The sequence below is a fragment of the Oryctolagus cuniculus genome, chromosome Y, assembly GCF_051225735.1.
Source record: "Oryctolagus cuniculus isolate XC-2025 breed Fujian yellow rabbit chromosome Y, ASM5122573v1, whole genome shotgun sequence".
NCBI classification, from domain to species: domain Eukaryota; kingdom Metazoa; phylum Chordata; class Mammalia; order Lagomorpha; family Leporidae; genus Oryctolagus; species Oryctolagus cuniculus.
Window position 1 is genome coordinate 10,362,716 of NC_142889.1, and position 72,089 is coordinate 10,434,804.

Genomic DNA, 72,089 nt, shown 5'->3' on the forward strand with positions numbered 1-72,089 from the left:
GAGTATTCATTACTTAATTTATAGTTCATGTCTTTCAAAAGGTCTCGGCCCCATAAAGAGATAGGTAAATCCAAAATATAAGGTTGCACCACGCCTGAATGTCCCTCTGCATCCTCCCAGCGCAGCATTACTGCGCTCATCTCAGGAGTTTCTGAATATCCCAGTCCCCGAAGGGATTGTGAGGATGCCTACTTAGGCCACTTTGGAGGCCAATCCTTGGAGGCGATGATACTACAGTCTGCTCCTGTGTCTAGTAGGCCAAGAATGTCCTTTCCATTTAGTTTTATCTTTAAGGTTGGTCTCTGGTCTAGTTCTAAAGACAGGAAGATACAATCTACGCCTGTGGATCCAAAGCCTTCACTTCCTCGTTGTTTCTTTGATGCACTGAACTGCAAATGCTTGCTAGGAAGGATTACAAGTTGTGCAATCCTATCTCCTGGATTAATAGCTATTATACCTCTAGGGGACTCAACCATGATTTTCACCATGCCAGTATAATCCGAATCTATGACTCCTGGATGAATTATGAGACCTTTCAAGGAAGAGGATGAACATCCCAACAACAATCCCACTGTCCCTTCCTCTAGGGGTCCCTGAAAGTCTGACTCAATGGCTTGCACTCCCATTTTTGGTGTCAGTATGAGTCTGGCGGTGGCACAGAGGTCCAGGCCTGCGGAGCCTGCAGTGGCTCTCCATGGTCTCTGGGATGTCTGAAGCTGGGCCACTGACTTTGCCTCCCCTGCTGCTGGTCCTGCTGGTCCCCTGCTGCTGACTCTCGAATGCCCCATATATTTGCGGGCCCTGGGGACGAGGGCCCCACTGCCCGCTTTTTGGACGCGCCCCACCATTGCCAGAAGCAAGGACATTGCCGTCAATGTCCTTTACCGAGCGGCATTCGTTGGCCCAGTGCTTTCCCTTCCTGCATTTTGGACAAATCCCTGGTCCTTCCTGTCTTTGTTCTTTGCCTCTTCCCCTTTGTGGACATTGCCGCTTCATATGTCCCATTTTTCCACAGCTGAAACATGCTCCAGTGTTCCCTGATCCCCTATTGCCCTTCATGATTTGAAGGACTGCTGCAGCGAGGCCAGCATTGGATAGCGGCCCTCCTATTTCCCTGCATTGTTTTATCCATACCTGAAGCCCTTTGCTCTTCTATGGTGTTATAGCGGCTCTGCATTCCTTAGAGCACTGCTCAAAAACCAACTGTTCTGTCAGCGGCATGGTGTGATCTGGATCTGTACTTGCTTTATACCAGACTCTTTGTTATCGCCACATTCTTCAGACTCACTGCTGCTTTCTGAGCTACTTTCTGCACTAGTACTACTTACTAAGGAGGGGCTGCGCAACTCGGAAAGATTGGGGTACAGTTTTTTCCTAGTTCTTTTCTGACTCTCCTTCAAAGTTTTCCCTTTTTCACTGGCAACTCTCTCGGAGAGCTCTTCCTGAAGCTCCTCCAAGGCAGCTTGACCGCTCAGAATAGCTTCACTACACTGCTCATCCTCGAGGCATGCTCACACTAACTTCCATATTGGTCTCACTCCCCCTTCAAGATTACCCTGTTCAAATGCAAAATCCAAATCCCTGCCTAGTTTGTCCCATGAAGGGATAGTAAGGCTTCCCGAAACCCCATACCAGGGTGCAATGGTATCGCAGTTACATAAAAACCTATGCAAAGTACTAGGCTTAAGTTTCAAACCGTTTTCTCGAAGCAGTGCATTCAGCGCCAGAAAAATTTGATGGGACTGTGAATTACCCATCGTCAAAAATTGCGCTCTTTCCCTGGCCACGGGTCAGAGCTCCTTCTGCTTTTGTCGCAGAACTTCCTCTGCTTTAATCGCAGAACTACCCTCCCACTATTATCGCAGGACTGCCCGCTCTTATCGCGGATCCCCACCTTATTTTCCTGGGGGACTTACCAGCGCTGCCCTGACTGCAGGAAGTTCTGAGTTCGCATTTGAGATGGTTCCCCATACGGGCCACCAGTTGTCGCATCCCTCGACCAGCAAGGAAGACACGACTTGAACTCTTCTTCAAGCAGTTTATTCAGGAACCTTGAACAAGCTTCTTCTTTCACCTCCTTCCCTCTCCCATCCCTCTTATAGCCATCAGCACACCAATCAAAAGCAGCCAAGTGGCAAGGATTGATTGGTACAGCAATGCGGAAGCCAGAAGGGAGCTCAGCCATCTCCTTATTAGGAGTTGTTTGTTTCTTGCCAGTCCTTCCGGGAGAAAGGAGCCGGCGCCATCTTTAGGGTGTGGTGCAATGGCTCCCCACAGCCATTCACTTTAAAATGCCCATGCATTGGATTGAGACACTATTTCCACAGTTTCAAGATTATATGTGGGAATATGAGGGAAAGGAGGAAGAAGAGTTGGAGGGTGGGAGGGAGGAGAGGGTCATATCGCCAAGTTTCTAAATCAGTATGTATGAAACACAGGAAACCTGTATATCTTAAATAAAATTTCAAAAAGAAAAAATATTATTGCAATAAACTGGGGCTGGAAATATTGCATAGCAGGTAAAGCTGCCACCTGCAGTGCTAACATCCCATATAGGCACCAGCTCATGTCCCAGCTGCTACACTCATGATTCAGCTCTTTGCTATGGCCTGGGAAAGCAGTAGATGTTGGCCCAAGTCCTTGATCCCCTGCACCTGTGTGGGAGACCTAGCGAAACCCCTGGCTCCTGGCTTCAGATAGGTGCCGCTGAGAAGTGAACTAGCAGATGGAAGACCTGTCTCTTTATCACCTTCTTTCTCTGTGTAATTCAAATAAATAAATCTTTAAACAACAACAAAAAAGGAAATAAACTGCTTATGATTCCCCTGATTTAAGTGCCTGCAACATTTCTTTATTTTCAATTAATTTTGACTATTTAATTTATATCCATTCTATCTCCTTGTGAACCCATTCTGCTCCTATAAAATTCCCCACTGGTATACCCAGTAGTCAAAATACAATGTACATAGAAATATGCACATTTATCTGTTGTATTTGAATTTATATCTACCACCTGACTAAATGCTCAATCTAATTTACGTCAAATCTAGCACAAGAATTTTCAGGGTACATTATTTTGCTTTGTCTCTGGTAAGACATCATCTGTCTAAATTCTAGAAGCTGCCTGAGCAAAGTTCATGTTCACACTATTTGAGAACAATCTAATGCCAGTTCCATCACTCTTACTAGCAGTCTTTTTAAGCCTTTATGTATTATCATGAAGCTTTAACATTTCATGAATGGCATTTAGGCTATTTACTTGTTTGGTCTTTGAATTCATGGAGCTCACTTGTTTTGGAATGTTGAAGCAACCCAGAATAACAAGGATAAATATCATTTGGTCCAGATGGATGATCTTTCTGATACATTTTGGAGTTGATTAGCTAGTATCTTGTTGAAGGGTTTTGCATCTATCTTCAGTCTTGTATTATTTTTTTCAAGTTTCATTATTTCTTTCACCCTACTAATTTGGGGTTTGGGTTTTTTTTTTTCTTTTTTTTTCTAGGTCCTTGTGATGCAATGTTAGACCATTTTTTGATGCCTTTCTAACTTCTTGATGTAAATTCTAATTGCTGTAACATTTCCTTTTAACATTCCTTATGCTGCATCCCATAAATTTGGATATATTGTGTTGTTATCTTAATTTATTCCTCAGATATTATTTCCATTTTTATCCACTGTTCAAAAGGGACACATTGTTCAATCTCCTTGTGTTTGTAAACTCCACTGTTGTGGGGTGCACTGTACTATAGGTGTCAATTAGTTTCCTTTGGTCTGTTAGGAGATTAGTCATATTTCTTCATTTAATTTTGAAGATTTCATATCATTGACAAAAGGTAGGTGTTAAAGTCCCCCATTATTATTTTTAAGACTTACTTATTTATTTGAAAGGCAGCATTACAGAAAGGCAGAGGTAGAGAGAGAGAGAGAAGTCATCCATCTGGTGGTTCAGTCCCAAGATGGCCACAACAGCAGGAGCTATACTGATCCGAAGTCAGGAACCAGGAGTTTCTTCCAGGTCTCCCATATATGTATATGGCAGTGGCCAAAACTTACAGTCAAATCACTTCTCAGTAATTAACCAGATAACTAAGCCATCAAAGTAACTGTAGACCTTTGAAGGAGAACAGATGAACACATATGAGATACTTAGAATGTAGTTATTGGGCATACAGACACAGGAGAAAACCCTGAGATATGGTAATATTGCTTCCAGAGGTATAAGGAGGACAATGGCCAATGTCTATAGGTAAATGGCATTGAGACATCTGATAAAGACAATTGCTTAAAGCATTGGCATAGAGATATCTAAAGTCTTCCATGATATGGAAGCTCAGGAAATAAAGTCACCCCATGGTAGGCTCAAAACCATTCTGAACAAGGAATGTAGATAACTGAGAGAAGAGCAAGACTACAGGCAGAGAGGCTGGAGGCCATGAAGATCATCATTGAATGCAGAGTGGAGACAAGCAAAGAAAGTTCTGCTATAGACACAGGGGTGGAAACTCATATGACTGGCACATGGTGTAGGCACAAGCAATGGTAGGAACTTTTGAGAGCTGATATAGATGATAGATTTTAAAAATAACACAATACCAGCTCTTTCTCCTGAGCATACCTGTGTTGCTTGTCAGTGTGCCTTCTGCTTTAAATAAGTCTTGCCTCTATTCATTTTCCTTAAATCTCTTCCTTGAGTCCTTCTGGATAGGGGTCAGTAAAAAAACTAGGAGACTACAGATTTTGAAATAGATGATGAACGGTGACGAATATTCTGATAAGGTAAATCCCAAGTAGCAATAAACCACGCAGGTATCTGATAAAAGAGCCTTCCAGGAAGGAAGGAAGACCACATGTTGCTGAAAAGAAAGGGGTGAAGGGTCTCGGGAGGATGGGGGAGACACGTGGGGGTAGTGTTGAGGTCTGGGATGGTGCCGAAGGTCGTGTAGGGCTTGCAGACCCTAGAAATGCTTCAGATTTTTACTCCCAAGTAAAGAAGGCACTGAAGGAAATTGACCTCACTTCAATTTCACAGAGATGTCTCTGGCAACCTGCTCTGGGTTTCAGGAGGGAGGCAGCTGTGTCCAACCATAACCTTAAGGATTATTCCAGATGAGAGGTACAGGGGCTTGAGGGCAATTGTGGAAAGGGAGGAGAACTCCTGCGTGTCCACCATGATGCCTCCTTTCCTCAGACTTCCATCAGTAGCCCCAGCTCACTGTAGTATTGACATCTCTGATGTCCTCCTCCTTTCCCTTCCAAAACCTTCATATGTTATTTCCCATCCTCTTCTTATAAGCACTTGCTGCCTAAATCCAACACTTCATCTGTGAAGCTTCTAAGAGGCAGTCATAGCTTGTGCCTGACACAGCTTCTCTAAGGAAGCTTCTAACTTACACTTGGGGAGAACATAAAGCCAAATCCAGACTTTTCCAGGACTCTAAAAATAAAAAAAAATTAAAATTAAAATAGGACAACAGACAACCCGAGTCACAGTTAAACAGAATTGTAGGTTTAGGATATCAAAATTGATTAGGATGGTAACTATGACAGCACAGTTGTTTCCATGTTGTCACAATTTATGTTGCCATCAAAAGTGTTTTATGACATGATGATGATATGTTATGTTTTTGCTAATCATACATCACACTTTATGGCATATACTTGATTATGAAATCACAATGGATTTTAGGACATCATACTTATGACATAGCGATTGTTTATGACATCCAAACAGTGGTTTATGACATCACAATTATTACAAAACTGTAGCAGATTTGTGACATCATGGTGGTAGTTTTAAGCATAAGATATTGGTTTGTGATATCATAATCAACTTTTTTTTAGCATTTCAACTGGTAAGGACATCATAATGATGGATTTATACATCACAATAGATTTGGACATCACAATGTTTTTAGGACCTTAGAGTTGATTGCCCATCTCTTTGGTGATTTAAAACATCACAATTGTATATGAAAACACTGTTGGTTTATGATAACACCATTGATTTTGACATAAAAATTCTTTATTACAGCATGATAGCTTATAGCATCATACTTGATTATGCCATCAAAAAGGTATTTTATTATGTCACAGTGGTTTTATCTCTTCAAAATCAATTATAATTTCATACCATTGGCTTCTGATGTAACAATAGTGGTTTATCATATCCAAATTTATTATAAATCAGAAACATTATTATGAAATTATGATTATGAAATACAGTGATTGCTTTAAAACACCACAATATTTGTATGATGTCACATTTGATTTTGACAGCCCAATTATTTTTAAATTTTCACAGTGTTAGATGTATGGTTATAAAATTGTTTAGGACAGTAGAATGTTTTTTATGACATCACAATTGAATTTTATATCCTACTGAAGTTTATAACATCACAATTGATTATGAAAAGAAATTGGTTGAATCACAAAACCACCATGGTGGACTTATGGTGTAATGATATTGGTTTATGGTATCACAATTTATTTTGCTATGACAACTATGACTTATGGCATCACAATTACATTTATTACATCACAAAAATTGGAATTTAAGCTCTCAAAGGTAGGGTTACTGTATGACAATATTGGTTTATGACCTCACATTGATTTCATGATATCATAACTGATTTCTCACACAATTGTTTTATGACATCAGAATTTTGGATTTGTGACTTCACAAATGTTGCTTATATATATCACAATTCTTTTATGGCATCAGAACAGATTATGACATCCCAGTGATTTTTAGAGCATCATAATTGATTATTACATAATATTGGAGGCTTATGACATCAAAAGGTGACATTGTAATGATATTATGACATCACACTAAATGTCAACATCATATTGTATTTATGAAATCACAATGGCAATTTTATGACTTCAAAGGTTTATTATAGTACAATGTATTTATGACGTCACACTTATGGCAGTAAAGTATTAGTTTATGAAATCACCTTATATTTTTATATCATCATTGTTATGACATGATATTGTGTTTTATGACCTTACAATTGCCTATATCACAATGGTAGTTCTTAAATTTGAGAATTTATTTGTGCTTGGAGTATGATAAAAATGTGTTTAATATCTGTCCCCAATTTCTGGTGATAATATATTAAGGGTTCAAACAAATTACATTCCAGTACTGTGACTTTCATTTACTGAGAAGACAGAATATGCCTTATATGCCTTTCTGTTTATGGATCCAATGAATTTTATATTCAATTATTTACTTTTGTTGAGAACTTTGAGATTGATAGTATTACTCTGTATATCTAATAATAGCTCTTTCTTTCCTCCTATAAATTTTAATTTTCATGGTTATATAATCTGAATTTTTGTCATGAGTTCTTTCTTGTGGACACACATGCCAGATGATACACAAATAGCTTTCTGAACGTACATATTCCGAGGTCCACCAGGGTGACAGCTATTATGAAAAGAGCTATAAATATTTATAGCAAATATGCTGTGAAGTTCAAATGACTGTTGTGCATCAATAAGAGGATGTTCACAAGAATTTATTAATGAATTTGGGCTTATTTCACGTGTAATTATTATTATTCCAAGCAATAAGATGCTTCTCTGTATTGTATGTATTGAAGAAGTTTTCTCTGCCTAATAGTCCTTACCAGGAAGGTAGCAAGAATAGGTGCAGCTACAGATAATTTGGAATGAGCACCAGTCTGTGGTAGTAACAAGAGGGAAACAATGGGCATTTCCATAATTTTAAATGTGTTACATTCCATTTTTGAAACTTGTTTACACAATGCAATTTTATGTTTTTTTGAAAGATTTATTTATTTTTTACTTGAGAGAGTTACACAGAGAGAGGAGAGAGAGAGAAAGAGAGGGGGGGGGCTTCCATCCATTGGTTCACTTCCCAATTGTCCGCAGTTACTGCACGGATCCAAAGCCAGGAGCCACGAGATTCTTTTGGGTCTCCCACACATGTACAGGGGACCAATGACTTGGGCCATTTCTACTGCTATCCCAGGCCGTAGCAGAGAGGTGGGTCAGAAGTGGAGCATCCAGGACTAGAACCAGTGCCCATGTGGGATGCCGGCACTTCAGGCCAGGGAGTTAACCCGCTGTGCTACAGCGCTGGCCCCTTATATTTTAATCCAAGGAAATCACGGGAAAGTAGTTTATGATGCTGACAGAGTATGACATGCTCATGAATCTCTTCAACAACCTAAGTCTTATTTTTGTTGAGGTGAAACCAGTCCTGGTCCTCATGACCTATTTTATTTTTGCCTGTGTAATTCAATAGCCAAACTTGGAAAGATCTCCTGCATTGTATAGGGCACTGTTTCCTATTAGGTACTCCACATAAAATAAGGAAAACTATCTAACATATTATTAAAACCAACTTTTTAATTCAAATGAGATCAAATTGAGTAAGCTGACATAACGCAAGTATACAAAAAATGAAATATTATAACAATTTCAGTCAGGCTTTTTTTGCTGTTTAGAAAAATGTGCTAATTTTTCAACATACAGGTAGATACCAAAATATTATACTTGAATTGTAAAGAAATCATCACAAATAATCTTGGAACTAAAGCATTGGATATAATTACACAAAATAAAATCTTAAAATTCAGTGCAGCTGTTTTTGAAAAAAATAAGAGTAGGCAATAAATAGTAATCATTGTTTAATAAAGTGGAATAAAAAACACTTTAATGAAATAACTGATGGCACCTGAGCTTTTCAGGAACCCTGGGTGTGTGTATATCTTCCCTAAGTGGGAAGGGATGTCAGACATGATGTCATCATTCGCTATGTATTTCTACTTCTAATACATATTCAATATAGTTTTAAAAATGTCTCAGGCATGGATTGTATGTGGTTGATAAATACAGTCTTTCCTTCTTGATTATCCATAATAAAAAGATATATTCATGGTTCATATTCATATTTACAAGCATTAATTATTCCAATACTGCTTGTTCTTAATTTGTTTGATGAATTTTTGCTTCTCTTTAATGTCACTTGAAAGATTTCAAAAATGTCTTTTACTTCCTTGGTTAAGTTTATTCCAAGGCATTTAATTGTTTTTGTAGCTATTGTGAATGGTTTTGATCTTTGCAGTTCTTTCTCAGCTGTGGCATTGCCTGTGTATACAAAGGCTGTTGATTTTTGTGCATTGATTTTATATCCTGCTACTTTGCCAAACTCTTCTATGAGTTCCAATAGTCTCTTAATAGAGTTCTTTGGATCCCCTAAATAAAGAATCATCATCTGCAAAGAGGGATAGTTTGACTTCTTCCTTCCCAATTTGTATCCCTTTAATTTCTTTTTCTTGCCTGATGGCTCTGGCTAAAACTTGCAGAACTGTATTGAATAGCAGTGGAGAGGGAATACCTGTCTGGTATCACATCTCAGTGGAAATGCTTCCAACTTTTCCCCATTCAATAGGATGCTGGCCTTGGTTTTTTTTTTTTTTTTATAAATTGCTTTGGTTGTATTGAGGAATGTTCCTTCTATACCCAATTTGCTTAGTTTTCAACATGAAAGGGTGTTGTATTTTATCAAATTCTTTCTCTGCATCTATTGAGATAATCATTTTTTTTTCTGCAGTTTGTTAATGTGGTGTATCACATTGATTGATTTGCGAATGTTGAACCATCCCTGTATACCAGGGATAAATCCTACTTGGTCTGGATGGATGATCTTTCTGATGTGTTGTTGCTTTCTATTGGCCAGAATTTTATTGAGGATTTTTGCATCTATGTTCATCAGGGATATTGGTCTGTATACTTCTGGTATTACATTTGCCCCTATACACAGTGAATGATACAATTAGGTAAGCCATTTAAATCCTTCAAGATTAAGAAATCATTTTGGCCATATGCATAGCGCTTTTCCATGACAGGTTTTTCCTGTGACTAGAATATCAATGTCAAATAACTGTAATTGTCTCATTGAAAGATTAAAGGGAGATTTTGATATTTTGAATTCAGTTATCCCAAGAATTTTTGAGGTTAACAGTACACAGAGTTTCTGACCTTGAGTATGTTTCTAATTTAGCAGAGGCTAATGTGTAGTTGAGATTCTAAAAATATGGGAAATTTAAATGCCTTGCTCTAAGAGGAGAAGAGTGACTGGGATATTTGTGCTTTGCCTATTTGTAGAGTGGTCATAGTTATTTTGTTTCCCAAGCACATTTTACATAAGGTTAGTCATCTAGTCCAGGCTGTAGCAGAATGGGATACAGTAACAACTTTTTGGAGCCAGCATTGTGCAACAAGCAATGAAATTGCCTATGGTGCTGGCATTGGAAATGGTTGCTGGTTCAAGTCCCAGCTTCCTCATTTATGATCAAGTTCCCTGCTAATGTGCCATGGAAAGCACCAGGTGATGGTTCATATCATTGGGTCCCTTCATTTTAGTGAAAGACCCAGATCATGTTCCAGATTTTGGCTTCAGGCTCCCCCAGATTGGCCATGGTTACCATTTGGGGAGTGAACAAGTTTAATAAAATATTTTTCTCTTTCTTATCCTTGTCTCTGTAACTATACATTTCAAAAATAAACAAATCATTCAAAAATAAATAACAGCTTTTTATGTTAGAATGAGGAAAATCCCTTTGTTGTTTATTTTTACATTTGTTAATGTTTGTACAGCTAGAGAATGGACAATTTCATGATTATTTCTATATCATATCTATTTCATTTTATCCAACTTGTATTGCTAAAATGAAATATCTCTGGATAGGTAATTCACATTATGCAGAAATTAATTCTCTTATATTTGGGGACTATGCATTTTAAGATTGACTCTTCTCTGTATAACAAGAACCCAGTCACTGGTTCCAGATGACACTTGTTTTCTGTAGTGTAAGACTATGTCCTCACTTAGAAGAAGACTCAGGTAGCTGAAATGAATGAGTGCCCTCTTGTTATGTTGACCCAAATAACAGCCCATTTATGTGTACTCCATGGCTCTCATTACCTGACAATGGCCTTCCTTCTTAACTCTACTGTCTTGCTGATTGGATCTCCACATGAATTTTGGAGGGAGACATCCAGATCATAGCATTCCCTTCAGTGTGAATACTTCCTTTAATCTTAGAAAAGAACAAAATTAAGAACAAACCCATAGACCTAAAATGAAATACTTCTTTAAGTGGAAATTCCCAGTGCTGGCTGAGAGTATGATCATATATCCTGTGCACTGTTAAAATAACAAGCTTAGGAGAACACTCATAAATTTTAAGTAATTATCTGTTTAGTAAGTTTTATAATAAACATATAATAAGACTTAAGGGCTGGCACTATGGCTCACTAGGCTAATCCTCTGCCTTACAGCACTGGCACACCGGGTTCTAGTCCCGGTCAGGGTGCCGGATTCTGTCCTGGTTGCCCCTCTTCCAGGCCAGCTCTCTGCTGTGGCCAGGGAGTGCAGTAGAGGATGGCCCAAGTCCTTGGGCCCTGCACCCCATGGGAGACGAGGAGAAGAACCTGGCTCCTGCCTTCGGATCAGCACAATGCACCAGCTATGGCGGCAATTGGAGGGTGAACCAATGGCAAAAGAAGACCTTTCTCCCTGTCTCTTCTCACTGTCCACTCTGCCTGTCAAAAAAAAATAAATAAATAAAAAAGACTTAAGGCAGAGCCAGAAATGTTCGGACTTTATTTTTTTAAATTCTGTAATATTTACATGTACATTTCTCCCATGGCTTTTCATGAGATATGTATGGGTGATAGACTACTTGGATTGTTTCAAGGGTTTGGTCCGTTGGAAATGCTGAATGAACCTTGCATTGTACCCTATATTTTGAATATGATCCATCACATTGGGTAATATATATGGAATTTCCAGTAATTACATCATGTCAGCATATAAAATGTCTCAGAAATTACAGCTTTTGGGATTTTATGCTTAGGAATATGAAATCTAGAGTGTTGAAGCATTTACATTGAACCATTTCATTTATGCCCAGAAATACCAAACATGTTCCCTCTTTCAATAGCAAAGGCCTTAGTCCCTAAATTTCTTCCCAGAAGCTTGAATCACAAGCTTCATGTTTGTTCCTGGTCTCCATGTCTGGGTTCCTAAATCCAAGCATTTGTTCTTAGATACAAATTGCTTTCTGGGCTCTGGGTACATCCCTTCAATTCCTAGTCTTCATACCCAGGCGTGAGGCATGACTTTACAACTTAAATTCATGATTATGTTCCTGGGAGCATCCTCTAGATAGACAAGACCCACATTTATAGCTTGGATGTGACTCCACATCCTCAGCTTCCACTTTGAGGCTTAGTACACTGTCTCCTGCACTAAAGTTCCTACTGCAGAATAGCCCGTGGCATTCATAGACTTCCATCATGCATTTCATGCACTGCAGTCTGGAGTGACAGAACTCAGCGGTTTAGCACTCAGTGTTAACTCTTACAGGTAGATGGTGGGGAAGGTGGACTGATCCTCTGTGCACCAAATGGGTTCAGCTGGGTAAGGGAAAAAGGTGCTTTCTCTCTGCTCTTATTAGGTGCTTCTTCCTTTCTCCTTGGATTTGCTCTCATGAACAAGTTCAAGGTTACATATCAGCTCAAATTGCAGTCAAACTTGCTGTCCCTTGGAGAGACAGTCTCCCAAGAGAACTGTCAATGTCCTGGCACCAGTGGCCCAGTTGAACAGATTAATATAGAATAAGTCTCTCCAGGTGCAGCTGTGGGAATATCAGAAAAAGTTATGAAATGGGACTCAGTACAGGGATCTGTTATGTGACTGAGTTGAGAAGGAACAGTACATGTGGAGGTGGATTGGATGAGCCAGAAGGAAAAGAAGGCCTTTTCAGAGAAATGAAGTTGAATTCATTTCCTCCCACCCACAAGGAAAATCCCACCAATGCTATAGCACTTGCCATATGAACTGCTCACATTGTTTATGGCATCACATGAATGGTTTATGATACATGTTTAGAATAGGACAACAAAATGGTGAATGACATCACAATGGTTTAGGACTTCATAATGGGTGCTTTATGACAACACAAATATTGTTAACATGCATGGGTTGATTTATGATGTTACCATATTTTATGAGATTAAGATGATTATTTTATGATATCACAATGGAGAATAATATCAAAATGCTTTGTGATACCACAATGGTCAGCTTATTATATCTCTGCCTGGTTTATGAAGTCCCAACTGTGAATGACATTGTGATGTTTTATGACATCACAAGTTTGATTTAGTATACGTGGTTTGTGACATCATGATGTGAGTGACATCACTGTAGTTAACAACATCAAAATGGTTATTCTAGTGCAGCACAATTCTGAATGTTTATGACACTACAATATTTGCTATATGGTGTCAAGAAATTGAATGACATCACAGTGTTTTGATTATGTCTCGGTGGTGAATGACAAAAACTGTTTTTCAGTTTTATCATTTCAATGTTTGTTTCATAACATCACATTGGTGAATGACACAATTTTAAATTCATGATGGTTTATGACATCAGAATGTGATCAACCTAATTTTACTCCATCAAATGGTTGGTTCATGACATCACAGAGTTTAAAGGGATCTCAAATCTTCATTTTTGTTTTATGACCTCACAATGGAACAAAATATTACAAATGTTTATAACTGTTTTAGAGATTAAAAATGGTAAGCTTATGGCATTACAGTGCTAAATTATATCAAACTTGATTATCACACCACAGTGATTTAAGACAACAAAATAATCATTTATGATATCACAGTAGACTAACCACAAATATTTATGGTATCACAACATTCAGTCTAGGATATATCAAGTGATGGGAATGTACATAAAAATTAATGACATCATAGTATTCCATGACAACAGAATGGTTACATTATGGCATATCAATGATTGACATCACAAAATTTATCACATCATGTAATTATAACTCACTAGTTTAGTATGTCAATATGATTTTTATGACTTCACAATTGATTGTATCAGTGAAAAGTATATTAAAACAAAATGGAGGTGTACAACATCCCAATTGATTGATGCATTGCAATTGTAGCTTTAGAATTCACAATTATTTTTATGAAATTCCAATGGTTGGTTTATGACATCAAGATGGACTTACATCACAATAAGTTTATGATATCACAGTGAATTTTATGACATTTTATTATGATTTTACAACCTTTTTGATGCTACAATTGATTAAAACATGATAAATGCAGGTTGAGACATCAAAATTGTCTGGTTGTGACATCACAGTGCCTTCATAGCACCTCGATAGTGATTTATAACATCAAAATGTATTATGATATCACAATGTTTTTTATGATAACCCACTGTTTATGACTCAGCAATGCTAAGTTTATTAAAACACAATTAGGTTTTTGATATCACATTTGAATAGGCATCACAGTGGTTTTTATTGCACCATAATTGTAGATAACATATCAACACTCATTTCACAATAAAAAAGTTGTGCTTCAATGCATCACAATTCAATACAACAGTATTTTATTGATGATATCACAACAGTTTTTATACGATCATAATTTCTAAATGGTTTTATGACTTCACAATTATAATGTAACAATCATAGCATCATGATATCACAGTGGTGAGTTAACACATGCCAACTGATTATTATATAAAATGCAATTTTATGTCATAACAAATGATTGTTTCATCACTATGTTAGCTCTATGATATCACTATGATGTTTCAACTTTACTGTAAATTTTGACATTGCAAATATTTTTCATGAAATCACAATGCCATTCTCATGACATTGCAAATATTTCTAGCAACATAATGATGTTTGTCTTCACAGTGGATTATGACATAACAATTGTAGCTTTATGACTATATTTTTATATCATCACAATTGATAATGACATCATAATACATTTTACAACATAATTTTATGATATAATTGGTTCCAACATTTCTAAGATATTTTATGGCTTACAATATCACAAATGTGGTTTATGACACCAAATTGTGGCTTATGACATCATAAGTGGTTATAACATCACAATTATTTTGATGATATCACAATGGTAGTTGTATGGAGTGACAATGTTAGTTTCTAACATTACAATTATATTTATGACATCAGAATTGATTAGAACAACAATGTTAGTTTTATGATTTCAAGACTCAAGTTTTTATGACTTCACAGTTTAATATAAAATCACATTGTTAGCATTATAACATCACAATGTTTTATGACATTGCAGCAGATTTTCATATCACTGCTTTTGATGACATCAGAATGCTACTTAGGGCATCGTGATAGAATATGACATTGCAAATGAGGTTTATAAGATCATAATTGTGGTTTGTGACATCACAACATGACTCAGGACATCCTAATTGTAATGTCACCATGGTAGTTTTTGACATCACATTGATTATGATTTCATAGTTTTGGATTAAGACACCATAATTGATTATGATATTGCAATAGTATGTTTATTTTTTCACAAAAGTTTTATCACATTGAAATCCATTACAACACCACAATGGTTCATTAAGACATCACAATGTTAGGTTTTATGACCAAAATTTATTGTGAACTCACAATGTAGTATATCATGCAATTAGAGCTTATTTGACAATTCACTTTGATATCATGGGTCACTTTATAGCATCACAATCATGGCCTAATCATGGTACTTTTATAACATCACAATTTATTATGACTGTGCAATGATTGGTTTATAACATCACAATTGAATGTTTAGTACATCACATCAGTTGTTTATAACATTGTAACTTTATTACATAATGATTGTGTTGTCACACTATATTTCATGGCAACAAAATCACTTATAATCACAATTGATTATAACATAATATCATAATTATTTTATAACATCAAAATTGTTTATATCAACAATACGTTTTAGGGTACCATAGGCTTAGGTAAATTAAATTGCAATTGATTATGATATCATAACTGTGGGTTTGATATCACAATTATGATGTCACAATGGCAAGTTTCTGATATCACATCATATTTGGTCATCATGAATATTTTATGACATCATAATTGATTATGAAATCATGCTAGTTACTTTATACTTCATAATGGTAGTTTTATGGCAATCTAATGTTAGTTTATCACATCACAATGATTTTATGACATCAAAATTGATCATAACATTACAAAGAAGATCTATCATATCTAATTATGACAAGTATTCTATGATGTAAAACTATTATGTAAAACACTGGTAGGTTTATCTTTACATGAAGGTGGATTATCACATTGAAATTGATTATGAAAATAATGGTTGCTTTATGAGATCACAATGGTCTGTTTTATAGTCATAATGTTGATCTATAATACCAAAATGCTTTTGTGACATTAAATTGATAGACTCACAAAAGTGGTTTATGACATTACAAATGCTTATGACAAAACAATGGCTTATGACATCACAATGGTAGGTTGATGGCATACTGATCCTGATTAGTTCACAGTGGTTTTTAGAATTGTACATGTCATTACAATGATTGTGACATCACAATAGTGCAGTATGATAAAATTCATTAATAATAAATAGTGGGCCGGCGCCACGTCTCACTAGGCTAATCCTCCGCCTAGCGGCGCCGGCACACCGGGTTCTAGTCCCGGTTGGGGCACCAGATTCTGTCCCGGTTGCCCCTCTTCCAGGCCAGCCCTCTGCTGTGGCCAGGGAGTGCAGTGGAAGATGGCCCAGGTGCTTGGGCCCTGCACCCCATGGGAGACCAGGAAAAGCACCTGGCTCCTGGCTCCTGCCATCAGATCAGCGCGGTGCACTGGCCACAGTGTGCCGGCCACGGTGGCCATTGGAGGGTGAACCAACGGCAAAGGAAGACCTTTCTCTCTGTCTCTCTCTCTCACTGTCCACTCTACCTGTCAAAAAAAAAGAAAAAAAAGAATAAATAGTGGTTGACCTATGACATCACAATGAATTTTATAATCACAATTGACATCAAATGCTTTTAATAACACTGAAATTATGATTTCACAAAGGTAGCTTATGATATCACACTGTTTTTTATGAGCCCAGAATATTGTTTTATCACATAAAATTATCACAGAGTGAAGGTTTTTATGGTATAAAATTATTATAGCATCACAAGGGCTGAATTATGATAAAAATGGAGTGGTTAATCACATGATCACATAATCAATGATTATGACACTGCAGTGCCTATATGACAACAATTATGACATCACAAGAGTGGTTTATGTTTTCATAGGCTTACATCATAGAAATTGTTATAAAAATTGCTGGTTTATCATATAACAATGATAGGTTTATAACATCTATAAGATTAACATATTTCATGACATAAGGTTTATTATATCAAAAAGTTATAATACTATGAAGGAAATAACATAACATGGTCATTTATGACATCTCAGTTTTTTATGACATCACATGGTAAGTTTTTGATGTCATAATTTTGGCTTATCTCATCACCATAGATTATGATATCACCTGCATTTCTTTTACATCACAGTTGGTTATAATGTCACAAAGTAGGTTTATGGCTTCACAATGGGTTTTAGGGCATCAAAATGGTTTTTATTAAATTCATTTTGATATAGCAATGGAATCTATGACATACCAATCAATTATGAAATCATACACATTATGATACTAAATAAATTATGAATTCACATTGTTTGTTGATAAAATTATGATTGATTACTGCATCACATTCTTCAGTTTATGACATCACAATGATTTTATAACACTAAAATTGATTATGATATCACAATTGTTTCATGTCACCACACATTATTATAATACACAGTGCTGGTTTATGACTTCACAATGGTATGTAAAATGGATTACAATGGATTTTATAAAACCACAATGGTGTTTTAGCACATCCCAATGGTGATATCATGATTGATTATGATGTCCATGCTACATTTATGGCATCTAATAGTTTTTATTATTTTTCAAATGATTATGACATCCCCATAAATCTTATGACATCATAATTGGTTCTGTGGGAGTCTGTTACCTGTGCTCAAGGTCAACCTACTCACGCAGGCCATACCAGCATGCCATATCTCTACTCCTCCCCTACCAAAAGAGCAGCTGACTCTCTCTCACAATGACAACTTTATGGCTTAAGGAGTCAAAACTGGATGGAGCATGGTTTAAGGTGTTGGTCCAGGGGAAGGTTCACATGCTAGCCACAAAACAAGATGTCTGGGATCTATGGGTATGGAGTGTAATGCCAAGACCCTCAGAAAGCCTGTGGGAAGACATACTTCCTTGGGTCCAGGACTTCTTTCACATAGAAGCCAGGGGAACCTTTTCCTAGGGCGAGTCAGCATATGAGGAGTTGTCAGTGCCAATGCAAGCCAGTTGCCTGTTACAGGTGGAAATCTAATGGGGTGAAACCCTCTGCCTGTGACGTGTGTTCAGGTTGAAGTCCTTGGAGTTCCAGGGAAGAATCTATGCACCCACCCCACCCCCAACTCTCACCACAACCCCAGCCCCTCCTCTGCCCCTCATCTCCCATCTTCCAAGAACTCTGAGCTAAAGGCTACAAGCTCAGCTCAAAGCTTTTGTAGTCAGTTTCTGGACCAACTGTGGTGTCCCATACTGGTGCCACCTAGCAACCACCTCCAAAAAAAAAATCTGAAATCAGCATAGAGGTGAGACCCCATCCTCTGGACCTGTGGGGCCAACTAAGCACTCAGTTCCTGGCCTTTCAATGATAGGTGGTTTTGAGCTGCATGCTTCATACAATAATAGGTCCTGGTTGTTTATTGAGTCTCCCATCTGCTCCCTACTAAACACCAACACTGACCTTGACTCTGGCACCCACCATACTGGTCCACTGATTTCAAAAGTCCCCAGATCAAATACCCCATCTGCAGTGAATCAGTTTTCCAGACAGGATCTTTGTTTCCCACCATGACAGGATTTTTGTCCTCCAGCTCATGCTCTCTCCTGCAATTCTGGGAGACAGCTTTACATCTCCCCACCGAGGCTCATGGCAGGGCTCATCCACATGTGCCGCACTGCGAGTTTATTAAGCTCACTCAGTTGAAGTGGATAAAGCTATTCAGGTATGTCATTCACAGTACCTAACTCATCCATTCTCCACTGTTTAGGCTGACACAATACCCTATGGCTTGAAGTGTGACTAATAGCCTACAGGCAATGCGGGTGAAGAACAGACACATTTTGTCATGTGATCACTTCTTCACAGGTCCTGTGGGACACATCCAAACTCCTGCAGACTTTGCTATGGCATCCTTTCATTCCATGCACAATTGTCCCTAGCTGTCTGCCCCACTTACCTTCTGGCCAATTGTCCTTGCATTTCCTATCTTTATTTCTACAATTCTCTGCAACACCAAATTGCTTTGACCTTACTGTGACCATGGAAGTTGTGCAGGTTGGCTGGCACTGCAGCTCAATAGGCTAATCCTCCACCTGTGGCACCAGCACCCTGGGTTCTAGCCCCGGTCAGGGAGCTGGATTCTGCCCCGGTCACTCCTCTTCCTGTCCAGCTCTCTGCTGTGGCCCAGGAGGGCAGTGGAGGATGGCCCAAGTCCTTGAGCCCTGCACCTGCATGGGAAACCATGAGAAGCACCTGGCTCCTGGCTTCAGATCAGCACTGTGCGCTGATTGTGTGCCATTGGAAGGTAAACCAATGGAAAAAAAGATCTTTCTCTCTGTCTCTCTCTCTCATTCTGCCTGTCAAAAAAAAAGAAGAAGAAAGGAAGTTGTGCAGGTCCTTTGCTCCCACCCCACCCAACTCACACACTCATACACACACAGCATGCTGTGCAGCAGCCTAGGCTTTCTCCTTCACCATTGCTGCAGTGTTGCTTTTTCTTTATATAACATTTACTTTATTTTTTTGAGAGGCAGTGTTAGTAAGAGTGGGAGAGATAGCAGAGTTAGAGAGAGTGGGAAAAACAGAGAGAGACTCCCCATCTGCTGTTTAGTAAAGAAGTGCAGGTTTTTTCAAAGAGTATATCAAGGTGGCCCAGCTTGGTTCCAGGTTGGGATAACTGCAGGTGGAATCTGCAAGGCTTTTTAGAAGAAGCAGTACTTATATCAAGCTCTGGGGTCTGTACTGTCTTAGGCAGAGAGAAGACTCACTGCACAAGTCCTGCCCCTCAATGTGACTTATAGATCAATACTTCAGGTGGGGCTGAGGAGAGGCAGGAATGGAGGAGACTGAATTGGACCTGAGAAGTTTGCATGATCATAATAATGATTTGGATTTTGTCCTAAGACTGAAGAGTAAATAGGAAGTGTTTGATTAAGAAATTGCTATATTGTTTTAAAAGGTTCATATGAGCTCTGGGACTTTTCCAGGGTAGGAGGTGAGTAGCAACTCCTAGAAAGAACAGGGGTGTGCCAATGAGAGTGGGGTGAAGCTCCCTTCATCCATGGTGAGAGTTTAGAAGAAACAACAGATGGTACAACTGTTTCCTTATCACACATAAACTTTCAAGGTGCATATGTGTGTGTTTCTGTGTGCGTGCATGTGCATGTGCATGTGTGTCTCTTCCTACTCCTTTAACTGGTTCATTCACTCATTTAATCTGGTAACTTTTGATGTGGCTTTACTTTAACAGCACTGTTCTGTAAATGAGGCAGACTTAGATTGTGCTTGAGAGAGTTCATGTTCTAGAGGGGATAATTATTGAATAAGAACTGACTTCATTTTTGTAATTGATCATAGAAGCAACTGGATCTCCTAACTGGATACCATGTGAAACCCTTAATAAAAATATCCATGAGTCAGTTCTGGCTGTTATAACAAAATATCATAGACTGGGTGGCTTAAGAAACAGACAATTAGCTCACAGTTGTGGAGACTGGAAAATGCAAGGTCATGATTTTGGCAGATTCTGTTCCTGATAAATGGTTGCTCCCTGGCTTGCAGACAACTGCCTTCCATGTACTTATGTGGTAGAGAATTAACTGTTATCTCAATTGTCCTCTCACAAAAGCTTTAATTCCATTATGGTGCTTCCATGATTTCATCTAAAACCAATTATCTCCCCCAAAGGCCTCACTACCAAATAGCATCCTTGTTTAGGTTAGAGGTTCAACAGATGAATTTTTGCAGTAGGCAAAGTTGTATTCCACAGTAGTAGTATCTCGTTTTATGTTCTTAACAATTGCATTCTATTACTTTTGAATAATTCAAAAAATACAAAATTCAAAATCTAAAGAATGCTAAAAAGTATACAGAAACAACTAAAGTCCTCCCCACACTGGAAATCATCTAACTTCTGTGAAATTATCAAGAATTAAATTTCATAAAATTTACAGATTTTAGAATCTTATATTCTATCAAAATATATTTGAAAAAAATACATGTTTTCTCTTATAACAAATCAGCATATACTCTCAATGGTTCAAAATATGGATGCAGAAATCATTTCAGATAATTTTATTTTCAATGCCTAGTTGGAATCTCCTGCCATAACAGCATGACATCAGGAAATATATGTCTGAGGTAACTCAGCAGAAAATTTGAAATCAGGTAATACAGCTTTTTTAGTTGATTCTGGGAAAATAGTGTCCTACTGCACAATGGGCTGTATTTCAGGCACAACTTGTCAGTACAGAACTGCAGAAGCTGTCAAATTTTTGAACAGCTAATATATCTCTAATCTGTAGAGGAAAGAAGTTAAAGAGGAGGAAACATCAAAAATGAAAGCTTGAGTCCATACAATTCCATGATCAAGGGGTGGATGGGCATGGTTCAGGTGAACCACATGAGGCTCAATGGAGAGAATCTGCTATTGGGATGAGACGGGCAGAGCTATATTACAGGCTGTACCTGTATCAGGGGTCTAACCCAACAAAGACTTTTTTTTTTTATTTTTTTTTTGACAGGCAGAGTGGACAGTGAGAGAGAGAGACAGAGAGAAAGGTCTTCCTTTGCCGTTGGTTCACCCTCCAATGGCCGCCGCTGCAGCCGGCGCACCGCGCTGATCCGATGGCAGGAGCCAGGAGCCAGGTGCTTTTTTTTCCTGGTCTCCCATGGGGTGCAGGGCCCAAGCACCCGGGCCATCCTCCACTGCACTCCCTGGCCATAGCAGAGAGCTGGCCTGGAAGAGGGGCAACCGGGACAGAATCCGTCGCCCCGACCGGGACTAGAACCCGGTGTGCCGGCGCCGGAAGGTGGAGGATTAGCCTATTGAGCCACGGCGCCGGCCCCCACCAAAGACTTTTTAACATATTGTTAACACCAAAGGCATCTAAATGAGAACACAGAAATCTGTATATCAGCAGTAAGTAGACTTATTTTATAACTTACTAAAATACTTTGGAAACCAACAGATTTGTTCAGACAAGATGGCCTATAAGAACAAATGTAAATATAGCATACTAAGAAAGCTGTCTGTTCCCTTTGGTTATGTTGGAGTAGCATTGACTAGTCATCCCACTTAAAGTATATATAATACTGGATTAATGATATTAAATTTCCCTTTAAGGTATTTGATTTTTAACCTAGAAGAAATGCACAAGTTCCTAGAAAAACTATGTGTTTCAACTCACACCAGAAAAAGTATGCATTCTGAATAGGCCTATATCTTAAAGGAATTGAATCAAGTGGTGTTGTGTATTTTGCATTGGTTAAGATGCCTACATCCACTATTGGAGGGGCTGGATTTCAAGATCTGACTCCACCAGTCCTGGCTTCCTGAAAATGTGCACTCTGGTCAGGAGCAGTCAACAGCCCATATTATTGTGTCCCTGCATTCCAGATAGGTGACTTGGGTTGTGTTTGTGATTTTTGGATTCACACTGGTCCAGTTTCAGCTCCTGTTCAACCAGGGAGCAAACCAGAGATGGAACATTCCAGTTCTTCAAAAAATTGCATAAATTTTGAAAAGATCCTGGGTCAATATTTGATATTTTTCCACAGCAGAAAGCAGCAGGCCCTTATGAATTTGCTTGATAATTCTATAAAATCGTTAAGAATTTCCATCAATTTTTAAAATACTTCTCTAGAAGATGGACACAAGGAGGGTATTTTGTTATACCTGATTTGAGGATAGCATTCTCCTAATATTGAAACTGTACAACAAGAGTGCAGAAAATGAAATTACTGACCAGTCTCTCTCATGAACTTATATCCAGGTAACCTTAAAATGATCTTCTCAACTGAATTCAAAAGATATGAATATAGTGATACTTCATAAAAAGCTGGTATTAATTGCATAAAATGAACCATCAAATAATTAAAAAGCTATTTGATTCATCACATCAACAGAAAAAAAGGAAACACAATTTGATCAATTCAATAGATCAAATGATCAATTCAGTACATCAACAAACACTGGACAAAATTCAATAGCAATATGAAATAAATAGTTGTGTAAAAAAATGAAAACATCAAGATACATTCTATGGACTTCATAAGAATACCCAATACAACCAAGATTGTTAGTCCTTCCCCACTTGATACATAGATAAAACATAAGCTCAACCAAAATATTAGCAATTGATTTTTGTGATTATAAATGAATGTTGATTCTAAAGTTAATGTAGAAAATTCAACAATGCAGAATACCCAACTCAACTCATTAAAGAACCAGAAAAATACACTTGGATGATCAGCAACATTCAACTTTAGTGCTTACTAGAATGTTAGCCAAGACAGTGCAATATTGGTGAAAGAACCAACAAACAGATAAATAACAGAATAGAGAGCCAGAATTGATCTTTCCAAGTATAGGTAGTAGATATCTGACAAAGGAGTGAACGCAATATAATGGATTAGAGATAACCTTGCTACAAACATTGAACACATAATACAATGAAAACCTATGCATAGATTTTCAAAAATTAACTTAAATATTATAGTGGGTTATACATCCAACCACAAGAAAACAAAATTATTAGTCTCCCAGAAAATAATTTTGCAGAAAAATTAAGGTAATATTGGGTGTGATGCTGAGTTTTTAATACAACACTGAAGGCATAATCCATGAATAAATGATTACTAACTGGACATCATGAAATTGAGAAACATCTCTTCTGACAGAAAATGTCAAGAAAAATGGGTAAAGATGAGAGAAAATATTTATAAAAGTCATTTATGATAAAGACTAATGTGTATTATCCAAAATTAGAAAATCAACTTTTACAATCAATGAAATGAAAATGAAGCAGATTTAAGATGGGCTTCCAAAAAGAAATTATGTGCACACTGAGTAGACCTGAGATTAGTGGGGGTACCCTGGGGCTTTTTAGCTGAGAACTGGTCAGGACATGCATGAAAGATGACCACTGGAAGGGAATCATCCATAGAATCACAGCAAACAATATCAGTGCTAACAGAGATGGACATAGAGCCACTTCCCTCCAACCAGGGTAGAATCATACATTCCAGAGGCATGCACTAGAATTTTAATATATTTGCCTTGATAATGGGAAAAAATTATGCAGAATTTAATGCTGATCCATAATCACCTACAGAAGAATAAAATTAAAACTTGAAAGGATGCAACTGTTTTTAAATGACTTAAGTGATTCCCAGAACAAACCTAAAGAACATAAAAGTATTCACCTAAAATATTTGGACAAACATGCAAAAAAGTATCATAGATAGAGACTTTAAACAATTTAAATAAAAATGAATGATACCCTTAAATTATAAATGTGAAAGAACAGAATTCCTATATCAAAAAGGATGACCCTGTGTTTGATAATTAGATTTCAGTGTCATACCAATAACATAGTCTCTAAACAGAAAAAAATAGGAACTGTGTGAAAGCTAAACATATTTTTTGAAAGACACTTTTAAAAAAATGATGAGAGATTACAACTGGAAAATACATCTGTGTCAAACCTGAGATAAAATATTTGTGGAAACATGGCAAGGCATCGGCATAGGGAAAAACTTTTTGGAAGACACTAAAAGCACAGCCAAGTAAACAATAGAGAAATGGGTTTACAACAACTTTAGAATATTCTGCACAACAAAGGAAACACTCAACAAAGTGTATTGGCAACCAGCAGAACAAGTGAACATATTAGCAAACTATGGAAATAATAAATTATTAATATTCAGAATCTGAAAAAAGTTGAAGAAACTCAACAACAAAAAACGCAGTTTGCAAATAGGCAAATGACATGAATAGGCATTTTTCAAAGGGTGAATTACAAATGGCCAACAGACACAAGAAAAAATGTTCAAGATCACTAGCCATCAAGAAAATGCAAATCTGCTAGTGCCATGGCTCACTTGGCTAAACCTCCACCCGTGGTGCTGGCATCCCAAATGGGTGCTGGGTTCTAGTCCTGGTTGCTCCTCTTCCAGTTCAGATCTCTGTTGTGGCCTGGGAGGGCAGTGGAGGATGGTCCAAGTGCTTGGGCCCCCACACCCACATGGAGAACCAGGAGGAAGCACCTGGCTCCTGGCTTTGGATCAGCACAGTGCCAGCCATAGCTGCCATTTGGGGAGTGAACCAATGGAATGAAGACCTTTCTTTCTCTCACTCTCACTGTCTATAAATCTACCTATCAAATAAATTTTTAAAAAATAAAATGCAAATGAAAACCACAATGGGATTTTACCCCAACTCAGTTAGAATGGCTACCCAACTCAGTTAGAATGGCTAGCATTCAAAACAAACAAACAAACAAACAAAAACAAACAAAAAAAAACAGGGGCAGGCACTGTGGTGTAGGGGTTAAAGCTGCCTCCTGCAGTGCTGGTTTGCCATGGTGGCGGGGTGTTTGAGTCCTGACTGATCCAGCTCTCTGCTATGTCCTGGGAAAGCAATAGAGGATGGCCCAAGTTCTTTGACACCTGCATTCATGCAGGAGACCCAGAAGAAACTCCTGGTTCCTGCTTTCACATTAGTGTATCCCCAGACATTGTAGCCAACTGGGGAGTCAACCAGTGGATGGAAGACCTCTCTCTCATTCTCTGCCTCTTCTTCTCTCTCTATGTAACTCTCACTTTCAATTAAATAAATAAATCTTTAAAAATTAAAAAAATAATGCTGGTAAGGTTGTGGCAGTAAATTATCCCAATCTACTACTGATGACAATATAAACTAGTACAACCATTATGGAACCCAATATGAATGTACCTCAAAAATCTACATATAAATCTACAATAAAGCATAGTCATCCCATTCCTGGGAATTTACTAGAAATTAAATGAGCATGTGAAATAGCTTTTCTTTGCCTCATGTTTATTGGAGGTCAATTTACAAGAAATAAGATGTGGAATCAATCCAGTTACCCATCAAATGTTGACAGGAAAAATAAAGCATGATGCACACACACACACACACACACACACACACAAACACACTATGAAGTACTTCGTAGTCATAAAAATGAGTGAAATCCTTTCACAGTGAATGGGTGTAACTGGAAACCACTACGCTTGAAGTAATCTAGTCCCCAAAAGACATATGTTTTTCCTGATATGTGACCGTTACTCTAGGATAAAAAAAGGTATAGGGATGAAATGAACACATTCTTATTTGATTGTTATTTTTAGCTCTTGTTTATACTCTTGTGGAGCTGTGGTCCCACGACTTTTACTTGTTGAATGTTATGGTTAGTGGTGCATTAAGCCTGTGATTATTGAGCATATTGAAATTATGTTTTTACAAAAAATATAAAAACAAAAAACAAAGGAAGGGCATTGAGGGAGAATACTATGGTTATATTCTTGGAATCATTACCTATGAAATGCGTGAAATCTGTTCTTATATTAATATGATTTTCTTAACATATTGTTATAAAAATATATTCCTTAAAATAAAGCTACAAAAGTATGCATCCTAACTGAAACTGGGTAAATATCCAAGAAGGAAACACATTATATTACATCAATAGATTGCAATAAAAACATGCAAAGATGATTACCATCATATTTCACTAGGAAATTGCAAATGAAAACCACACGGGGCTGGTGCCGCGGCTCACTAGGCTAATCCTCCGCCTAGCGGCGCCGGCACACCGGGTTCTAGTCCCAGTTGGGGCGCTGGATTCTGTCCCGGTTGCCCCTCTTCCAGGCCAGCTCTCTGCTGTGGCCAGGGAGTGCAGTGGAGGATGGCCCAGGTGCTTGGGCCCTGCACCCCATGGGAGACCAGGAAAAGCACCTGGCTCCTGGCTCCTGCCATTGGATCAGCGCGGTGCGCCGGCCGCAGCGCGCCGGCCGCGGCGGCCATTGGAGGGTGAACCAACGGCAAAAAGGAAGACCTTTCTCTCTGTCTCTCTCTCTCACTGTCCACTCTGCCTGTCCAAAAAAAAAAAAAAAAAAAAAAAAAAAAAAAAAAAAAAAACCACACGAAGACATCAGTTCATATCCATTACAAACAAATACAAATATTTGACAAATATTACATTACAAATAAATACAAATATTTGACAAAACAAATAATTGGTAATAGGAGTCATGTTTCACTGCTGCCAGAAGTGCAACATGGTAAAGCAACTCACATTTCAGTCAGGAAGTTTCTAATATTTTTCATTTTTAATATCTTTTGAAAGGCAGTATTACAGGAAGAAAGGAAGACACAATGAGATCTTCCATCTGTTAGTTCACTCCCCCAGTGTCCACAGCAGCCAGAGCTGGGCAAGACTGAACCCAGGAGTCAGGTGCTTCATCCAAGTTTCTCACATGGGTGCAGGTACTGAAGTACTTGGGCCATCTTCTATTGCTTTCCCAGGCTCATTATCCAGGAGATGTATATGAAGTGGAACATCTGAGACTAAAAGTGGTGCCCATATGGGATGACAACTTTACAGATGGTAGCATAGCTCATTATGCCACAGTTCCAGCCTCTATTTTTAATATTTTTACTTACTTAGAATATCTATTTGAAATACAGACACACAGAGGCACACAGAGTAATATCCCCCAATTGCTAGTTCACACCCAATATGCATCCAAGGCTGGGCCAGAGAAAACAATGGAACAGGAAATTCAATTAGAATCTGCTACTTGGGACAAGGACTCAACTACTTCAGTCATCACCTACTGCCAACCATGGTCTGTATTAAATGAAGGAGGAATCAGAAATGGAGCCAAGACTTTAACCCAGGAGCTCTGTTTAAAGTGGTGTCTCCACCAGTATGCCAAATGAATACCCCACAGTTGAGCTGCTTCCTATGTAGATTTTAAAATGGCTTGAATGCAGATTATGCAATTGTATAGCTAGTGAGTTACCTCAGTGATCCAAAACCTTGAGTCAACACTAGATGTTGCAGGTATGCAAATGCTGATGCCACGTTATAACCATCAAGAATCACAAGTCAGGGTATGTGCTGTGGTTGAATGGATTAAGCCATGGCCTACAGTGCTGGCATCACATACGCTCACCAGTTTGATTTCTGGCTACTCCATTTCTAATCCAGCTCCCTTCTGGTGTACCCAGAAAAGCATTAGAAAGTGGAACAAGTCCCTTGACCCCTGCAAACATGTGGGGGGTCCAGGGGAATCTTCCTGACTTCTGACTTATCCTTGGCATAGCCCTGGCCTTTGCCTTTGATGGTCATCTGGGGGACAGAACCAGTGGATGGAAGTTTCTCTCTCTCTCTCTCTCTCTCTCTCTCTCTCTCTCTCTCTCTGTGTGTGTGTGTGTGTGTATGAATGTGCATATGTTTAGGTCTCCCCTCACTGTGAAAATCCACCTTCAAAATAAATAAACAACACTTAAAAAAGAATCATAAGGCATTGGAGTATTTTCATAGGTGCATAAAAAATCAACAGGAGTCACTCCGCACTTATTCTTTATGTAGGATCTCTGTCCTCAATGTGTGTACTATGAAAATTAATGGTAAAAATACTCTTCAAACAATACTTTGTACTTTGTGTGTCTATGTGGGTACAAACTGTTGAAATCTTTACTTAGTATATATTAAGTTGATCTTCTGTATATAAAGATAATTAAAAATGAATCCTTTTTTTTTTTGACAGGCAGAGTTAGACAGTGAGAGAGAGACAGAGGGAAAGGTCTTTCCATTGGTTCACCCCCCAAATGGCCACCATGGCTGGCGTTGCACTGATCCGAAGCCAGGAGCCAGGTGCTTCCTCCTGGTCTCCCATGTGGGTGCAGGGCCCAAAGGACTTGGACCATCATCCACTGGCTTCCCAGGCCACAGCAGACAGCTGTACTGAAAGAGAGCAACCAGGAAAGAAACGGCGTCCCAACTGAGACTAGAACCCAGAGTACTGGAGCCGCAGTCAAAGGATTAGCCTTGTGAGCTGCAGTGCCAGCTAAAAATGAATCTTAATGAAGAATGGATGGAAGAGGGAGTAGGAGATGAGATGGTTTGCAGGTGGGAGGGAGGTTAGGGGGGAACCCCTATAATCAAAAATGTGTACTTTTGAAATTTATATATTTTTTCTTTTTTTTAAACATTTATTTAATGAATATAAATTTCCAAAGTACAGCTCATGGATTACAATGGCTCCCCCCCATAACGTCCCTCTCAACCACAACTTTCCCCTTTCCCACTCCCTCTCCCCTTCCATTCACATCAAGATTCATTTTTGTTTCTATTTATATACAGAAGTTCAGTTCAGCATACATTAAGTAAAGATTTCAACAGTTTAATCCCAAACAGAAACATAAAGTGAAAAATACTGTTAAATACTGTTTGAGTACAAGTTATAGCATTAAATGAAAATGTACAGCACACTACGGACAGAGATCCTACATAAGGAATAAGTGCACAGTGACTCCTGTTGTTGACTTAACAAATTGACACTCTTGTTTATGGCATCAGTAATCACCCTAGGCTCTTGTCATGAGCTGCCAAGGCTATGGAAACTCCCTGAGTTCACCGACTCTGATCATATTTAGACAAGGCCATGGTCAAAGTGGAAGTTCTCTCCTCCCTTCAGAGAAAGGTACCTCCTTCTTAGATGACCCGTTCTTTCCACTGGGATCTCACTTGTGGAGACCTTTCATTTAGGTTTTTTTTTTTTCCCCAGAGTGTCTTGGCTTTCCATGCCTGAAATACTCTCATGGGCATTTCAGCCAGATCTGCATGCCTTAAGGGCTGATTCTGAGGCCAGAGTGCTGTTTAGGACATCTGCCATTCTATGAGACTGCTGTGTATCTCACTTCCCATGTTGGATCATTCTCTCCCTTTTTTCTTCTATCAGCTAGTGTTTGCAGACACTAGTCTTGTTTATATGCTCCCTTTGGTTCTTAGTCCTATCATTATGATCAATTGTGAACAAAAATTGATCACCAGGACTAGTGAGATGGCATTGATACAAGCCATCTTGATGGGATTGAATTGGAATCCCCTGGTATGTTTCTAACTCTACCATTTGAGGCAAATTAGCTTGAATAGGTCCCGAATTGCACATCTCTTCCCTCTCTTATTCCCACTCTTATATTTAACAGCAATCACTTTTCAGTTAAGTTTCAGCACTTAAGAAGAATTGTGTATTGATTACAGTATTCAACCAAAAATATTAAGTAGAACAAACAAAAAAAATGCTAAGAGGGATAACATATTAAGCAGTCAGGGTGAGGGCTGATCAAGTCACCATTACTCATAGAGTTCATTTCACTTTAACAGGTTTCCTTTTTGGTGCTCAGTTAGTTGTCACCTATCAAGGAGAACAAGTGGTATTTGTCCCTTTGGGATTGGCTTATTTCACTCAGCATATTGCTTTCCAGATTCCTAAAAGGGATCACTTTTCAGTTAAATTTTAACACCTAAGAATAATTGTGTGTTAATTACAGAGTTCAACCAATGGTAATAGAAAAAAAATACTAAAATGGATAAAGTATTACATTGCACATCAACAGTCAGGAGAAGAGCTGATCAAGTCACTGTTTCTCATAGTGTCCATTTCACTTCAACAAGTTTCCCCTTTGGTGCTCAGTTAGTTGTTGCTGATCAGGGAGAACATATGATATTTGTCCCTTTGGGACTGGCTTAATTCACTCAGCATGATGTTTTCCAAATTCCTCCATCTTGTTGCAAATGACCGGGTTTCATTGTTTTTGACTGCTGTATAGTGCTCTATAGAGTACATGTCCCATAATTTCTTTATCCAGTCTACTCTTGATGGGCATTTGGGTTGGTTCCAGGTCTTAGCTATTGTGAATTGAGCTGCAATGAACATTAATGTGCAGACAGCTTGTTTGTTTGCCAATTTAATTTCCTTTGGGTAAATTCCAAGGAGTGGGATGGCTGGGTTGAATGGTAGGGTTATATTCAGGTTTCTGAGGAATCTCTGGGCTGACTTCCAAAGTGGCTTAACCAATTTGCATTACCACCAACAGTGGGTTAGCGTCCCTTTTCCCCCACATCCTTGCCAGCATCTGTTGTTGGTAGATTTGTGAATGTGAGCCATTCTAACTGGGATGAGGTGGAACTTCATTGTGGTTTTGATTTGCATTTCCCTGATTGCTAGTGATCTTGAACTTTTTTTCATGTGTCTGTTGGCCATTTGGATTTCCTCTTTTGAAAAATGTCTATTGAGGTCCTTGGCCCATCTCTTAAGTGGGTTGTTTGTTTTGATGTTGTGGAGTTTCTTGATTTCTTTGTAGATTCTGGTTATCAACCCTTTATCAGTTGCATAGTTTGCAAATATATTTTCCCATTCTGTCAGTTGTCTCTTCACTTTCCCGACTGTTTCGTTTGCAGTACAGAAACTTCTCAATTTGATGCAATCCCAAATGTTAACTTTGGCTTTGACTGCCTGTGCTTCTGGGGTGTTTTCCAAGAAGTCATTGCTGGTACCTATATCTTGCAGGGTTTTTCCAATGCTCTCTAATAATTTGATGGTGTCAGGTTGTAGATTTATGTCTTTAATCCATGTAGAGTGAATTTTTATGTAAGGTGAAAGGTAGGGGTCTTGCTTCATGATTCTGCACGTGGAAATCCAATTTTCCCAGCACCATTTATTGAATAGACTGTCCTTACTCCAGGGATTGGTTTTGGACCCTTGATCAAATATGAGTTGACTGTAGATGTTTGGATTGATTTCTGTTGTTTCAATTCTGTTCCATTGGTCTATCCATCTGTTCCTGTACCAGTACCATGCCGTTTTGATTACAACTGCCCTGTAGTATGTCCTGAAATCTGGTATTGTGATGCCTCTGGCTTTGTTTTTGTTGTACATGATTGCTTTAGCTATTCGAGGTCTCCTGTGTCTCCATATGAATTTCAGCATCATTTTTTCCAGATCTGAGAAGAAGGTCTTCGGTATCTTGATTGGTATTGCATTGAATCTATAAATTGCTTTTGGGAGAATGGACACTTCGATGATATTGATTCTTCCATTCCATGAGCATGGAAGATTTTTCCATTTCTTGGTATCCTCTTCTATTTCTTTCTTTAAGGTTTTGTAATTCTCATCATAGAGATCTTTAATGTCCTTGGTTAAGTTTATTCCAAGGTATTTGATTGTTTGTAGCTATTGTGAATGGGATTGATCTTAGAAGTTCTTCCTCAGCCATGGCATTGCCTGTATATACAAAGGCTGTTGATTTTTGTGCATTGATTTTATACCCTGCTACGTTGCCAAAATCTTCTATGAGTTCCTATAGTCTCTTAGTAGAGTTCTTTGGGTCCCCTAAATAAAGAATCATATCATCTGCAAAGAGGGATAATTTGAGGAGTCACAATGACAGAATAGGAAGGAAGCACACTGATAGTCTGAGGAGAGACAGTTTAATAAAAGCGGAGATACTGCAGGTTCAAGGAAGAGTAGGGGAATAAACAGCAGAAGAAACTCTTCTGGAACGAGTGATTCACAGTGGACCTGTGTGGAGAGTGTGGGAGCCCACAGTTCGGGACACCAATGGCAGACTCAACACACCAGCGCTGGAACACGAGGTGAGCCAAACCTCAATAGCCCGAGACACCGGCAGTCAAGCAGAAAGAGGATACTAGAGGGCATGACCCCGGGGGGGAAAGTTCACCAGGCTAACTAGAAGAGAGAGAGAGAGAAAAAAAAAGTGACTTATATGAACACGGGTTTCTCTCCACTCACCTCTCAAAGGTGAGCAAGACAAAGAGCAGGCGCCATCTTGGACATACGTCATAAGCAGAGCAACCTCAGGTCTGCACCAGCCTTGAGCCTAGCAGAAAAACCTGACTCTGGGCAGGGTGAATTAACAGGAGATTAGGATCTAGTAGATTTGTGGTACTACTGAACTGAGACTGTGAAAAAAAGATGGTGGGGGAGAGAACTCACAGAATTCACGCCAGTACTCTCCAGAGATGCTACAATTCCGTAACTTTGGCAACCCAGTGGGAGACTGAAGGAGAATTTGGGCCCACTCTGAGGGCAGAACAGATTCCCTGTGTAGTCCTTGGGAAAGAGCTTCCGATCTCTGGCTCCTGTGGGTATATCATTTGCCTGACAACTACCTCCAACTTCGTTCAGCTGTGTGGAATTACTTCCCTTTTGAATCAAAAAAAGAAATAAAGAGAGAGAGAGAGAGAGATCTACCACGCCTAACCTGGAAGTGTCACCTTTGGCACACCAAGGGGAGCTCTCAAGCCACACCCATCTCAAGCCTCTAAGGCTCCAGTAAAAACAGACAGTCCACTTAATCTAGAGTCATAGTATAACAAGAAAAAGCACCACAGTGAAGAAACCAAATATCTCCAATATGCCAAATAACAAACGCAAAAACTGACGTAATAAAAATAAGGAAGTCACTATGACGGCCCAAAATGAAAAAGTTGCCAGAAAACCTAAAGAATTTTGAGTGTGTTGATGATGTCACAAAATGCTATCCAAGCTGTTCATATTGTATTAGGGCTGGCTGAAAGTAAGATATTAAAAATTTTCACTGGGGGCTGGCACTGTGGTGTGGCAAGTTAACCCCCCAGCCTATAGCACCAGCTTCCCATATGGGAGCCAGTTCTATTCCTGACTGCTCCTCTTCCAATCCAACTCTCTGCTATAGCCTGGCAAAGCAGTAGAAGATGGCCCAAGTCTTTGGGTCCCCACAGCTACATGGGAAACCCAGAAGAAGCTCCTGGCTCCTGGCTTCAGCTCAGCTCAGCTCTGGCCATTGCAGTCATTTGGGAAGTGAACAGTGAATGCAAGGCCTCTTTCTCTCTGACTCTACCTCTCTCTGTGTAACTCTTTCAAATAAATAAATCTTTAAGAAAAAATTCACTGGTATTAGATATGATTTCAAAACAATAAGGATTTAAAAAGTCCTGCAATTGTGTAGATCTATTATTATTTCTGGAAGATAAAATAAATAACTTCTGAGGAGAAATAAAAGTGAGCTAACACAAAGTGACTGCAGCACGGACCATTACAATGGCATTAAAATAAATATTAAAATTCCAAGAAAAGTTATAACAAAAGTCATACCCTCTGTCACAAAACTAAATAAGCATGTCAGGAGAAAGGTGTTGTGGAGCAGTGGAGTAATGCCTCAATGGGCATGCCCTCATCAAACATTGAGGTTCATGATTAGGGTTCCATCTATTTTTCTCTACTGATCCAGCTTCCTGCTCATGCACAGTGGAGGCAGAAAATGTTAGCCTATATAATTGGTTTCCTGACATCCACATGAGTGACTCAGATGGAGTTTCTAGATCCTGGCTTAGGAATTTTCAGCCCCAGTTACTGTGGAAATTGTATTGGGTGAAGAAACACATAGAATTTTACCTCTCCCTCTTTTTTCACACTCTGTTCTTAAAAATTTTTTTAAAAACAAAATTTGTGTAATAAAATATATATTGTCACCATTGTGAGAAAAATAAGGAATTTGTTAAGCAACAGTAAGGGCTGATTTTTTGGATTAATGTGTCAAGACACCACCTTTGATGCCAGCATCCTGTATGGGCACCAGATACTCCACATCTTATCTAACTCCCAGGTAAGGACCTGGGAAAAGCAGTGAAAGATGGCCTAAGGGTTTTGGTATTTACCACCTATGTGGTAGACAGATAGAACTCCTAGCCATAGCCTTTATCAGCTTTGACTATTGCAACCATCTGTGAGGTGAACCAGCAGAGGGGAGATATCTCTCTCTTTATTTCTATTTCTTTCTCTGTCTCTCTTCCATGTCCTCCTTCCCTCTTCCTTCTCTTTAACTCTGCTATTCAAATAAATAAAACAGAAAAAAAGAACAAAGAGTGAAAAATCAGCATCAGACAAGGTGCTAAAAGTAGCCCATTGTCATTGCATTAAAAGACGAAAACAAATGAAATCTTTTCCAGGAAGTGTAAATCAGATTTATGACATTTACCTGAATAACAATAAACAGAATGTAACACAAATATTCTATTGAAACTCTTATAAATCAAAAGCAAATTCTTATTACAATTGAGAAGAAACAAAAATATGTTGCTCAAAAGGGTGAATTATCAGAAGGCTTAAGACTTTTTCTGAAAATATGTGTGCATGATACTTAAGGATCACTACTTGTGAAGAAATGAGTAATCTAGTAAGAGTAATAATAGAGTGACAATTGCAAAGGCAGTTGCTGAAAAATAAATAACATATTATAAAGAAAAAATATAGGGAATGTGTAAACATCATGTATTTGAGAATAATAATAAATGCAAGTGGGTAGTACATAGAAGTATTCAATTGGATATTTAAAATATCATAGGAAAATTCAAAGCCCCCCAATAATTAAGCAAAAATTTAAACAATTCATCAACAAAGGTTGAATAATTTGTGGGACCTAAGATGGCTCTAAGATTTGTGTAAATGAAGATTGCCAGAACAACTCATAATTTTGATGTAAATGATGCTGTCACATTGAAAAAGAATATTAGTATATATAGATAAAACATATTATCTAATCAAAACTAAAGAATTGAAAACATGAAATAAAAATATGGCATATATACATAATAAAATACTACTTAGTCATAAAAAGTATGCAATTTGTGGAAGCTGAGCCACGGGAGCCCCCGGGCTGCCGGACCCGCCAGACCTGCTGGAGCCACAGAGTCTGCATGCCAGCACTGGAAGGGGAGGTGAGCTAAAAACCTCTCAGTAACCCGAGACATTGGTGGGGAAAGGCAGAAAAAGCCTGCAGAGAATGAGGCCTGAAACCCCATTGGGGAAAGTTCACCAGGCTGGCTGGAGGAGAGAAAAAATCGAATAAATAAGGAGAACCTGCACGGACATTTAGCCTCTCTCTCCACTCACCTTACAAAGCTGAGCAAGACAAAGGGCATGTGCCATTTTACTTAAGTAAAGCAGTGTGCGCCATTTTGCATATGTAAAGCAGGTGTCTCTCATTAGCCAAGCAGAAAAACCTGACTCTGGTAAGCAAACGAATACCCACAGGGGCCAGATTTCATACATCAACTACTCTCAATTCACTCAGCTGTGTGGAATTACTTCCCAAATGAGTCAAAAAAAAAAAAAAAGAGAGAGAGAGAGAGGCGGGGAGAGCAAGTAAGAGAACAATCAGGGTGAATCACCTTCGGCACATCCTTAACCCTGTAGAACCATAGCACTCTGGCCACACCCATCACAGCCTCTAAGGATCCATCAAAAGCAGACAGTCCTCTTAATCTAGAGTCGCAGTATAATGAGAAAATACCAAAGACTGTCTCCAATATGAAAAACAAATGCAAAAGCCGAGGTAACAAAAACAATGAAGACATTATGATGCCCCCAAAAGAAATAGACACCCCAATTCAAGATTATGAAGATGATGAGATAGAAGAAATGCAAGAAGCTGATCTCAAAAATTGATAAGAACATTAAGAAGTTCTCAAAAACAAATTCTCAAACTACAGAAATCCTTAATGGACAAGATAAAAAATCTCCCTCATGACAATGAAATATTAAGGAGGAATCAAAATGAAATGAAACAACTAGTAGAAAATGAAACTGTAATAGTGATGAGAAATCATAATGAAGTGAAGAATTCAATAGATCAAATGATAAACACATTAGACAGCCTTTAAAATAGAATGAGTGAAGCAGAAGAGAGAATATCAGACTTAAAGGCAGAGCACAGGAAAAAATACAATCAAACCAAAGAAAAAAAGAGGAAATTAGAAATCTAAAAAAGTATTTTTGGGAATCTTCAGGATATTATTAAAAAACCCAACATTCAGGTTTCAGGAGTTCCTGAAGGCATGGAGAGGGGGAAAGGATTAGAAGGCCTTTTTAGTGAGATATTAGCAGAATTTCCCAGGTTGGGAGAAGGCCAGAGAGATCCTAGTACAGGAAGCTCATAGAACCCCTAATAAACACGACCAAAAGAGATCCTCACCACAACACATTGTAATTAAACTCACCACAGTGAAACATAAAGAAAAGTCCCTAAAATGTGCAAGAGAGAAATGTCAGATTACTCTAGGAGTATCTCCAATCACACTCACACTGATTTCTCATCAGAAACCCTACAAGCTAGGAGGGAATGGCAAGATGTAGCCCAGGTACTAAGAGAGAAAAACTGCCAGCCCAGAATATTATATCCTGCAAAGCTATCATTTGTGAATGAAGGTGAAATAAAGACTTTTCATAGCAAACAGAAATTGAAAGAATTTGTTGCCACTAGCCAGGCCCTGCAAAAGATGCTTAAAGATGTGCTACACACAGAAACATAGAAACACGGTCATCAATATGAAAGAAGGTAAATGAAAGAAATCTCACACCAAAAGATCACAGGAAGCTCAAAACATATATCAGAAAATATCTTTGGCAAATGGCAGGACAAAGCTGCTACTTATTAATAGTCACTTTGAATGTTAATGGCCTGAACTTTCCAGTTAAAAGACACTGATTGGCTGATTGGTTTAAGGAACAAAACCCATCTATTTGCTGCTTACAAGAAACACATCTTTCCAATAAAGATACATACGCACTGAAAGTGAAAGGCTGGAAAAAGTAATACCATGCCAACAGAAATGAAAAAAAGAGCGGGCATAGCCATCTTAACATCAGACAACATAAACTTTACCACAAAAACTGTTAAGAGAGACAAAGAGGGGCACTATATAATGATTAAGAGATCAATTCAACAGGAAGATATAACGATTATCAATGTATATGCCCCTAACTACAGGGCACCAGTTTATTTAAAAGATTTGTTAAGGAACTTAAAGGGAGACTTAGACCCCAATACAATAGTGCTTGGGGACTTCAATACTCCACTCTCAGAAATAGACAGATCAACAGGACAGAAGTTCAACAAGGATACATTAGATATTAATGACACTATAATCCAAATGGATCTAATAGATATCTACAGAACTTTTCATCCTACACAGAAAGCATTTACATTCTTCTCAGCAGTACAGGGAACCTTCTCGAGGATTGACCACATACTAGACCATAAAGCAAGTCTCAGCAAATTCAAAAGAGTTAGAATCATACAATGCAGCTTCTCAGACCATAGTGGAATGAAGTTGGAAATTAGCAACTCAGGAATCCCTAGAGCATATGCAAATGCATGGAGATTGAACAACATGTTCCTGAATGAACAATGGGTCATAGAAGAAATTAAAAGAGAAATCAAAAATTTTCTGGAAGTAAATGAGGATAACAGCACAACATACCAAAACTTATGGGATGCAGCAAAAGCAGTGTTAAGAGGAAAGCTTATATCAATAGGTGCCTACATCAAGAAATTGGAAAGGCACCAAATAGATGAGCTTTCAATTCACCTCAAGGATCTAGAAAACCTACAGCAAACCAGACCCAAATCTAGTAGGAGAAGAGAAATAATTAAAATCAGAGAAGAAATCAACAGGATTGAATCCAAAAAAACATTACAAAAAATCAGCCAAACGAGGAGCTGGTTTTTTGAAAAAATAAACAAAATTGACACCCTATGGCCCAATTAACTAAAAAAAGAAGAGAAAAGACCCAAATCAATAAAATCAGAGATGAAAAAGGAAACGTAACAACAGACACCACAGAAATAAAAAGAATCATCAGAAATTACTACAAGGACTTGTATGCCAGCAAACAGGGTAACCTATCAGAAATGGATAGATTCCTGGACACATGCAACCTACTTAAATTGAACCAGGAAGACATAGAAAACCTAAACAGACCCATAACTGAGACAGAAATTGAAACAGTAATAAAGGCCCTCCCAACAAAGAAAAGCCCAGGACCAAATGGATCACTGCTGAATTCTACCCGACATTTAAAGAAGAACTAACTCCAATTCTTCTCACACTATAAACAATAATCGAAAAATAGGGAATCCTCAAAACTCTTTCTATGAAGCCAGCATCACCTTAATTCCTAAGCTGGGAAAAGATGCAGCATTGAAAGAGAATTACAGACCAATATCCCTAATGAACATAGATTCAAAAACCCTCAATAAAATTCTCTCCAATAGAATGCAACAACACATCAGAAAGATCATCCACCCAGACCAAGTGGAATTTATCCCTGGTATGCAGGGATGGTTCAACGTTCGCAAATCAATCAATGTGATACACCATATTCACAGACTGCAGAAGAAAAACCATATGATTATCTCAATAGATGCTGAGAAAGCATCTATTGATAAAGCATCTATTGATAAAATACGATACCCGTTAATGATGAAAACTCTAAGCAAACTGGGTTTGGAAGGAACATTCCTCAATACAATCAAAGCAATCTATGAAAAACCCACAGCCAACATTATATTGATTGGGGAAAAGTTGGAAGCATTTCCACTGAGATCTGGTACCAGACAGGGATGCCCACTCTCACCACTGCTATTCAATATAGTTCTGGGGATTCTAGCCAGAGCTATTAGGCAAGAAAAAGAAATTAAAGGGATACAAATTGGGAAGAAAGAACTCAAACTATCCCTCTTTGCAGATGGTATTATTCTTTAGAGGACACAAAGAACTGTACTAAGAGACTATAGGAACTCATAGAAGATTTTGGCAAAATTAGCAGGATATAAAATCAATGCACAAAAATCAACAGCCTTTGTATACACAGACAATGCCATGGCTGAGGAAGAACTTCTAAGATCAATCCCATTCACAATAGCTACAAAAACAATCTAATACCTTGGAATAAACTTAACCAAGGACATTAAAGATCTCTATGATGAGAATTAGAAAACCTTAAAGAAAGAAATAGAAGAGGATACCAAGAAATGGAAAAATCTTCCATGCTCATGGATTGGAAGAATCAACATCATCAAAATGTCCATTCTCACAAAAGCAATTTATAGATTCAATGCAATACCAATCAAGATACCAAAGACCTTCTTCTCAGATCTAGACAAAATGATGCTGAAATTTATATGGAGACACAGGAGACCTCGAATAGCTAAAGCAATCTTGTACAACAAAAACAAAGCCGGAGGGATCACAATACCAGATTTCAGGACATACTACAGGGCAGATGTAATCAAAACAGCATGGTACTGGTAAAGAAACAGTTGGATAGACCAATGGAACAGAATTGAAACAACAGAAATCAATCCAAACATCTACAGCCGACTCATATTTGACCAAGGATCCAAAACCAATTCCTGGAGTAAGGACAGTCTATTCAATAAATGGTGCTGGGAAAACTGGATTTCCACGTGCAGAATCATGAAGCAAGACCCCTACCTTTCACCTTACACAAAAATCCACTATACATGGATTAAAGACTTGAATCTACGACCTGACACCATCAAATTATTAGAGAGCATTGGAAAAACCCTGAAAGATATAGGTACCGGCCATGACTTTTTGGAAAATGCCCCAGAAGCACAGGCAGTCAAAGCCAAAATTAACATTTGGGATTGCATCAAATTGAGAAGTTTCTGTACTTCAAAAGAAACAGTCAGGAAAGTGAAGAGACAACCAAAAGAATGGGAAAATATATTTGCAAACTATGCAACTGATAAAGGGTTGATAACAAGAATCTACAAAGAAATCAAGAAACTCCACAACATCAAAACAAACAACCCACTTAAGAGATGGGCCAAGGACCTCAATAGACATTTCTCAAAAGAGGAAATCCAAATGGCCAACAGACACATGAAAAAAAGTTCAAGATCACTAGCAATCAGGGAAATGCACATCAAAACCACAATGAAGTTCCACCTCACCCCAGTTAGAATGGCTCACATTCACAAATCTACCAACAACAGATGCTAGAGAGGATGTGGGGGAAAAGGGACACTAATCCACTGTTGGTGGGAATGCAAATTGGTTAAGCCAAGATGGAAGTCAGCCCGGAGATTCCTCAGAAACCTGAATATAACCCTACCATTCAACCCAGCCATCCCACTCCTTGGAATTTACCCAAAGGAAATTAAATTGGCAAACAAACAAGCTGTCTGCACATTAATGTTTATTGCAGCTCAATTCACAATAGCTAAGACCTGGAACCAACCTAAATGCCCATCAAGAGTAGACTGGATAAAGAAATTATGGGACATGTACTCTATAGAACACTATACAGCAGTCAAAAACAATGAAACCCGGTCATTTGCAACAAGATGGAAGAATTTGGAAAACATCATACTGAGTGAATTAAGCCAGTCCCAAAGGGACAAATATCATATGTTCTCCCTGATCAGCAACAACTAACTGAGCACCACAGGGGAAACTTGTTGAAGTGAAATGGACACTATGAGAAACAGTGACTTGATCAGCTCTTCTCCTGACTGTTGATGTGCAATGTAATACTTTATCCATTTTAGTATTTTTTTTCTATTACCAATGGTTGAACTCTGTAATTAACAGACAATTATTCTTAGGTGTTTAAATTTTAACTGAAAAGTGATCCCTGTTAGGAATTTGGAAAACATTATGTTGAGTGAAATAAGTCAATCCCAAAGGGACAAATACCACTTGTTCTCCTTGATAGGTGACAACTAACTGAGCACCAAAAAGGAAACCTGTTAAAGTGAAATGAACACTATGAGTAACGGTGACTTGATCAGCCCTCACCCTGACTGTTGATGAACAGCTTAATATGTTATCCCTCTTAGTATTTTTTTTCTTTGTTCTACTTAATACTTTTGGTTGAACACTGTAATCAATACACAATTCTTCTTAAGTGCTGAAACTTAACTGAAAAGTGATTGCTGTTAAATATATGAGTGGGAATAAGGGAAGAGATGTGCAATTCAGGACATGCTCAAGCTGACTTACCTCTAACAGTAGAGTTAGAAACATACCAGGGGATTCGAATTCAATCCCATCGAGATGGCATGTACCAATGCCATCTCACTAGTCCCAGTGATCAATTTCTGTTCACAATTGATCATAATGATAGGACTAAGAACCAAAGGGATCACAGAAACAAGACTAGTGTCTGCAAATACTAGCTGATAGAATAAAAAAGGGAGAGAATGATCCAACATGGGAAGTGAGATAAACAGCAGACCCATAGAATGGCAAATGTCCTAAACAGCACTCTGGCTTCAGAATCAGCCCTTAAGGCATGCGGATCTGGCTGAAATGCCCATGAGAGTATTTCAGGCATGGAAAGCCAAGACACTCTGGGAAAAAAAAAAAAACTTAAATGAAAGATCTCTGTGAGTGAGATCCCAGTGGAAAGAATGGGTCATCAAAGAAGGAGGTACCTTTCTCTAAAGGGAGGAGAGAACTTCCACTTTGACCATGGCCTTGTCTAAATATGATCAGAGTCAGTGAACTCAGGGGTTTTCCATAGCCTTGGCAACTCATGACAAGAGCCTAGGGTGATTATTGATGCCATAAACAAGAGTGTCAATTTGTTAAGTCAACAACAGGAGTCACTGTGCACTTACTCCTCATGTAGGATCTTTGTCCTTAGTGTGCTGTACATTGAGATTTAATGCTATAACTAGTGCTCAAACAGTATTTTTCACTTTATGTTTCTGTGTGGGAGCAAACTGTTGAAATCTTTACTTAATATATGCTAAGTTGATCTTCTGTATATAAAGATAATTAAAAATGAATCTTGATGTGAATGGAAGGGGAGACAGAGTGGATAAGGGGAGGGTTGTGGGTTGTAAGGGCGTTATGGGGGGGAAGCCATTGTAATCCATGAGCTGTACTTTGGAAATTTATATTCATTAAATAAAAGTTAAAAAAAATGAAGAATAATGTATTAGCACAAGGGAAGAGCATATTGTATACAAATAGAGGAGTGTGAGTGAAGACTCAGCAGAAAAAGGGCAAATAATGCTTTTTGGGGACACTAATGGATGATTTATTTGAAGATGAAAAAACTGGACATGAGTAGGAAGCATCATGATATAATCCAAGTTCAAAACTTATGAGAACTGGACAAATTTCAAGATATTTATCAAGTAAAACAAAGGGAATATTGTTGCATTATGTATGGAATTTTGAAGGAGAGACAGGTCCCAATATAAGTCCTAACTGTAAGTCTGAGTATTCTAGCTCATGAAGCCAGTTCAATGGGAAATCATTATAACTAAGGATTAAATAATTTGTGTTCAGTTCAAATATTTTAAGTTTAGATACCTTAAATACAAAAAAATACCGCTTAGAGTTAATGAGAAAAAATGAAATTAAAAATTATTTTTGTGCATGAAATTTGAAATTCCTGCTTATTTCATCAAAATATCCACTTTGAAACTCCTGCTGACTGAAGAGCCCACATGGATGAAACTAAAATGAAGTATCTGAATAGAAGGCTGGGTTGTACATACACATTGTGGAATCTTTGGTGTACAGAGTGAAAGTCACAGGACCAAATGACTGAGAATTGAATAGTTTCCCCATTCCAGCACTGGGGAAATTCCACAGTTGATATTTTGGAGGAATGTATTACCTCGAGAAAATAACCCAGAGGGAACACCAAAAGATAATTGCTGCATTAAATAAGCTAAACTGAAAACAGCTTCATAAGTAATCAGGTGTTTAAGAATGTCTTATTTTTTATTTAATTAATTAATTAATTAATTTATTTATTTATTTATTTATTTATTTATTTTTTGACAGGCAGAGTGGACAGTGAGAGAGAGACAGAGAGAAAGGTCTTCCTTTGCCATTGGTTCAACCTCCAATGGTGCAGTGGCCGGTGCGCTGATCCGAAGGCAGGAGCCAGGTACTTATCCTGGTCTCCCATGGAGTGCAGGGCCCAAGTACTTGGGCCATGCTCCACTGCACTCTCTGGCCACAGCAGAGAGCTGGCCTGGAAGAGGGGCAACTGGGACAGAATCCAGCACCCTGACCAGGACTAGAACCCGGTGTGCCAGCGCCACAAGGCAGAGGATTAGCCTAGTGAGCCACGGTGCCAGCCAAGAATGTCTTATATTATTGAAAATTCAAGCAAGATGAGGATGAGGAATGTCCATTGAACACTACGTATTCAATAGAGATTATAGCAATTATTTCACGTGAAAAACAGAACATATGTTGGATTTCTGTGTCTTTAGGTTTGACAATTAATGGGAACAATTAGAATAGTAAAGTATTAAGATAGTTAACTCCAAAAAGAAGGAAGAAATAAAGCTTTGTTTAAAATATGCTAAACAGAAAATTATGTGGTCATTTGCTTATTTTGATTTCTAAATGGTTTATTTGAAAGACACAGTTACTGAGAGACACAGGCAGAGATAAAGAAGTCTTCCATCCACTGGTTCACTCGCCAAATGACTACAATGGCTGGAGATGGGCCAATACAAAGCCAGGAAACAGGAGTGTCTTCCAGGTCTCCCACATGGGTTCAGGGATCCAAGGACGTGGGCCATCTTCTACTGCTTCCCCAGGCCACAGCAGAGAGCTGGATCAGAGTTAAAATGTAGTGAGATGAAAAAAGAATCCCTGAAAAATAGGGACTGAGATGAAATGGGATAGTTCACAGAAAGTTTTTCTATATATTTATGAAAAGTGAAAATAGTTAAAGAAAAATAATATTGTGGTATATATACATACAAAGTAGTACATCTGAAAATTACACTTTATTTTTCTTCTTACTATTTGTTGAATTGTTTAATTAATGTAGGATTAATCTTACAAATATAAAATAAATGGAAAGTAGATCATCATAATAATGCAAAGAAACAATAAAAAAGGGAGGGGAAGGAAGGGTGGAATCATGACCAGGAGGGAGATTAGGGTGGGAAACATAACTATGCTACTAAATCTCTCTATATAAAATACATAAAATTTGTTCACTTTAAAATAAAAACAGAATAATATATTTTAAAAGGAGCTATTTTAAATATAACTTGGGACTGAAGAAATTATTTAAATGTTGCGAGAACTCTGGCCTCAGAATTAGCCCTTAAGGCATTCAGATCTGGCTGAAAAGCCCATGAGAGTATTGTAGGCTTGGAAAGCAAGACATTTAAAAAAAAACAACCTATATGAAAGATCTCTGTGAGTGAGATCCCAGTGGAAAGAATGGGTCATCAAAGAAGGAGGTACCTTTCTCTGAAGGGAGGAGAGAACTTCCACTTTGACTATGACCTTGTCTAAATATGATCAGATTCGACAAACTAAAAGGCCTCCATAGCCTTGGCAGCTCATGACAAGAGCCTAGGGTGATTACTGAGGCCATGAACAAGAGTGTCAATTTGTTAAGTCAAAAACAGGAGTCACTGTGCACTTACTCCTCATGTAGGATCTCTGTCCTTAGTGTGCTGTACATTGTGATTTAATGCTATAACTAGTGCTCAAACAGTATTTTTCACTTTGTGTTTCTGTGTGGGTGCAAACTGTTGAAATCTTTACTTAATATATGCTAAGTTGATCTTCTGTATATAAAGAGAATCAAAAATGAATCTTGATGTGAATCAAATGGGAGAGGGAGCAGGAGAGGGGAGGTTCATGGGTGGCAAGGAAGTTATGGGGAAAAAAGCCATTGTCCATTGTGATCCATAAGCTGTACTTTGGAAATTTATATTCATTAAATAAAAGTTAAAAAATAAATGTTTATAGAAGAAATATATTTTAGATATTTAAAAATAGTGCAATTCACAACTCTGTGATGACATGATGGATGAGATGAATCCCTATTTATTTCCATTGTGCTTTATTTGAATGAAAAGCATTTTTGAGTTAACAAAATAGAATGAGTTCTGCTTCTCTGGATTGAAGCTCACAACCCCTGTTGGGATTATGTGAAAAATGAGTTTTTCCTGCTGTCTATCATAACCTATGTCCTTAGTTCCTGAGAGAAGCTGGAAATATGAATGCCAACAAGTATCCATGCTCTTCATTTTTTTTTTCAAATTAAAGAGACTACATGTACATTTGAATCTGAAAGCTAAGGTACTAGAACTAGGTTACATTCCTTCAAATTCTAGTGAATTATTCCATGTGGTTCCCATAGAATATATAGTCATTATAAATAATGCCATAAAGCAACAACTTAAAAAAATCCCAAGATAGTTCTGAATATATAGTATATAGACATTTTCCATGTTAATTATTGTCAAAAATACAGCGTATTTGTTATTAAGAGATTTTTTTCTACAACTATCTGATAGGTACTTGATTATTCCTTGGAAATCACTGAATCAATTCAAATGAAACCCTCTATTACATTTCAGGGAATGTTTAGTACTTGGGAAGACTAGTGAGGAGCTGGTAGAATTAAGGGAGACTTGGGGCCAGTGCCGCGGCTCACTAGGCTAATCCTCCTCCTTGCGGCGCCAGCACACTGTGTTCTAGTCCCAGTCGTGGTGCCTGATTCTGTCCCAGTTGCCCCTCTTCCAGGCCAGCTCTCTGCTGTGGCCCGGGAGTGCAGTGGAGCATGGCCCAAGTACTTGGGCCCTGCACCCCATGGGAGACCAGGATAAGTACCTGGCTCCTGCCATTGGATCAGCACAGTGCCCCAGCCATGGCGGCCATTGGAGGGTGAACCAACAGCAAGGGAACACCTTTCTGTCTGTCTCTCTCTCTCACTGTCCACTCTGCCTGTCCAATAAATAAATAAATAAATAAATAAATAAATAAATAAATAAATAAATAAATAAAGGAGACTTGGGCACAGCGCTGTGATGCAGTGGGTTAAAGCCCTGGCTTAAAGTGCTGGCATCCAGTATCAGCACTGGCTCTAATCCCAGCTTCTCCTCTTCCTATCCAGCTCTCTGCTATGGCCTGGGAAAGCAGTAGAAGATGGCCTAGGTCTTTGGGCCCCTGCACCCACATGGGATACCCGGAGAAACTTCCTGGCTCCTGGCTTCAGATCGGCACTGTTCCGGTCATTTCTCTCTCTTTCTCTCTCTCTCTCTCTCTCTCTCTCTCTCTCTCTCTCTCTCTCTCTCTCTGCATCTCCTCTCTCTGTGTAACACTGACTTTCAAATAAATAAATAAAATAAATCTTTAAAAAAAGAATTAAGGGAGACTAAAAGCAGACCTTGGAAACCTCATGTACTAAAGCATAAGAAAAGATTTTAACAGCAGGGACTGGGCTCCAAGCAATTTCTGTTTATGGTACTCACATAGATAAGGAGACTGGATCACAGCCCATCTCTACACAGTGAATTGTTCTTGATCAACCGTGCTTAAAGCCCTGAGATGGGGTAACAGTGAACGATGCAAGGGAAAACAAAACTCCTTATTAACAAAAGAAAATGGAAAGTGCAGAAACAGGAAAAACAAGACACCACTCTCTTCATTAAAAATGAAAAGTTTGGGTAGATATGTAATTCCAAGATGTCATTGAGAAGAGGACTAGGAATAAAAAAAACTTGCATGATTGATATGGCACCTTCTAAAAAAGCAGGTTTAACTTTTATTTCTTTGGTTTGGTTCATATTTAGATGCTTGATGCTTTAACAAGGCTTGTGCATATAATCAACGACTGAGATCAATTTTTCCATCTGTGCTAAATTGCTGAGAGATGCAGTATGATTGTATTTCTCAGCTTTTATTAGCCTTATACTTCAAAGTTTTCCAAGAGAAAAGTAATATCTACTTGTTTTTTCCTGAGAAGTAGGTTTATAAGAGACATAAAATATGAATGTGTCGGGGAACGGGACAGCCTGGCCAGCTGTGCCCCTCCCGACATGTACAAGCACAAGAAGTTTAGTGCTGGGCTTTTTCCACCCTGCCCATTGCTAATTGCAAGATCCTGTTTTGACTTTAAGCATCCTGTTATTGCCTGTTTCCCACACTTAGTTGGTAACATGTTTTCCGTGAATGATATATATAAATAGGTGGACGGTGGGCGGGAGTAGTGAATGAACGCTGGTAAAAGACGGAGTTGTGAATGAACACAGGTAACAGGCGGGAGTTATGAATGAACGCCGGTAACAGGCAGGAGCTGTGAATGAACGCCAGTAGTAAGCGGGAGTGGTGAATGAAGGAGTTGTGAATGAATGCCGGTAACAGGGCGGGCGTTCGCGACATGTAACGAGTCTGCTGAAAAATACAGTGGAAGCTGAAAAGCCGATAAACGCGTCTGGTGTCTCCGAGGTCTCCCCGGCGTTAACCTATCCAGAAGGTGTACGCCTGCATGAATGCTAGGTTATTTTTTAAATTTTTTAAAGATTTAATTATTTGAAAGTTATTGAGCATGGTAGAGCCAGAGAGAGAGAGAGAGAGAAAGAGAGAGAGGTCCTCCATCTGCTGCTCCACTTCCCAAATGACCGCAACAGCCAGAGCTGAGCTAGCTGATGCCAGAAGCCAGAAGCTTCTTTTGGGTCTCCCACATGGGTGCAGGGGCCCAAGGACTTGGGCCATCTTCTGCTGCTTTCCCAGGTCAGAGAGGAGAGCTGTATCAGAAGCAGAGCAGCTGGGACTCAAATTGGTGACCATAAGGGATGCTGATGCTGCAGGCAGCAGCTTTAACCCACAGGCCCCATGTTATTTTCAATATGTGGGTGATTAACCCATTAAAATCCAAATGAAAATATACCTTGATGATTCTCATATCCAAAACTTTAGAAAGTTTGGGAGTGCTAGTGTTCTTCTAAATATTAACTCTTGCATTCTGATTTAAAACATCGATGACTCAATTTGCAATGTCATATATAGGATATTGTGGATATGTTCCTATGTCTTTCTAATTTGTGTGTGGCCACAAGGATTGTCTTTCTCATAGCAATAAAAAATAAGTGAAACTGTTTCTCTACTTAGGGTGCTTCTTCCCACTTTCTATAGCTTATTTATGTCCATGTCTATGAAATGTTTTCTCTAATAATCAAAGAGAGCTCTTAACTTTGTGCTTTGTGGCTATAACTCAGATTTTTTTTTTTGATAGGCAGAATGGACAGTGAGAGAGAGAGAGAGAGACAGAGAGAAAGGTCTTCCTTTGCCGTTGGTTCAGCCTCCAATGTCTGCCATGGCCGGCGTGCTGTGGCTGGCACACTGTGCTGATCCGATGGTAGAAGCCATGTACTTCTCCTGGTCTCCCATGGGGTGCAGGGCCCAAGTACTTGGGCCATCCTCCACTGCATTCCCTGGCCACAACAGAGAGCTGGCCTGGAAGAGGGGCAACCAGGACAGAATCTGGCGCCCCGACTGGGACTAGAACCTGGTGTGCCGGTGCCACAAGGTGGAGGATTAGCCTAGTGAGCCACAGCGCCAGCCCTATAACTCAGTTTTAAAGTGTTAGGCATCTACTTTTGATAAATCTACACAAATAATAATTTAAAAATCTGTTCAATGGGATTTTGAGTAAAAACATGTTAAACTAATAGCAACTGTGTTACTGTATAAAAATCTTTCTAGAATTTTCCCATTTGGAGATTTTAGCATCTTATTACACACTAGATTTTCCTATAATTAGCTACAATTGGAATAAATTACCATTTATTATAGATGCTACTATAAGAAGTTATGCTAGAGGCCAGCATTGTTTCATAGAAACCTCCACCTGCAATGCCAGAATCCTGTATGAGCACTGATTCAAGTCCCAGCTGCTCCTCTTCCAATCCAGCTCTCTGCTATGGCCTGGGAAAGCAGTTGAAGAAGGCCCAAATGCTTGGGCCCCTGCACCCATGTGGGAGACCCAAAAGAAGCTCCTGGTTCCTTGCTCCTGGCTTCGGATTGACTTAGCTCCAGCTGTAACAGCCTAATAGGGAGTGAACCAGTGGGTGGAAGACCTTTCTCTCTGTCACTGCCTCTCCCCGTCTGTAACTCTATCTCTTAAATAAAAAATAGAAATATTTTTAAAAGTTATGCTATAGAGGCAGTTACCCTTTCCAAATCCTTCTACTATTAATTGTAAATGCTATAGCTCTCATCTCAGTAGCATCTAGTGCTGAAATATTTAATGATGAAAATCGCAGAAGTAAAAAAAAAATTATTATCTCTTTTTACCACACTTGATGGGAAATGGCTAATATAGATGTCCAAGATAATGGAAAAGTGACTCATTTCAATAGAAATCTATTTGCTGTAACATCAAGTAATTATCATTGCTCATTTTGAAAGAATGTGCTTTCTGCATTCTGGTTTCCTGCTTAGTTGTTTGATAACTTCCTATATAAATTTTAAACATCTATGAAATTCATTTCTATTAACTTTTAACACTCTTTTTTAAAGATTTATTTATTCATTTGAAAGAGTTATAATAACAGAGGAAGTAGGGATGGGAGAGGGAAAGAGAGACAGACAAAGTTTTCATCCAATGGTTCACTCACCAGAAGGCCAGGCCAAAGCCTTGAAACTGAAGATTCTTCTGGGTCTCTCACATGAGGTGCAGGGGCCCAAACAGTTTGAACACCATCTGATGCTTTCCCAGGCCACTAAAATGGAGCTGGATTGGAAGTGGAGTAGCTGGAACACAAGTCCGCGTTATATATGATACTGACATGGCAGGTGGAACCTTTACCTGCTATGCCACAATGCTGGCCCCTACGTCTCTTTCACTCAGTTTTTTCAAAAGATGGATATACTTGTTTGTAGAAGATACTGCCTAAATGTTCACAGGACAGCACACTCCCCTGGAATGGGACATGGCTGCAGGTCTGTCTCTGCCTAGGTAGGCTGGGTGAGGGTACACCCTCAAAATATAATGCAGTGCCAGAGGCAGCAAGGGGGCTAATGGGCTTTAAAAGAGACCTAGTGTTTTAGAAACTTGCCATGACATATAAATTGACCTGTCTGTGAAGATGGACATCACTGTTCTGTTCTCTGTCAAGGATCACTGTACAGGATTCCTTTCCCACCATAGAGTTGATGTACAATCCTGCCTACATACTTGTTAGCCTGTAGAATTCCTCATACCCAGATTATTGTTATATAAATTCACCCAGAATAGCCTATATCTGAATTCTGACAGTGCCTGTGCTGGCACTGTGTTTTAAAATAACATTTCAAGGTGACAATATGTTGCACTGGGTATGATGCTGCTTGGGACACCTGCAGCTGCTACTGGAGTGCTTGGAATTGAGTCCTACCTCTGCTTCTGATCCAAATTCCAGGTAATCTGCTCTTGGGAGGCAGCACATGATGGCACAATTACTTGAGTCCCTATCACACACAAAAATCTAAATGAATTTCTTTGCTCTGGGCTTTGGCCTGATCCAGACCCAGCTTATTCTGGGGACTTGGGGAATTAACCAGCTAATGGAAGATCTGCATGTGTGTGTGTGTGTGCACATGTGTGTGTGTGTGTATGTGTGCAGAAAATGGCAGGAATTAAAAATAATTTAGAAGACTGGAGTATGTAAAGGGATATAACATGATCCTGGCTACAAAGACAGTACTTGGAAGCTGTCAGTATGATCTACTGACTGATGCAACTACAGTAAAACTTACAATATGTGATATGAAGGAATTAATAATTTGTTTCAGGGTAGGTCTTACTCTAGCTAATATATAATATCATTGGTTGTACCTATTTGCCTGAATCTTAGGAAATTATGTATCTCATAATAGTTTTTCACTACTTGCTTGTTCACTGATAGATTAAGCCCAAATCATAGCATATAAAATTTTAGTTTAATAGTATATATTTCCAAGTGCTTTGTGAGGAAAAATGGTGCTTTCATGAATATGCTACATTGGGAAATATAATAATACATGGGGCCTCTTTGGAACACCAAGCTACTCCTACTGTCATGGAAAATAACCAGACTCTCAAGCTACATATTACTCATGTTCCTCACCTTCTGTTTTCTCTTCTGTTCACTGTTCAATGACTACCTGACATACCACTTGCTTTCTCCAGAAGAACATATTTGGAGTTATTTTTGCTGTCCTATTTCTACCACTCTGGCCAAAGCAATTACTGTGGTTCAGCCATCCATGTCACTGCTAAAGGGAAAAGGATGAGGGGCACCTACTTTCACTGGGGCACCTAACGTCATCATTCTCATCTCCTGGATCCAACTGACTCTGTGAAATCTGGCTGGTAACCTCTGCTCCTCAGTGATGCAGAGGCTCATTTTGACATGACCATTTGACATGGCCAGAATATCATCATATGCAACAAGGTTTCAGACATGGCCTTCTACTGGGTCCTGGATGCCTGTGGCCTTTGGTCTGGAAGTTGCTCCAGGGCTTTCCCAGTCAGGAACTTGCTGAACACACTGAATGATAGATACTAAGTTCCTGACATTCAGCATGATCATTTTCAGAGTCATTTTCCTGTCTGTGCACAACAGTGCACCACAGTGCCAAAGGGAAAGTCAGGATGACTCTGGACATCTTTTCCACCTTGACCTCCAGTTCATGGCTCCATTTTATTTCCAAATAGTATGCTATTTTGGTAAAATCAGGAAATCTCTGCATGTTGTCTTGTATAAAACACATTTGAGAAACAACAAACTTAAAGAAATAACTTGTGATTTCCTAAAATAGAGGGTCTGAAGACAAAGCTACACAATTCTTGCAGCAGGCATTACATTACAAGGTGGCATTTGTTTCAACATATAAGTGACATTTCTTCCAGTAAAGGTGTTAGATTTACTCAAACCTGTACCCATCATTTTTTCAAGATTCCATTTATTGCTGCTTTCTGTTATGCTCCACTGGGACTTTCCACTTATTTGTCATATTTTTAATGTATTAAATCCCCACATAGTATCACTGTGTTTCTGAAATCTTAACATATTTTATGGACATTCTTTTCCTGAAGAGGCTTTATTTTTTTCTTTTCTTTTTGTCAGGCAGAGTGGACAGTGAGAGAGACAGAGAGAAAGGTCTTCCTTTTTGCCGTTGGTTCACGCTCCAATGGCTGCCGTGGCTGGCGCACTGCAGCCAGTGCCTTGCGCTGATCCAAAGCCAGGAGCCAGGTGCTTCTCCTGTTCTCCCATGCAGGTGCAGGGCCCAAGGACTTGGGACATTCTCCACTGCACTCCCGGGCCATAGCAGGGGCTGGCCTGGAAGAGGGGCAATGGGGACAGAGTCCAGCGCCCCGACCAGGACTAGAACTGAGTGTGCCAGTGCCGCAAGATGGAAGATTAGCCTATTGAGCCAAGGCACCGGCCTGAGGCTTTATATTTTTAATATGCTGAATGTAGTGTGTTTTGATATGTGCCACTATATTTTCTTCTTTTTTTTAAAAGATTTATTTGATTATTTGAAAGAGTTACAGAGAGAGGTATAGACAGGGAGAGAGGTCTTCAATCCATTGGTTCATTCCCCAGATGGCCGCAATGGCTGGAACTGTGCTGCTCTGAAGCCAGAAACCAGGAGCTTCCCCCAGGTCTCCCATGTTGGTGCAGGGGCCCAAGGACTTGGGCCATTTTCTACTGCTTTCCCAGGCCATAGCAGAGAGCTGGATCAGAAGTGGAGCAGCTAGGACTAGAACTGGCACCAAAATGGGATGCCAGCACTTCAGGCCAATGCTTTAATCCACTGTGCCACAGCACCAGCCTCTATATTTTTCTTCTAATTCATGTCTTTGAAAACATTCATGAGGGTCATTTTGCAGATTTTTTCATGTGGTCTTTATTACTAGCTTTCCCATTGTTATAACAGGTCCTCTGAAATTTGGTGTATGCATTGAATTTGAAAATTTATTTGAAAGAAAACTCATAAATGATCAACAGTGAGTGTTCTCACTGATGGATGGATACATCTTTCCAATGACCCTTTTAACATCATCTTTTCTCAACCTTACATATATGCACCATACTTCATATAAAATATGCATCTTACAAGGCTTATATTCAAATATACTTATGTTATATTGCTTATACATAATAACATAAATGTGCCACATTTTCTTATCATATTTATACATGAACATTTTGTAAATTTTATTTATATAGTGACAAGAATTTTTTCTCTTACATATTTCAAAAAGAATATGTTCCCAATGAGTTGTATATGATACAATAATTGTTCTCAAATATTTTTTGTGTTTGTGCATGTGTGTGCAAATTGTTGAAATTTTTACTTAGTGTGGTGCTGGTCTTCTCTGTACAAAGGTAATTGAAAATGAGTCTTAATGTAAAAATGGGACAGGAACAGGAGAGGGAGGTGGAGGAGGGGTGGGAGTATAGGTGGAAGGGTGTGTTATGAAAGGATGAATATATTCCCGAAGTTGTACATATGGAAGTTATATTCCTTAAAAATAAATTAATGAATAAAAACAATATGTTATTAAATAAAGCCTTATTTCTTATATAAACTTTAATCTAAATTGTTAGTTCCTATACTTGATTCTGGATTATCTAGGAATTTTAAGATATGTGATCTTTATTTCCTCTCTTCCATTTTTATGCCTCTTATTTCTTTTTTCAATTTATATTGCTAATTTGATGCCTGACTGCATTGTTGAGAATCAGCTTCCTACAGTTATTTTGTTTCAGTAGGAAAGCTGTTGATTATTTTATAATCACATATGGTATATGGATTCCCTTTTGAGACGGCATCCTTTATCAAATCAAAAGTATTTTTTTCTGTTATGAATTGGTTAGAAGTTGAAAGAGATCTTTATCAAAGAGTGGCCAGTGATGTGGTCCAGAAGTTAAGTCACCACATACAATGCTAACATCCTATATTAGAGCACAGCTTAAGTCCAGGCTACTCTGATTCTGAACCAGCTCCCTGCTAAGGCACCTGTGAGGCAGTGAAAGAGATACCAAGTACTTGGGCCCCTGAAACCTATGTCAAAGATCTGGATGGAGTTCCTGGTTTTTTGCTTCAGCCTGACCCAGCCCTGGCAGTTTGACAACTTGGGGAGTAAATCAATGATTGGAAGATCTCTCTCTGTCTCTGTCTTTCAAATAAATAACAAAATAAATGTATAAATATTTTTTAAAAAATGAACAAGGTATGCCTTAGTTTCAATTAATAATTTTTCTTTACATTGTAGTTTTATAGATTTTACATAATCTTCAATATTTATTGAATGTAAAACCTGAAATGCTCATCGTTTGCTGTCCTATGACTTTTAAAAGTACATTTGCATTCAGAGCTATTGCACCTATTTTAACTGAGTTGGCCTGCACTGTTCTCTGTGGTGCTTTTGTTGTTTGGTCTTTAATTGCACATGTGAAAAAGTATTTCCTAAACAAAAGGAGACAGGAAATAAGTGGATAAATTAATGAGCAAATGGACAAATGGATGGACATGGTTATTGGAAAAAAAGAGAAATTCATGACTTTATTAAATAAGGGACTAATGGCAAAAGAAGGACATTGGGCAAGGGAATAAAATGGAAAATATTAGGCAGCAAGATTAATTGGGAAACTGAATGAATGTATAGATATGAGTCCTTGGCCAGCGCCGTGGCTCACTAGGCTAATCCTCCACCTGTGGGGCTGGCACCCTGTGTTCTAGTCCCAGCTGGGGCTCTGGTTCTGTCCTGGTTGCTCCTCTTCCAGTCCAGCTCTCTGCTATGGCTTGGGAAGGCAGTGGAGGATGGCCCAAGAGCTTGGGCCCTGCACCCACATGGGAGACCAGGAGGAAGCATCTGGCTCCTGGCATAAGATAGGTGCAGCACACTGGCCGTAGTGGCCATTTTGGGGGTGAACCAACAGAAGGAAGACTTTTCTCTCTGCCTCTCTCTCTCACTGTCTAACTCTGCCTGTCAAAAAAATAAAAATAAAAATAAATAGATATGAGTCCTGGGGAATAAACAAATAAGTAATTAAATAGATAATACAACTGCATTTTTCTTATTACCTGGCTTCTTTAATAAAGCCTACAATAAATTTTGAATAACACAACTGTATTTCTCATTGAAAACCTAAGTAAACCCCATATTTTACAAAAATATTTTACTGAAATTAGACTGGCCCTGCCCAAGTCAGCATGCTCCTAATACACTCAAAATCTTTCAGTATGTTGAGTACAGATGGATTCAAAAGTACCATAAAATCCCTCAAACCATGATCAATGATTGGTTTTTATATGAAGATAGTCTTGCTGATAAATTAGTATTCTTTCTTTCCTTATAAAGCAAAATAAAAAATAATAATGCTTAAACAATGCAACTATGTAAGTCAATTCAGAAAAATATTACATTATTCTTTGGTCAGGGGCCTTGCCTTCAATGGACACTTTCTAATTCAGCTTTTCTTTCAATGCTTAAGAGGAGCTTCTTGGGGAAAAAGATTATTTAGGCTCATAGTTTGGCAGTTCATGGTTCAAGATCAGGTGGCCCCATAATTCTGGCATCTGGTAGAGGCTGAGTGGTGGAGTGTAGAGAGAGGACCTTTGGTGAGCAGGCCACAGGAACAGTAGTTTCTCTACAGTCTCTATGGCTTGTTCTTATAAAGCCCTCATGATTCCAACATGGGTCTCCATCCAAGCAACCAAGTCCAATCCAGTCATTTCCCAAAGACTGTAATTGGACCAAGACTACACCCCAGTACTATTGGCATTAATCTACTAGCTTATCATGAGACATTGAGATTCAACCATTTGCATCCATCTGTAGAGCCAAGTCCTGTTCAATCCATAACAGTTTCCAAATATCAGGACTTTCCAACAGTTATGACATCAAGCAGTATTGTGGCCTTAATTTTAAGTGTGTGTGATGATGTGAGAGTGAATGTTCATGACTGTGACCTCATAGCCTATTAATGTGCTCACTGTACCAGTGGTTGCATGCAATCCTGGGTGAGGGTCATAGAGTGGGGCAGCAGGATATACTTGTATGGCCAGAAAAGGTACCCAGCTGGTTCTACTACACTCTTGGTTCTACCCTAGCTCCTCTCTTACTTTTCATTATCAGTGCACTATAAGAATTACAGGAAAATAAAAGGTCAGTGCTTATAGATGATGGGCATGGAGGTAGGAGCTATGAACAGAGGCAGGTCTGTGATTTCTGTGGTAGAAGCAGGATAGGGCACAAGGTCATCCACTGCTCTAAAATGCACCCAAGAATTGTTTGCATCATCCCCCTATTACAGAATAAATCTTTGCTGCACATAACCTGGCTATGCATGGAGCCTCAGCATCCCAGTTTCTTCCTTTCAGTTTTCTCCCTCTCTGTCTTGCCTTTCTCTGTGAACTGCTTTCCATTCAATCACAGGGGAATGGTTCCAGGTCTTTTGGATGAGATAAAGGACCTGAGATGTGTATGAATGAGAAAAGGCAGCACTAAATATAGCATGATTTCGTGTTGCATTTGGAAAGCCCAGGAAAATCCTTTTTATCTTGAATATGTGCAAATCAGGGTTCCCTCACTTAGCCAGTAATCATCTCTCTAGCCCTTTGGAAGACTCTGAAACATGGTAATTCTTCCCCCAAGTGATCTGGCATATGTCTGTGCTTGTGGTGGGTGTCAAATGCCAGGGAACTGGGGGTATTTGATGTGCACTAAGGAGTCAGCAGATATCCCAGTGAGCTTCTTTACAAATAGATGGGTGGAATTCTCTGTATGAAAGTAGCTGTTCTATATGGCTTAGGTTCTAGGCAGGTTTATGAGAAAAGATTAAATAAAGGAAGCATGAAAGGTGAGGGGAGAATGCAAGAATATTATTTCCTTCATTGTTGCAACAGAAGTTGATGGGTCTGCTTGTGAGCCTCTGGTAGGCTGGAGTCTTAGGATATGAGCTCTTAGGTCTCTTAGGTGTGGAGCTACCATTCTGGAAAGCCCCTCTCTGCTCTACTTGGATCTGGACATTGGCTCACCTTTAGTTTGGTGTAGGGAACATCTGATCAATGGATCATACATGGACCATGAAATCATTTTGCCTGTGTCAGGCAGCCTTGAGGTCAATTGCCTCTTCATGGGAGGAAGAATTCCCTAAATAAGACTTCCTGTCCTGGGAAGCCCACTCCTATGGCCAGGCACTGGAAAGCCCTGATGATCATCCCACTTAGTCCTGACATCACCCATGGGGTTGGTTCGCTGAGCTCACAGAAGCTGCATTAGAAAACTGTGCCTCTGAGTGTACCAGGGTATCACCCAAGCCATCCAGGGTGTGGCAGGTGTCCCCATGCCTACAGGTACAGGCCTAAACAGCAGATACACCACCTGTTAGGTTCTGGGAAACTTTAAGTAGATTAACAGGAAGGTGGGGATGAAGAAGGGGTCCCTCTCTGCTTGGGAGACACAAGCTGATTAATAAGCACTCTCACCATGTCTGCCTTGAGGGTCCCCAAGCTGCTGGCAGCAGACCAGAGGGTCCAAGTGTGACTACCGGTGGATACTACAGTGTAGGAACTGGTGCTGGCCCCAGTACAATCACCTCTGATTTCAGCACCACTGAAGCTGAGTGTTCTCTTCTTGCCAAAGGATTCCCCTTGAGTCTGCCTTCTGTGATGGTCCCCACTCTGCTGGTGTCATTCATGAATATGACTGACTGTCATTCTGGAGTGAAACAAAGAGGGTTGCTACAAAGATGGATCAAGTGGGTTGCCCAGTACTCCCTTACATCTAATTGGCTGTGGTTTCTATTGTCCCACTATGCTCTTTGTCCCTGCAAACCTGCCCTTCATAGGGGTAGCTGGCCTCAAGGTCTCTACCATTCACACATAGGGAGGGCTATAGGTCCACCTAGAAGGTTTCAGAGTGGGGTTCTGACTGAAGCTGGTTTGATCTGCTTGCCTCATGTCACTGTTGTTTCTCTCTGGGAGATGCACAAGCCCCATAGTTGTGAGGGGTGACACAGTGTCTGCAGTACTCAAGAAGTCTCCCAGACCAGGGCTGGCTGAGGCCTTGTCTTCAGAGCAGTGGGAGGCAACATGCCTTCCTGAGGGTCTCTGGTTAGGTGATCTGACCAAGTCACCAGCACAAGAATGTTGGCACCTGCTTACCAGGGTTCCAAGTTCTGTTGTGCGCATTATCACCACCTCTTGAGGACCCCTCAACTGAGACTCTTACTCAGACAAGAACCCCCTCAGGCCATTTGGGCTGCTGAATACTCCCACACCCATGCCATGTGCACACCTGCAAATAGCTACACCAACACCACCCACAACTCACCAGCACAGGCCTGGAGGAGAAAGTACCCCATCTGGGAGGAGACTTATCTGGAGTTTGGTCAGTGGAGTCAGGTCTGATGGTTTCTTTGTCCAGGCCTGTGTCCCTGGACAAATCCTTGTGCCTCTGGCACTTAGCCTCACCTCTGATACCTGGGGCTGCCCTCATTTGTTTAGACTATAAAACACTTGGGCGACATTTGAATCCTGAGGGCTTGTATCTCTCAAAGATTATTCTCAACCCAGAAATATGGGGACTCCAGGATGAACTGGGAGAAAGAATATTGCATGCTGGCCCAACCCAGCAGGGTTCACATGTCATCCAGAGAAAGCCACTTCCCCTCATGGTACCTCCTTTCACCACAGGAATGTTGAGATTTGCATAGATTTATGGGTGGTCTCTATGGCAGGGAATGCTATATGGCTCCCACCACATTCAGAATCAGTTCAGGGCCTCTTCTGGAACTCTAAGGTGGTCAATGCAAAACACAACCCCCACACAATCATCCCTCTTGGCACCTAAGTCCTGTGATATCCTCCCCTCATGTGGACAGGACTCAGGGTTTGATTCCTAAGAAATGAAACTTGACAAAAGTGATGAAATGGCACTGCCCAAACTGTAAGGCCATCTCTGTGGCTGTTGCAATCTCTTCCTTCTTTCTCTTTTTCTCTCTCTACCCTCGTTCTACAAAAACAGGCAGAGATATTATCATCTTCTTATGGAGAGGCCCCAGTGAAAGGAAACAGAGTCTCAGTAAAGTTCAAAAGGCACTGAGGCCCTCAGCCTGGTCTGCAGCTTGCCAGCAACAGGGCAGTGAGCTCAGAGGCAGTCAAACCCTGTGGAACCACAGCTGATAGTGTGGACATAGCCTCCTGGGGGATTAGAATGAATCTCCTCACAGATATGGGTCTGGATTCCGGTCTGCAGGTTCTTTGGCATCAGAAATATCTGGCCAGCAGCAACAGGACAGGCCTAGCCTTTGGGGTCAGCCCTGTGCTGCTCCCCCCTGTCCAAGCCCTCTACAGCAATGTGGCCCCTTCCCCTCCCTGGGCATACTCACCTCTGCCCCAGTCTATAGCACTCAGCCCTCCCTACACAAAGCTCCAGGGCTGATCCTGTACTTCTAGGTGCATCATCAATGTCACCATAGGCACACCCTTACCTCCACCTGGTGATCCTCAGCATTACCTTCAGCCCTGGCCTCAATTTCCCTCTAGGACTTTCTCTTCTTTTTCTGGACTTGCTGTGGAGCTTTTTTGTTTCCCCATCTCCAAAATGAGCAGGTCCCCATTGGCCATTTCAGAGATGTGACCAAGCCCAGCAGGGTCCTGACCAGGGCATATCTGGGGCACAGGTGCTGACTGTAAAGATTAGAGTCCCTGGGACAGTGATTCCTGCAAATGCTGATGCTAAAGGTGCTAGGTCATGCTGGCTGAGGGTAGCAACACACAACCTCACCCTTGTGCTCTTCCTTGAGCCCTGGAGCACTGCTGCCCTCTTGTGGCCAATGCCAACCTGGCAGCTGCAGACAGGAATTCCAGAAACCACAGCACCATAAGTTTGTGGGTTCCCATGATTGTGTGCCTCCAATTGGCCACTTTGGGGGTAGGGTTAAGCTTCACCAAGGGAAATTGGTTGTGTCCCTATAGAGGACAGTTTACAGTCCCCTTGTCATTGGCCAATCTGGGCTGGAAGCCCTAGCCCTAAAACCCTGTGACCATGATGATCAAGGGAAATACTGGCCATGTGAATTCCCAAGGCAACATCAGAGGCAGTGACCATTGAGGGCCATACTTGTTATGGTCACATCAAGGCAGAGGTATTTGCAGATCAACACATGGAGGGCTCCATTCACTGTTATTCTTTCCCCAGCCACACAAAATGTCAACTTGTGCATGGGCTCCATGTGTTAGCCAGGGTGTGCTGCAGGACACCAGGTTATTTTCAGTCACCTGCTACCATAAGGAAGAGTCATCAACAGAGGTGTTGCCATGGGTCATTGCCCCTACTCCTGCCTGCTGAGTCAGGGAAAGACATCAATGACTTTGACAGAATCAAGCCCCCAGCTGCCTCTGTAGGAAGATGCAGAGGTCCTCATCAGCAAGAATAAGGGCCCCCAGTTCTGCATAGCTCAGCATGCATTCCTCAAACTGGGTTTTCAACAGTGGCCTCACAGGACAATGAGACTGAGAATATTTAGTATGTTTAAGGGTATTTGTTTTTGTAATGAGTAATGTGGTTGATACTTTCTCTCTCTATAGTTCTACTGTGTTGCTCCTGTTTTTCTTTTTTAAAATATTTATGTATGTATTAAAAAGAGAGATGTGTGTGTTTGAGAAAGAGAGAGAGAGAGAGAGAGAGAGAGAGAGAGAGAGAGAGAGAGAGAGAGAGAATCCACCCACTGGTTCAGTCCTCAAATGGTCATAACAGCTAGTTCTGGGCCAGGTTGAAGCTAGGAACCTGAACTTCATCCTGGTCTACCACATGGATAAAAGAGTTCCAAAAACTTGAACCATTAACTGCTGCTTCCCATGACCCCAAGACACAAGGTCATCCCATGGCATCTTTTTTTTTAAAAAATATTTATTTATTTATTTATTTATTTGGACAGGTAGAGTCAAAGACAGTGAGAGAGAGAGACAGAGAAAGGTCTTCCTTCCGTTGGTTCACTCCCCAAATGGCTGAATGGCAGGAGTTGCATTGATTCAAAGCCAGGAGCCAGGTGTTTCTTCCTGGTCTCCCATGCAGGTGCAGGGGCCCAAGTTCCTGGGCCATAGCAGAGAGCTGGACTGGAAGAGGAGAAACTGAGACTAGAACCCAGTGCCCATATGGGATGCAGGTGCTGCAGGCAGAGGATTAATCAAGTGAGCTACAGTGCTGGCCCCCAGTGGCATCTTTACTTTCTGGGAAGATAGACCACTGCCATCTGAAGAGATCTCTACTTTGAAGCATGAGGCCTGTTGTTGTTTGTTACTTGCTCACCTCCTCTGCCATTGAGCAGGCCCACTGCTCCATATGGACCCTGTGCTCTTCTGTCATGTGCACCCTCAGGAAGTGCTGGAGAACAGATTGAGTCTCCCTGGGAAGACAGTCTTGGTTCTCTGGCTGATATCCATCTTCCTATGCTCTCTTTCGGCCCATGGTTTTAACAGCATAACCTCAATTGTTGGCAACCAGGTAGGCCCCTTCGCTTGTAACACATAACAGTGAAGGTGTCCTTGTGGATTCCCAAAACACACCCATGAATAGCTGACATGGGTCTTGTTCAACCCTTGCCTCAGCCACTGCCCCTGGGCTGTCCAGTTCCCACAGTTAGAGGGTCTCTGGAATTCCAAGCTCCGTGTCCCCACCAGTGGGTACAGGGACATATGAGCATCTCCTTGTGCTGTGGTAGGACAGGATGAGGTGGGGTCAGGCATGTTTGGAGGCTGGGGAAGAGCAGGAGGCAGCAGTGCAGCATGGGAAAAAGGCCTCACAGCACAGGGCTATGGAACATCCAAACATACATTTCTAAAATGTAGTTTGATGTCTAGCTAGTTGAATCTGAAAATGTGAATGAAACCTATGTACACATAGGGGTGTTTTCCATCTCATATACCCAGAGCTCTGTTTAATTGTTTCAGGCTGTTTCAGTTGGTCCTCACTCTCAAATTAATCTCCAACTCCCTAACAATGAGATCTTGAGATATTCTTTTTTATTATTTTTATTTTTTTTTTGACAGGCAGAGTGGACAGTGAGAGAGAGAGACAGAGAAAGGTCTTCCTTTGCCATTGGTTCACCCTCCAATGGCTGCTGCGGCCGGCGCACCGTGCTGATCTGATGGCAGGAGCCAGGTACGTATCCTCGTCTCCCATGGGGTGCAGGGCCCAAGGACTTGGGCCATCCTCCACTGCACTCCCTGGCCATAGCAGAGCTGGCCTGGAAGAGGGGCAACTCTTTCTTCATTACATTACATTTAATGTATACACACACAAGTAGTAATATCACATATATAAATATATATGTATATATTCAAGCAGCTTCATTCATACATCCTACTAAATATTTGAGGAATACTAATTATTTGAGAATACTAATTCTATACAAACTGGTTAAGAAAATGGAAAGAAGTAATTCCCAGTTCATTTTGGGAAGTCAACATTGCCCTGAAGTTAAGATCCAGTAAGACCCTGCAAACAAAGAACCTGGTATATACTAAGGTCTTCTTATGTTATTTCCAAAACTTAACACCCTTACAATATTTTGATGTAGATATTACTTTGAAAAGTCAACAATGAGGAAAGTGAGGCTCAGTGTGACCCATGTGTCCAAAGTCACACATTTATTGAAGTGAGATAAATATAGCTCATTTGACTCAAAAAAGTCCAAACCTGCTCCTTCACACTAACTTTCCAAAATGTTTTCCATCAACTGACTGTAGTTTTTTTTTAAATAAAGATCTAGGATATTTCATACTTCAGAGGAAATTTGTGTATCATTTTTTAAAAATGTATTTATTTGAAAGGCAGAATTGGAGAGGAGAGGAGAGGAGAGGTGGGGAGGGGAGGGGAAGGGAAGGAAGAGGAGGAGAGGAGGGGAGGGTTGGGAGGAGAGGGGGGGAGGGAAGGGAGGGGAGAAGAGGGGAGGGAAGGGAGGGAAGGGAGGGGAGAGAGAATTTTCCCTCCACTCACTCACTTCCCAAGTGGCCAGAACAGTTGGAACTGGGCCACTCCCAAGTCAGGTTCTTCCAGGTCTCCCCTGTGGGTGAAAGGGCCAAGTCCTTGGGCCATACTTGGGTCATCTTCTACTTCATTCTCAGGTGCACTAGCAGGGAGCTGATCAGAAGTGGAGCAGCTGAGACTTCAACCAGCACCCATATGGGATGCCAGCACCTAGGCAGTGGCTTTACCCACTACAATACAATGACCACCCTTAGTAGAACATATTAAGGACTTTATTAATGCATTTGATTCTTAAGGTCATATAGCAAACACATGATAATCACTACAGCACATTTTTTTTGACAGGCAGAGTGGACAGTGAGAGAGAGAGAGACAGAGAAAAGTCTTCCTTTTGCTGTTGGTTCACACTCCAATTTCCAGTGTGGCCAGCACGCTGTGGCCTGCGCACCACGCTGATCCAAAGCCAGGAGCCAGGTGCTTCTCCTGGTCTCCCATGCAGGCACAGGACCCACAAACCTGGGCCATCCTCCATTGCACTCCCAGGCCACAGCAGAGAGCTGGCCTGGAAGAGGGGGAACCGGGACAGAATCTGGTGCCCCGACTGGGACTAGAACCCAGTGTGCCGGTGCCGCAAGCAGAGGAGTAGCCTATTGAGCTGTGGCGCTGCCATACAGCACAAATCTTATCAATTCTTGTGTTAATGTGATATTAATACAAAAATAACAGATTCAATGAGTTCATAGATACATTTCTGTAAATATAATGATATCCTTCTTTGTATGAAACAATCTATATAGTTTATTATACTCATATTTTTGGTTCACAAATCCATGATATTTTGCTATATGAATTCTTTTCTTTCTAGAATATAACACTAAGAGTCATATGTATTCTCTTTGCTGGGATTATTATATAGATAACCAATCAATATTTGCATATATAATTAGTCTGTTAATGTTTATTGATTATTAAAGGTAAAATTTTGACTAATAAGAACAAAATTCTCTCTGAAATAAAATGTTAGCTCACCACTGTATGATGATTTTAATGGTTTTTATCATGCACTCTATGAGAAATTTCTAGCACACATGTGTCTGTTATTCCTCCTTTCCTTTCCAAATTGTTTGCCAGTCGCTATACATATTATTGAGCAATTGATGCCAGTGAAAGTTACTACAAAAATTACAGATCAGTTAATTGATTTCTGGAGAGGGCCTGAGCCACTGCACAGGTGTATCACAGTTCTCTCTAGTGACAGATTTTTCTAAATGCTAATGAAGTGTAGCCTTCAGGGCCTTCCACGTGCTTTGATATGGATGAACCTAGATCTTACCTCTGTCTAAAGGTCTCTAAAAATTAAAATAATAAAAGTACTCAATGTGATACAAATTATGACACATTCAAAGGAGGTTGTTTTCAAAAAATGAAAGTATAAAATGGTGGGGGTAGTGCAGATAAAAAGTAGAAATGTGATCTCCCAAGCTTTTTTTAAATCTTAAGGAAAAATTTTTAAAAAAGTGTGTTATAAGTAGGTGTGGGGCTCCATGGGATACACAGCCATGGAGCCCCCACATCAAGGTCGGTCTGATAGCTGTTGCTGTGTCTTTATCACAAGGCAGATGTTGCTAGTTTCGGTTAGCGCAATGCTTTCCAGAGGAGTTGAGAAGGTTGTAAACAACAAGATGGCACCGAGGACCGCGCGGTGAGCCTGCCTGCTGCATGAAACCTCATCTGATTGGCCCGAGGATGTGTGCACACTGAGTGAACAGACAGCGGATTGGAGTGTTCCATGCATGGACTTGAGCCCGCTTGCAATTGGCCAGATTTTGTATATAAGCTGTGTGCTGAGGAAGGAGGGGGCTTTCCTGTCCACTCTCCTCTCTTCATTCTTTCTCTGTCCCTGTTATTTTCTCATTAAATGTCTACTGAAGACTGATAAGCTGTGAACATGTCATTCCTTTGCAGGCAAGGGAGTGGCAAGTGGTTCCGTGACTCGGATCCAGACCACTTTCTACACGCAGGAATAGTTAAGGAACAAAAGGTAAGCATGCGTGTGCACGGAAATCCAGCTGGGGAAAGAATAGAAACCGCGGTTCCTTCGAGGAAAGACGGGGAAATTAAGTGCCAGAAAAAAGAGTAAAGGAATCCCTTAAAAGGCGGGAGTACAACGTGTTCAGAAACGCCAGGAGATAGGCTGAAACTTCCTTTTTACCTCCAAATGGACTATTCTCTGTTCACCACTAGGTTGCGCATGCTGTTGAGCTGCTTGTTAAAAGCTGTGGGGACGCCCGTTAAGGCGGCTACAGTATGCACATTCACTAGGGCCATTGCCAAGACGTCACCATGGTTTGTGGAAGGTGGCCAATTAGATGAGCAACAGTGGCGGAGAGTAGGGAGACAGTTGAGAGCAGCCAGAGAGCCAGTAGAAATACTTAGATTATGGCCACTCATTGAACAGACACTTCAGGACCCCACTGAGAGCATAGGGCTTTTACTTGATGAAGGATGTGAGCTCCTAGAAAAGGTTCAGGAGGAGTCTCGGCATGATAGTCAATCTAGTGACTGTGGTAGTCAGTTGGACAGGAAACAGATGGACAAAGGTCCCTGTAGGGACGAGCCACTGGATGAGACAGAGGAAAATTCAATGAAGGACCATCCCCCATTGAGTGCACCCCTGCACTCGAGGGGGCCATCTCATTTATATCCCAGTTTGACTAGGCTAGCAAATTTGTCCTTAGAGGAGGAACTGCCGCTGCAGATCGTTTGTTGACTCTTCCTAAATCAGCCCCTAGGGGAAAAAAAAAAAGCTATAAAGACTCCATTACAGATACAGGGAATAGGGTTAAACAAGGCGAGCCATAGAACAGTTCATTAATGCTATAAAAATAGTCCTTGGTTCGAAAAAGGAGTCGTGAATAAGCAACATTGGGATTTCCTCAGAAAAAACTTAAATGTGCATTTAAAGAAACAAAGCAAGCCATGACAAAGGCTGTGAAAACTTTGTTGCAGATGTAGAGAATAGGGTCAAAGAAACAAACCATACAGCAGTTTATCAGTGCTGTTGAATCAATTAGTCCTTGGTTTGCTGAAGAGGGTGTTGTGAATAAGAAACACTGGGAGTAAAAAATATAGATCAGTGTACACTGGACAGCCCTCACCTTGCATTTAAATATTTCATTTGAAGTAAATGTTCTCTGTTATAAAGTTAATATTACTATGTGAAACGAGAAATTGTGGTAACAAAGTGTCCGGACTACCCATTCTGTTTTTGTTTTATGTACTAACTCTACCCCTATTATTGAAAGGAATGCTTGAGCAGATTATGCTTGGTTTGCTTTACAAAAAAAATGTAAGTCAAATATGCCATAAGTAGTTAAAATTCCACAAACCTGCAAGAATATAATAATTACAGATAATAAGAGGCTAGTTCCCTCAGATATGTTTCAATTTATCCTTAAAACATATTGAATATTATTGTGTTTGATTGCTGGATGTATACTTGTATAGAAAATTTGTATTATATTTTTATGATGTATTAATTATGCCTATACCTTGATGCAACTCTAGGGCCAAATGTAAGGACAGATTGTTGGGATGGAGAGGCTTGTGTCTTTGGCTCTGATAAACAAGTAACTTGTCTGCCGGATGACCTTCTCCTGCTCCTTGGGAGCCTGGCCAGCTCCCAGAGAGGGGGATAAAGGAATGTTTTCTGATAAACAGTTGGGCATGCTTCGTGTCTCGGCTCTCTGGCCAAGTTCCAGGATGGGACGCACTGCTTTCCTAACATCTTGGCAATGAGCAACCCTTGTCCTTTGGGGCTTTAAGGAGTAGCCAGAGCAAGCCTCTGCTGCTGTTTCATCCTGGGGGAACACGCAGTCAAGCTGAACATTAAACATGCCCGTGATTACTAATGATGTTTAATTCTCAGTATGGACCCTTTTCTGGTGCTGTGTGAAGATTGCCTAGTACTGCCCATAGTACTGTAAATTCTACAAAATATAAGTACAATATAAGATATGGATTGATTGGTTATTGTGGTTGAGCTGTTCTGTAACAGTCCCTTTAATAAAAAATTTAAAAAATAGATTAATTTAAAAAGCAGAACATTCAGGACCTGCCACTCTGCTTGGTATGTCATTACAAAAATCAACAAGGAGGGCTATACCTGATAAATGAGGGTGTTATCAATGTGGGCAGCAGGGACATGTACAAATATTGTTCAAAATTCAAACATCAAAAAAGCCCCTCCTCCTGGGATTTGCCCCTGGTGCTAAAGGGAAAGGCATTGGGCCAATAAATGTCACTCCAAAACTGATAAAAAAGATAATTCCTTAAATAAATAAAGTTCAGAAAACTAAAAGTGGGGCTGGCCCCAGACCCCATCCCAACAAATTTCCTCCACGGAGCCACAGAGGGTATTGCAGGACTGGACCTCAGTGCCACCTCCTATACAGTATTGACCCCTGAGATGGGCCCACAAGACCTCACTACTGGGATTTTTGGTCCTTTGCCAACTGGGTTTTTTGGTTTCCTACTGGGCAGAAGTAGTATAACTATGAAAGGGTTACAGGTTTTTCCTGGAGTTATAAACACTGACTTTACTGGTGAGATAAAAATTATGACTCAAGCCAATAATGTAACTTTAACTCCAGGACAATGCATTGCTCACTTGATTCTGTTCCCCTTCTCTTCAATTGGTAGGTCTTTTTTTAAATAAAAGAGAAAATAACAGTTTGGGATCTTCTAATGCTTATTGGATACAACCCATAACTAAGGACCAACCCAAATTTTTCTTAAAATTAAATAAAAAGTTATTCAGTGGACTTTTAGATACTGGAGCTGATGTCTCTGTTATTTCAGCAGCAAACTGGCCCACAAATTGGAAAAAGAAAATTACCATAACTCAATTGCAAGGTATTGGTCGAAGTCAAAGATTAACACAAAGTTCCAAATTGCTCCAATGGGAGGATGAAGCAGGTAATGCTGGAGCCTGTTGCCCCTATATTTTGGATGCATTACTTGTTAATCTCTGGAGACGTGATATTCTAACTCAAGTGGGGGCTTTAATACATAGTCCAGGTAAGATTGTTACCATTAACATACTTCAACAAGATCATTTGCCAGGTAAGGGTTTAGGCAAACAACAACAAAGCATCACATCTCCAGTTACTTTAACTGTCAATCATAACCAGAGAGACTTGGGTTTCCATTGATGGCTACTGGTCAGCCTGTGCCCCATGCAAAAAATAAAATAAAATAAAAATCAGATAATCCCGTGTGGGTGGATCAGTGGCCTTTACTACAGGAAAAGATAAATGCTGCACAGATATTGGTGGAAGAACAATTAACAGCAGGACATATAGTTCCTTCTAATTCTCCTTGGAATAGTCCTATTTTTGTTATCAGAAAGAAATCTGGAAGATAGCGATTGCTTCAAGGCCTTAGGGCTGTTAATGCTACTGTGGAAATTATGGGGGCTTTACAACCAGGTTTACCATTGCCTACTGCAATTCCAAAGGACTCTTATATTGCAATAATAGATTTAAAAGATTATTTTTATACTATACCTTTACATCCAAAAGATTGTCCCCGATTTGCTTTCAGTGTTCCATCAGTAAATTTTAAAAAACCTATGCAAAGATGCCAATGGAGGCTCTTACCTCAAAAAATGGCTAATAGCCCTACTTTGTGCCAACAACTCATTGATGCTGCTCTTCAGAAAATTTGCAAAAAATATAACAATTTATATATTATACACTATATAAATGATATTTTGATAGCTGGACCCGAGGAATTTTTGGTGATACAGTAATAAGAGAGCAATTATCTGCTTTTGATCTTATCATAGTCCCTAAAAAAATACAACTTCAATATCCTTATCAATATCTAGGCTTCCAATTGTACCCATGAAAAATACTTCCACAAAAAGTCACCTTACAATTGGATTCTTTCAGACTATAAATAATTTTCAAAAACTTCTAGATAATATTAATTGGCTCTCTGTACATCTCCACCTTAAACCTTTATTCAATATCCTAAAAGGAGGTCAAGCTTCTGTAATTTGTGATGGTCACTGTACGGTTATTAACACCTCTTTTTCATCTCTACAGTTAGTTAAATTAGCTACTGTTACACTTGCATTGCAGTCTACTTTGGATGTAGCAGTTAAAATACACACCAATAGCAAATATGTGTTCCTATCAGTGCCTCAATTGGACATTCGTTCATTCCTTCCTGAATCCTCAGCTGCTTCTCCTGTGTTTTCTCACATTTGCACTGTCATTCGACAGCGTACCTGCCCTTTCTTTATAGGTCATATTTGAGCACATTCCAATCTTCCTGGACCTTTAGTAGAGGGCAATCGTTTGGCAGATTCTACTCTATGCATATATTCTATTGATACAGCAACAAAAGATCACGTTTTACATCATTTAAATGCTCATACGTTACACTTAAAACATAATATTACTCAAGAACAAGCTCGACAAATTGTAAAATTCTGTTCTACTTGCTCCATCCAGTTACCAGTACCTCACTTTTGCATTATTCCTCGTGATTTATTTCCCCAATCAGCTATGGCAACTGGATATCACCCACTTCATGATATTTGGTAAACAAAAATATATACATGTGTCCACTGATCCTTGTTTTAAATTTATTTTTACTTCCTTACATACAGGTAAAGCTACAAGACATGTTATTGCCCGTTGCTTACAAGCTTTTGCTTCCCTAGGAATTCCAAAGCAGATTAAAACAGATAATGGACCTGCTTATATTTCTGCCTCTTTTAGAAATTTTTATGTAACTTTTTTCTATCTCATGTTACTGACATTCCTTATAATCCTCAGGGTCAAGACATTATTCTACATACATATAACACTTTAAAACAATATTTTAATAATATAAACAAAAGGGGGATTTTAGGGTTCTTGCCCATTCTCCTATTGCCCATTCTCCTAACAAATGGCTCTCACATGCTTTATTCATTTTAAATTTTCTTACATTGGATAAAGATGGTCATTTTGCAGCTGATCAACAGTGGTATCCACAAACAGCTGGGGTAAGAACAATGGTAAAATGGAAGAATCCTATCACAAATCAATGGAATGGACCTGGTCCAGTACTGGTATGGGACATGGACTCTTAAGGGATGGGTATTTTTATGCAACCAATTTGCTTTTACATTGTTAGCCCCTAATGATTTTCACAACTGCTCATTGGCCGTGTGGCCCCAATGCTAACATCTGTATTTCCAAAGGCACAACAGTGATGCTCATTACCTGAGAACTGTGATGATGATGTCATCTTAATTGGAGACCTGCCTTTACCATGGCTATACAGCTAGAGGGAGTTCCTGGATTGACTTATGGAAATCATCATGGACTACGAAGGCTTACATGTTTGGTGACCAAAACAATCAATCTTACTGCTACTGCGCTATCCAATATAGCTGAAGAATTGGATCAAGTTCGTTCAGGAGTACTCCTAAACTGAGCAGCTATCAATTATTTGCTGTTAAAAGATTATATAAGCTGTAAATCTGTTCCAGGGGAATGTTGTTTTAACATTACTAACAATGTGCCATATATAGAGTCTATTATTGATAAACTTTTTTTTTTTTTTTTTGACAGGCAGAGTGGACAGTGAGAGAGAGAGACAGAGAGAGAAAGGTCTTCCTTTTTGCCGTTGGTTCACCCTCCAATGGCCGCCGCTGCAGCCGGCGCACCGCGCTGATCCTGGCAGGAGCCAGGAGCCAGGTGCTTTTCCTGGTCTCCCATGGGGTGCAGGGCCCAAGCACCTGGGCCATCCTCCACTGCACTCCCTGGCCATAGCAGAGAGCTGGCCTGGAAGAGGGGCAACCGGGACAGAATCCGGCGCCCCAACCGGGACTAGAACCCGGTGTGCCGGCGCCGCAAGGTGGAGGATTAGCCTATTGAGCCACGGCGCCGGCTTATTATTGATGAACTTAAAAGAGTAAAATGCAACATATATTTATTGCTAATCCACTATTCATTTTGAGGGTTTCAATGGATTCATTGGTTATTAATGTGGGCTGGATTGTTACTGCTTTTCATACTTTGTATGGGATGTTTTCCATGTGTTCTACAATTTGTGCTATCTTCACTACAGTCTGTATGGACTGACATTCATCACTTAAAACTTCATACCAAACCTCCTTTGTAATCAAAAATAATTAATATTTGGCTGTATGTTTCATCTCTCACCTAATGTTGGGCTAAAATGGTACACAAAAACGGGTAAGACACTCCACATCCTGTACCTACCTAAGACAGGGCTCAAGTTAAAGAAT